At 38.0% G+C, this 56,786-nt stretch overlaps 1 protein-coding gene across 2 annotated transcripts; it reads left to right on the forward strand.

Annotated features, from left to right (window-relative positions):
- The first annotated feature begins 6,883 nt into the window (after window positions 1-6,883).
- PYHIN1 (pyrin and HIN domain family member 1) lies at window positions 6,884-46,234 on the forward strand. Of its 2 annotated transcripts, XM_063626948.1 has the most exons (9): window positions 7,032-7,108; window positions 12,194-12,478; window positions 13,726-13,844; window positions 14,380-14,547; window positions 17,263-17,685; window positions 19,074-19,262; window positions 20,155-20,322; window positions 42,818-42,942; window positions 45,901-45,963. In XM_063626948.1, the coding sequence occupies exons 2-8, from the start codon at window positions 12,214-12,216 to the stop codon at window positions 42,935-42,937; spliced, it is 1,452 nt and encodes a 483-aa protein (XP_063483018.1). In that variant the 5' UTR covers window positions 7,032-7,108; window positions 12,194-12,213; the 3' UTR covers window positions 42,938-42,942; window positions 45,901-45,963. The 2 variants fall into 2 exon arrangements, with proteins under 2 accessions (XP_063483019.1, XP_063483018.1); XM_063626949.1 differs by lacking the exon at window positions 42,818-42,942 and having other exon boundaries at window positions 6,884-7,108; window positions 45,901-46,234.
- The last annotated feature ends 10,552 nt before the right edge of the window (window positions 46,235-56,786 follow it).

Here is a 56,786-nt window from a genome sequence, read left to right on the forward strand (position 1 = left end):
CAAGCCAGAAAGAAGGCCCACACCAGAAACTAAGTTGGCTGGCACCTTGATCTTGGAACCCCAACCTCCAGAACTGGGGGAAATGCCTGTCGTTTAAGCTACTCAGTCTATGTTATTTTGTTATAGTATTCTGAGACTCAAGTTGACTAAGACAATAGTCTTCTCTAAAATGGGGAAACTCTGCCTCATAGGGTTGATTTGAAAATCTAGTGACATAAAGCACATACATTATATTTTACAGTCTTCTAGTGCATCATGAGAAATCAATATGCGGTAGGAATCATTGTTCTTAGCAAGATAAAGACATTTAAAGTATTGATACTATTGAGTATCAATAGTATCAATAGCATTGAGAACTATTTCACACTATTGAGTATTTAGGACATCAAGGTCTTCATGATGTGATTGGTCTCCTTTAAAGAAAAGCCATCAGATCTGTCTCTCAAAAGTGTGAAATAACTTTTCACACTTCTCAAAATACTCAAAAGTGTGAAATAACACAAGTAGTTCCACACAACTGAAACTTTGGTATATGCAGAAGGGTATGGAAAATGAGGTTAGAATGGTAAAATAGTAAGCTACCTTTTTTTGTAAAGGGAAGAATGGAAGTTTCATTGTGAAAAAAATAGGTACATAATTGCGAGATTTTATGCAATAAGAGGATGAATTGAAGGCAGCACACTCATTCCTCAGCTAGAAATTAGATAAAACAGATGATGATGATGATGATGATGATGATGATGATGATGATGATGATATTTATTATTATTATTATTTTGAGATGGAGTCTTGCTCTGTTGCCCAGGCTGCAATGCGGTGGTGCAATCTCGACTCACTGCAACCTCTACCTCCCAGGTTCAAGTGATTCTCCTGCCTCAGCCTCCTGAGTAGCTGGGACTACAGGTGCCTGCCACCACACCTGGCTAATTTTTGTATTTTTACTAGAGATGGGGTTTCACCATGTTGGCCAGGCTGATATCGAACTCCTGACCTTGTGATCCACCCTCCTCAGCCTACCAAACTAGAAAAAACAGATTATTAAGTATTGAGGAATTTTTCTGCTGGTTGTCAAATATTTTGCATTATAAAGGCAGCAGAGGAGGTGATATTTACACCACGGGAATCGGCAATTGCTACAAATCAGAGCTCTTCTATAGTTGTTATAGTTAGATTAGTATCTACAGTTTTGCAACTGCATTCTATTTGTTGCATTTGTTCTTTGTTTCTTTGCCCCTCTTTTTCTGCCTTTTATTGTTTTAACTGAGCAATGATTTTTTCTTTTCTTCTCAACATATGAATTATACTTTTTAAAAAAATTTTATTATTTGCTTAGAGTTTCAAAAATATAGCTTTAACTAACCAAAATCTATCTTTAAATATTACTATATTGCTTTATGTATACAACACATACCATATAACAGAAAATCCCCATTCCTCCATTTTTTCCCTGGCTCATTTCTTGTATTTATATACTATAATGACTGAATACATCATTACTATTATTACTTAAAAGAAAGTTATCTTTTAAATCAATTCAGAATCAAAATTTTTAAAATTTAATTGACTTGCATTTATGCCTTCTCTGACGGTCTTCTTTCCTTCATGTAGATTTGATCTCCTTCACTTTTGAATAATAATTTTGCCAGATATAGAATTCTAGATTGCCATGCTTTTTCTTTCAATATACTTAAGTATTTCATTTTATCTTCTTCTTTCTCTTATTGCCTCCAGTATTTCTGACAAAAACTCCACAGTGATTCTTGGAATTGTTTCTCTATATATAATACAATATTTTACTTTTCTGACTTTGACCAAGATTTTTCTTTGACTTTTCTGCAGTTGAAATATAAAATGTCCAGATATGATTTGTTTTTCAGCATTTATCACAGTGGATAATATCTGAGCTTCCACATCTGAGGTTTTGGCTCTGGTTGGTTTTAAATATTTCTTGGCAATTATTTCTCTAAATACTGATACAGGAGATAGAAAGATATTATCTTAGGCAGATAGTGAGGGCAAAAGAGTCCTTGGCAGAACTTCCCTTCTAACAAAAAGCAGCCCCAAAATCACTTATTTTCTAATAAAGAGCAGCCTGAAAGATCGAACTACAAACATAGAGACGGAAGCTGGGAGCTTGCATAAGGGGATGCTGGCAGCTGCACCAATAGAAAAGGCTACCTGGTGCCAGGCATGTTCACCATGGGGCTCCACCTTTCCTTTTTTGTTATCATGTGTACAGTAAGAAAGAAATAAGCAACATGGAGTAGCTACCCACCTGCATAATAAAAGATGGGGGTAGAGGCAGCCAGAGATTTGGGCCCTATGCAGATGGCACAGCTGGTCCTAACCAGTTTTTCACACCCTATATAGATCAGACACCGTCTCCCCACTAGCTCATCTATAAAAATCTCTGCATTTCACAGCAGATCAGCAACCATTTTTCCAGGACTCCTCTCTGTAGCAGAGAGCTATTCTCTTTCTTTTGTCTATTAAAATTCAGCTCTAAACCTCACCCTTTGTGTGTGTCTGCATCCTTGATCTCTGTGGCCATGTGACCAAGAACCTCAGGTGTCACACCAGACAAAGAGACCATTTCAGTACTTTTTATGCTTCCTTCTTTCCTTCTGGCTTTTCAATTACGTATATGCTACATCTTAAGTTATCCCACCACAGTTATTAGATATTCTGTCGGCTGGAGGGCTTAATACTTTTTTCTTGTGCATTTAGTTTTGGAAATTTCTATTGAAGTATCTTCAAGGTAACATTCTTTTCTAGATTATGTCTGGTCTATTGATTATTTTCAATTTCTGTTACCATTGTTTCACTTCATACATTTTTGTTTGATCCCACTTTTAGTGTTTTCTTCTGTCTGCTTATGTTACCCATCTGTTCGGTATGCAGTCTACTTTTTCCATTAGAGCTCTTAACACATTAATCATAGTAATTTTAGATTCCCTGTCAGCAAATTTCCACATCAGGATCATATCTGAGTCTGCTTCTAATGGTTCTTTTGACTCTTCAGACTGTTTTTCCTTGTCTTTAGCATAACTTGCTTTTTCTTTCTTTTTTTTTTTTGTCAAAAGGAAGACATATATGATCAGGTAATAGGAACTGAAATAAACAGACCTTTAGTATGAGATTTTTTGTTAGTCTGGCTAGTTGTTAAAATGTTATTTACTTTTTGTCCTGAATGTCAGTGCCAAAGGCTTCAGAATCCTTTACTGTCCTTTTTGTCTTTCCTCTTGACTTTGAACTTCCTTGAGCATCCTCCTCAGAGATCCTACCAAGAATAATCAAGAAAAATAAGGGAGGATAATATAAATGGTCAGTATCAGGAATGTAAAGGGATGACACTACAGATATTAAAATGGTAATAAAAAATTATGAAAAATATTATGCAAATAAGTTTACTTACTCGCGTAAGTCCTGTAAAACAAAAATGTATTACAAAAAAAATCCTGTGAAACACAATTTACCAAAACTGTCTTGTAAGGAAATAAAACAACTAAATATTTTTATATCTATTAGAGAAAGAGAAGTTGTAACAAAAATCTTTCCGTAGTGAAAGTTTTGGGAACAGATACTTTGAATTCTATCAGACATTTGAGGATAAAAGTTTACCACGTCTATACAATCTGTTTTAGAAATGTCAGTTTGCTGTCACACTAAAATTAAAGATATTACACAGAAACTAAAACAAAAACCAATTCTCACATGAAAATAAATGCAAAAACACTTAAAATATTGAAAAATTATACTTACCAATATACTTATCAGTATGATAAATTATAATACATCATTAAAAGTGTTTTATCTCAGGGACATAAGATTGGTTCAACATTTAAAACTCAATAACCTTTCCCTCTTCCTTGAGAAAGAGAAATTTATTTACTTGAGAGACAAAAGGAGAAGGCACCTGACTGAGGTGGCTGATGGCCATGAATGCATAAAGCAATCTTGCTAACTGAGGCTCTCAACAAATGCGTTTTGTTCTGACTCTTAGGGATAATTAGAGAAAGGCTTTAACACTCTCCACTTCCATTTTCCTTTCTGAGATCACAAAAATTATCACAAGGCTTTATCCATGGGTTTACAATGGACTTTAAAAGTCCCAAATGTGGTTTCTTGGTGTGATGTGTAAGAGAAAAGCTTCAGCTGAATTAAATTTAAAAGAGTTTAACTGAGCAATGAAGGATTTGTTATTCAGGCAGCCTCCCAAGCCAGAGTAGGCTCAGAGACTCCAGCGCAGCCACATAGTGGAAGATTTATGAAGAGAAAAAGAAAAGTGAGATACAGAAAATGGACATGAGATAGAGAGCTGGATTGGTTATAGCTCAGAGTTTGCCTTATTTGAACGCGGTTTGAACAAGTTGGCCACATTTGATTGGCCAAAACTTGGTGATTGACACAAGAGTATACTACAGTCTGTTTACACTCCCATTTAGGCCATCATTCACGCTGTATGAGAAACATTTAGGCTGAACTTAGAATATGTAAGAAGGCAGCTTTAGGCTAAACTTGATTTAACATTGCTCTTCTACTTACTTTTGCTTTTCTCCTTAGAGGCTTTCTGCTGTCTCCTAGACTGATGACTGGGTACAGATTGACAAACGTTTTCCATAATAAGCCATACAGCAAAATCTTTACACTCTGCAGCTGGATGGACTCTGTTGCTAGTCAACTCTTCATTGCACCATGAAGTAGACATTGACAATGCATAAGTGAATAATCACAGTTGTGTTTCAATAAAATTTTACTTACAAAGTGGATGGTGTGTTAGTATTGTCCCACAGGCAGTAATTTACTAACATCTTGGTTAGAACATTAATCTGGTGGGAACTTTTCCTGAGGACTTTGAATGAGCATAGGAATTAGTACTTCAGATGATAAAAAGTCATGAAGGTTCATCCAGACGTTTTCCCCCTTATCAGGAGCTCTTGTATGTTCTATTAGTGAGCTTTCTGTGTGATGGCACAAATTGCAAATTATTGCCCACTGCTTCAGAATCAGTACAAATGCACATTTTTAAAGCATTTCTTTGCTTCATCTATTACAATTTTATCTGCACAGTATGGATTATGGAGCAATGTTCTGAATTATCTTCACTGGTGACAGTAATTTGTATGTTGTATGCTGGAGTCCTAACCAAGGCATTACTCTACATGAAATGACTACCAAAAAAGGGAAAGAAAAATGTCCTGAAACATGGTAATTTCTACCAAGTTTCCTCTACTCCCTGACCTTTGAATTGGGGTAACCTGACCTTCCTAATATCCCTCTCTACCTATTATCTTAAGATCAACTCAGTGTCTCTACATTAACAGCAACATAAACCTATAAAAGAAAACCATGAACACTCAAAGGTATTTTTATGGCCATCCTTCCAGATCCTCCTTGCTTTTTCTTAACTTACTTTTGCTTTGATAAAGTTATCATATGGCTCCAAATCCAGACGTCAACTGTCCTCTCCATGACCCTAGTTTGTACTAAGACGATCAGCTTTCTTCTGCTCCATAGATGGCCTCAGACCATTTGTATTATTTGTGAAGCAAACCAAAAATACCTCTCAAAATACTTAGGACTGTTAAGTTAAAAACAGAAAATGGAGGGGAACATGCTGCCTCAGGCACTATTTGCCTGATGGCAGGACATAAATCTTTTCAGCCCAGAGAAGGCACCACCAGGAACCTGAGGAATCTGGGAACAGATTTTACTACCTTCCCACGTTTTCCCACCTTTTAAATGACTAGAACTGCTTTCTCCTTTGCTTTTCACTATATAGAATTTATGGCTCTTTATTGAAATACTATTTAAACAAGGTTTCTAAGCCACAGCCTGGAGAGAGAAATACTTTTGAACTGAGGCCTATCCCTTGTGACGGGTAGAGCACACATTAATAAGCTGCTTGTTTTTCTTTTGTTAATTTGACATTTGTTTTCAGGAGAGTGTCAACTAATAACCTAAAAAGGGAAATTTTAAAAAAACTTGTTTTCTCCCCTACAGCTGTATTTCGGGCCCCACTTTCCACTCATGGCCACATCCTGCTTGCAGATCTGCTGCTGGGTTAACACATCATCTGCCAGTTGGTGTAATTTATTTGACATCTTGGGGTTATAGTACTCTGAAGGACACCCACTGCCCTTAACAGAAAAACACTGCTGAGCAAAGGGTTTAACAGGACTCTCGCTCTACCAGATGTTCAGTGCATTTTCCAGGATTTTCAAGGCTTCGATGCTGTCATGTTGTGAGCCCACTATCCACTTGTGTTTTTCCATGAATAATGAAGGAAACCTGAGTAATCATGAATGTAATCATTGAGGTAAAGTAACCTAGTCATAGTCAAGAGGACAGCTAGTGTTAAACTCCTTTATATATATTTGAGAAAGGATTTATATATTCATAATAACTTTCTGATCTGGAAAGCCCTAGGTTTGCCAACTATTAATGACTGGGTGAATGCTTCAGGTAGTATTTAAACCAATTGCTATTTCATAGCAGACATTCTCCCATGCAGGAGATGCAGTAAAGTACTGGTAGCAATAGATGCTCCTACCAAGATCTCCTCCTGCAACTGCACAGGAAAGGAGGGAGAAGAAGCCACCTTGCTTCTCTCGTATTTGACAATCGTTCATCGGAATAGAGGTCCCTAATGTCCCACATGTAAGTCTGCTGGCTAAGAAAGTTCTAAGGTTGGAACTCCATTCAGATATCAACATTTGTAAGAAAAAAAATTTTAAATATAACTTTGATACAAATTTTACTTTGATTAAGATACCTACAGGAAAGAAACTGTTCATTTTCTCTAACAGGGTGGAAAGCAAAAAACACGGGTGGGAGGAGTCTGCACGTTTGTTTCACAACTCCTCTCTCCCTAGGGCAAAGCAGAGTGTGAGGAAGCCAGCACTGGTCAAGTGACTATAAGGAGGTCCATTTTCCCTTGTTGTCTTTGAAAATACTTCATTTTCTTAGCATTTCAGGAGATTATAACATCCTGTATTTCAGTTTCTGAGAGCTTTACTGACTGATTTCCCTATTCAAAACAATCCTCATTTCCTACATTTCTGAAGATCTCAAGATCTGGACTACTGTTGAAGAAATTCTCAGTAAGGTGAGTATTGTGGGTATTTTTTATAGAAAAGGTCTAGATGCTTCCTTGAAATCCACAAAATCACAAGGGAAAAATCAATATTGGTTCTTCAGGGCAGTGGGGTGAGGGCAGTAAGGCTGGTATCAACTATATTCAGAAAAGCAAAAACTGCAGTTACTACTTCCAATTCTTTACTTACTTCAGAGATAGATATCCTTTATTCTACAACTGGGGCATGAATGAAGGAATATGCATTTTGACTATTGCAGATTTTAAAACAAATTCTCTGAGTATATATTCTCTGAGGTTAGAAAGCTTGGTGGACATTGGGGTCTGGGCAAAAGACAAGATAACGATTTCATTCTTTTTTATGGCTGCATAGTATTCCACGCTGTATATGCACAACATGGATACAGCTGGAGAACATTATCCTAAGTGAACTAACACAGGAATACCAAATACTGCATGTTCTCACTTATAAGTGGAAGTTAAACATTGAATCCATATGGACACAAGATGGGAACAGTAGACACTGCAGAGTGCTTGAGAGGGAAAGGTGGGAGCAGTATGTGGGTTGGAAGGCTATCTATCTGGTACTATGCTCGCTGGGATCACTGGACAACAAGCCTCAGCGACACACAGTTTACTCATTTAACAAGCCTGCACATGTACCCCCTGAACCTAAAATGAAAGTAGAAGATAAAATAAGACAAGATAATTATGTGCACAAAGTATCAGGAAATAATATTAAGCAAAAACACATCTAGACATACAGCTGTATTTTATGGTATCTCAATTTTACAAAACATGTTCTCACACACAAACCTATGTGAGAATGTTTTGTAAATAATATTATTCTACAAATGCAAACACATAGTAGAAAATTTATCCATTTTGCAAACACAATTATTCAAATAAATTGTGTCAATATTTTCATAAGTATGTTTAACTTTTACATAAGCATCATACCAGATGTACAAGGCAGTTTTTATTCATTTTAAGATTACTTCCTGCCCTCCTGAAAGTTAATGATTTTTTATTTTTCTAGTGGCAATGTATAGGGGAGAGGCACAGAAGACAATTTGAAATAGATTTATATTGTCAAAGTTTAGAATTTTTAGAAGACTTTCTGTATAGCCTGGTGCAATATCTCAGTGTACTTGACTAGAATATGATATTTTAAATGTTGATTTCAGAATTTATATATGTTAGATAAATATTGCTATCAATTATGTTGCTCAAATTTGTAAAAATGTTTTTTTCACCTTGTTCATTTAGTATTGGAAGATATAATATAAAAACTCCTATTATAAGACTGTATTTTCTTATACTCCTCTCAAATTCATATATATAATATATAGATATGCTCACATGCATAGTTGTATAATGTATATTATGTGTGTATGTGATCATGCATACATGTTTCCAAACATAAACATACACATATAAATATATATATTTGTGGCACTGTGTACATATGTGTATATATGAAGATAAATATATTATATAACATTATATTGTCATGAAGGACTATACAATAATGAAAAATAATATATATTTATTATTAGATAAATCTATAATTTAAATTATTGTATCTTCCCAGGAATTCAACCTTTTACCATGTGGTATCTGATAATACTCTTTGTCTTAAGATCTTTTTAAAATGATTCTAACATAGATAAGCTGGCTTTCTTCTAGTTTCTCCTTGTGTGATAATTTAAATTTTTTTTTCATCTTTCAGTGACCTTTTACTGACAACATACATATAGAAATTTTAAATCAAATTTGATAAAAGTTGTCATTTAACTAGTTAACCTCTTTATGTATAGGCTAATAATTAACATATTTTGGCCTGTTTCTGCTATCTTCACTTCAGTTTAAAACAGTTCTATATTCTCCTACTTGTCTTTTTTTTAAAACTTATATTTCCATCTCACCCTTTAAGACAATTACATTAGTAAACTGTCATATTCTTTTTCTTCCCTCCCTCCACCATGTTGGTATACTTTCTGTTTCTCTTTTCTTTGATCAGGGCTTTCTTTTTAAGTCATAGGCACACATAATCAAGTTCGTTTTTCATTCTTGCTTGTCTTTTGGCCTGCAGCTTTTTAAATTTTTTTTTAATTTTCTATTGAAAAGTACTTCCAAAAACGTTTCTGTGTGCATCTTTGTCTGGAAAAACTACTGAGGCCTTGAGGTTCAGAGAATAGTTTTTGAGGATCTTTTGTTTAAATATCACTTTGTTTAGATTGAAATTCTAGTTTTAAAATTATTTTTTCCTTCAAGACAAGATGAGAGCATTTCTTTTGTACCTGGGTGGCTTGATATGTTTTGAAAATCAGAACTTGGAGGTTTATAAAGATTACTTAATGCACATTTTTCTAGAAACCCCAGTGTTATCAGTGTCATTACTACAAAAGCAAAAGCACTAATGCTTCGGCATCAAAACATATGAACATTTGTGTTTAAGTGGAATAAATAAAAATCATACATAGCCTCCTGTAAGCTCACATCTGGTTTCATTTTGCAAATAAATTGTGTTGCGATACTCACAAAACAAATGAAAACTTCCCATTTCTAAACTTTTTGTTTAGCAATTTATATGGGACTTTGGACCAGCATTATATAAAAATGATTCCATTCTCCTCTTTCAAGTAGATTTGTTGTTGAGAATCAGTTTCAATCTAATTTTTGGATCTCTGCAGGTGATCTATTCTTCATTCTCAGAGGCTTATGGAGTATTTATTTGCTTTTTAGGTTCTTCAGTTTCACTGTATGTCTTTGTATATACTTTTTCCTTCATTCTATGCTTACCAATCTGAGGACACTCATGTTCTATCAAGAAGAAAGCAATCAACAGCCCCAGGAGTTTAAATATCTAAATTACACAAGAGGTACACAAATACATGTTTTCTATAATTAAAATATTTGTTTTTGTAGTTGTTTTTATTGAGATGGAGTTTTACTCTTGTCACTCAGGCTGGAGTGCAGTGGCATGATATCTGCTCACTGCAGACTCCACCTCCCAGGTTCAAGCAATTCTGTTGCCTCAGCCTCCTGAGTAGCTTGGATTATGGATTACAGGCACCCACCACCACGCCCGGCTAACTTTTGTATTTTTAGTAAAGACGGGCTTTCACCATGTTGGCCAGGCTGGTCTTGAACTCTTGACCTCAGGTGAACTGCCTCCCTCAGCCTCCCAGAGTGCTATGTCAATTTAAAAAGGAAATGGGAATCCGTAGCATGCTTTGAGTGTCATCATGTGCTAAAGTGCACGGGTGCTAAAGAGGTCCAGAGGAGTAACACTCTGTCCATAAGGGGACTCTGAAAATTTCTAGAAGACAAACTCTCAGTTGAGTCTAAAATGTTGTAGGAGAGGTAGTCAGACAGAGGAATGTGGGAATGGCTTTCTAGGCAATGAGAAGAGAATTAGCAAAGTCATGAAGCATGAAAATGTTTCATACTTCTGAAACGTAAGATATAAGGAACACACAAGTGCCAGAGGTTAAAAAAAAAAAAGAATGCAGATTATTCAAAGTCTTCTGAAACAATACAAGAAGCAAGGAATGTATTGAAAAGAAAATGGGCAAATATTGAAAGATTTCAGTGGGATAAAAATGTGGCTTATAGAGAGAAATGTGGATCTGTGAAATGAAAATGAATTAGACAAATCAAGCCTAAAAGAAAAATCAAGCAACTATTGAAATATTCCAGCCAATAAATCCTGTGTTCCTGCAATAGAGAAAATGTAGATGTCCAGGAAAGTGATAGTTTTATGGGCACAGAGGACAAATATGGCAGAGTCCAACACCAAGGAAGAGGATAGTAATGAGAGCTGACAAGATAAGAGTTAAGGAGAATAGGGTCGGCGCCCCAGCATGAAACTGTAGTGCTGTGGCAGAAAGTTATTCATATAAGGTGGGGGGCTGCAGTCCATTTACACCTAGGCCACTCCAGTCATAGTGGTGGGTGTGGGAAGATTTAAGAAACAACAGGCAGGTTTTGGGGGATAGGCTCCAGCCCCAAAAAAGGATGGGAAGAGGAACCAAGCACTTTGACACTGCACAGCCCATACTCTAAACACTGAGACAATTGCTTGTTCACAGACCTCTTTCTAACACCTGGACCCAGTTCAACTATCCTCATTCAATGGGACGAATTACTTGGACATTGCTAAAGCAACAGTTCTTCACTCTATTTCTACAGTAACACATTTGGTCATTAAGTCCTTCTTTATCACACATATCCATGAACAACTCTTTCTTTTTCTTTTTTATTATTATTGTACTTTAAGTTTTAGGGTACGTGTGCACAACGTGCAGGTTTGTTACATATGTATACACGTGCCATGTTGGTGTGCTGCACCCATTAACTCATCATTTAGCATTAGGTATATCACCTAATGCTATCCCTCCCCGCTCCCCCCACCCCACAACAGTCCCCAGAGTGTGATGCTCCCCTTCCTGTGTCCACGTGTTCTCATTGTTCAATTCTCACCTATGAGTGAGAACATGCAGTGTTTGGTTTTCTGTCCTTGCGATAGTTTGCTGAGAATGATGGTTTCCAGCTTCATCATCCTGATACCAAAGACTGGTAGAGACACAACAAAAAAAGAGAATTTTAGACCAATATCCTTGATGAACATTGATGCAAAAATCCTCAATAAAATACTGGCAAACTGAATCCAGCAGCACATCAAAAAGCTTATCCACCATGATCAAGTGGGCTTCATCCCTGGGACGCAAGGCTGGTTCAACATAGAAAAATCAATAAACGTAATCCAGCATATAAACAGAACCAAAGACAAAAACCACATTATTATCTCAATAGATGCAGAAAAGGCCTTTGACAAAATTCAACAACGCTTCTTGCTAAAAACTCTCAATAAATTAGGTGTGGATGGGACATATCTCAAAATAATAAGAGCTATCTGTGACAAACCCACAGCCAATATCATACTGAATGGACAAAAACTGGAAGCATTCCCTTTGAAAACTGGCACAATGAACAACTCTTTCTTATGGGCCACTCATTCACATAGGCATACATCTTCTTTTAAATTGTCTGTATACATGTGTAACACTGTATACCATTTTTCTCTTGCAGGCTCACTTATATCTTTAGAGATGGCAAATAACTACAAGAAAATTGTTCTACTAAAGGGATTAGAGGTCATCAATGATTATCATTTTAGAATTGTTAAGTCCTTACTGAGTAACGATTTAAAACTTAATCCAAAAATGAAAGAAGAGTATGACAAAATTCAGATTGCTGACCTGATGGAGGAAAAGTTCCCAAGTGATGCTGGTTTGGGCAAACTAATAGAATTCTTCAAAGAAATACCAACACTGGGAGACCTTGCTGAAACTCTTAAAAGAGAAAAGTTAAAAGGTAATTGGGAAGAGGGAACACCCACTCCCTGCAACGATCCCCACCCTTCCCAACCTTGATTAGAATGCCACCTTGGTCGTAGCTGATACATCCTTTTCCCAATTTGTGACTCACTGGCCATGACAATGTTGGTACTTCAGATGCCAACAAGTTGACAACTTATGGCATTCCATTACTAATGTGGATTGACGTATATCGGAGTTGAGGTGCAATAAAAGAACAAAAAGGAGAGAGAGTTGAAGAGAGACTGAGACTTCTAGTACATTTGAAAGATTACATAATGACAAGATAAAATTATAAAAATTGTTGTTTATATCTGAGATATGCACATTTAGCCAATTAATGTGTCCATTCTATTAAGAATATTCAACACATCATCATCCTTTATAATACAAAAGATAACACGGTACTTAAATGTAAGCATTGCTCCTGGAAGTATGAAGACCTCCCCTCTTGTCATATCATTGAGTTAAAATAACTAAAACAAAGTCAGCCAGGTGCGGTGGCTCACGCCTGTAATCCCAACACTTTGGGAGGCTGAGGGAGGTGGATCACAAGGTCAGGAGATCAACACCATCCTGGCTAACAAGGTGAAACCCCGTCTCTACTAAAAAATATAAAAAATTAGCCAGGCGTGGTGGCAGGCACCTGTAGTCCCAGCTACTCGGAGGCTGAGGCAGGAGAATGGCGTGAACCCGAGAGGCAGAGCTGGCAGTGAGCCGAGATTGCGCCACTGCACTCCACCCTGGGCGACAGAGCGAGACTCCGTCTCAAAAAAAAAGAAAAAGGTCAAAACTCACCATATCTCACCTCACAAACATATTTAACATCTCCTTTCACTGCTTTCTGTAATTTAAATAGATCATCTGGAGAATATGACTAAGCAGTCAGCATCATGAGAATCTTACATTTTAAAAGGAAATGATAGAAGAATAAGATTGGGAAAGGGTTTGACTGAGCACATGGATTTCAGAGGACAGGTAGGATGTTCTCACTGCACAGGGGAGGAGTGATGAAAGCACTGAGGAGTATGAGTCAGTGTTTGTGCCTTTGTTTCTCCTGTTGGCCTCCTGGAAGCCAGACTAGGCTAATGCAATAGAGGTAGACTAAAACACACCTGAACTCTCAAGCAGGAGCTAAGAGCAAATAGTATTGAAACTGCTTCAGCTGTCCCCAATCATCTGCTCTGGGTTTATACATCTTCCTTTTTTCTGCATTGGTTGTGAATAAAATTGAATCCATTCCAGTCAAAGGAATAACCCCATCTAAAAAGACGAAACAGAAAGAAGTGGATCCTGCTACACCTGCATCCACCCCAAGCAACCGTCTCACAGCTAAAGGAGCAGAGGAGACTCTTGGACCTCAGGTAAGCTTCAGGAAGAGGAGCAGCCTTCAGGTCTCACAGTGAAAGCTCTGCTGTGGCTCTTCCACTCAATCTGTCCAGCAGGCAGTTATTTCTTCATATGTTTCCCATCAAGTTTCAGATTTATTAAATTACATAATAATTGATCATCTTTCTGCAAGGCAACAAGTTAAACGCTTTAGTAAACATAATGTAAATATATATAAAATAAATATAATATTTTCATCCCCAATAGAGAAGGATGTTAACTTGAGAGTCAGATAAAAAAGTTTGCCTACGTTTACAAAAGCCTAGTTTTTTAACTGCAAGTCACCATATCCCAAAGCACAAGCAAGTAAGGAGTGATGTGTGTTACTTTCTCTGCTCCCTTTTTAAAAATGAAACCATCTATGCCCTGGTCTTTCAATTGGCCTGGGGATGTACTTAAGTTTCCAAGAAAAATAATTTATGTATAATAAATATATTACCTTGTAATGAAAATGTGCTCTGCTTCATTTGACACTGAAAATAATTAACAAGAAAAATAAACTACTTGTAGAAAAGAAAAAAACCATCTGAAGAAGAGACTGGAACCAAAAGGAGTAAGATGTCCAAAGAGCAGACTCGGCCTTCCTGTTCTGCAGGAGCCGGCATGTCCACAGCCATGGGCCGTTCCCCACCTCCCCAGACCTCATCATCAGCTCCACCCAACACTTCCTCAACTGAGGTACACTCTTTCTGGTCCCCATTTGATTCATTTTCTTCAACCCAAAATGTAGGAATCTGATTTCATCTTCTATTGAAAAATGACATCAATGATCAGCCAGTAAATCAAATGTATAGACTGAGAATTCACTGCATTTTAATCTTTTGCTTCCACAGGCATACTTGATGAACTTGACATTATCTCCGACTGCAGAAAGTTTTCTGTCCTGTGTTGTTAGGGGAAGAGAGAGAGAGCTGTGGAATCTGGAACTTTCAGCAATGGACTCACGGTCTACTGCGCCCATCTATTACACACCCCTTCCTTTTGCTCACTAATTTGTTCAAGTTTCTTTGACATACACCATGCTCCTTTTTCCTTTAGGATTTTCACACACCATATTTCTTTCACCTTAAAACTCTTACCTGACCCACCCTATCCACCCTCTGGATCCCAATATTGAGATCTTATCCTCAGGGAATCCTCACTTAGAACCCTGTAACAGGTTAAATCTTCATGGTGTTCTGTTTCCTAGGAACTTCTTTCTTTTCTACTGTTTATGACAACTGAAGTTAATAAGTGTTTATCTTTCCCACCTAACTCAAAGTAGTTCCAAGATTAGGGCTAGTTTGTAATTCTGTGGACCACCGTAAATTAGGGCCTATTTCAGTGTCTGCCTCATGGGAAGCTTCCAATAAATACCTTTACTCAATGAAAAAATGAAAACCCAGTGGCTGACGCCTGTAATCCCAGCACTTTGAGAGGCCGAGGCGGGTGGATTGCCTGAGGTCAGGAGTTCGAGACCAGTCTGGCCAACATGGTGAAACACCATCTCTACTAAAAACACAAAAAAATTAGCTGGGTGTGGTGGCATGCGCCTATAATCTCAGCTACTCAGGAGGCTGAGGCAGAGGAATTGCTTGAACCAGGGAGGTGGAAGTTGCAGTGAGCTGAGGTCGCACCACTGCACTCCAGCCTGGGCAACAGAGTGAAACTCCATCCCAAAATAAAAAAGCAAAAAAAAAAAAAAAAAAAGGAAACCATATTCTAAGATATGAACAACTACAGCTAAGCAAATGACAAATGAAGGTCATCTGACTCAGTCAAAGACACCTATTGTGATGCCAAAAGGTTGTAAAAACAAAGAGAAGTGATGGAATAGGGAAGAGAGCTCAGGAGTTTGGGAAAATGTAGGCAGACAGAAGACGATACATCAAGACTTACAAATGAAAGAAAGTAAATTACAATTAATAACTGCATGATTCTGATAAGCCTTATAAATGCTGTACTCATCTCAAATTTGGACAGGTCAGACTTACTATATGCATGTATCAGCAATAGTCTAAAAACTAATTGAAACTCTAATGAGCTTTATTATAAAAAAGAATGTTCTATATTTCTGATACACAATAGAGGGAATCAACTATGATGGGCAACAAGTGATGAAACCACAACACCAACCTTAATTTGCTCTATTCCCTTTTTTCTTACGTTAGATTTTGTATTAATATGACTATTTCAGAAAAAAAGGAATAAATGCAGACAAACCAGATCAAACTTAATTAACTTTACATGAAATTCCAGCATCTATAACATGCCACATTTCTCTATATACCCTCTCATATTTACTCGTATGTATAAACATATTTTTTCTGAAAATATCATCATACAATGTAATGTCCTATTATGTCTCTCTCAGCAGTTATATGATCCCCTTCATGCAGGTCTTGTATTCATGTGGCTTCTTGTGAGGTTGCATATCAGTTACTATTAATATTCTCATGGATGAGTCTACGGTTACTGATTAAACTTGCTTTGGGAAAGGACTCTTCTGTGTTAGGCTGAATGGGTCGCATGGATGAAAAGTCAGATCAAATAAAGTCCAATCACTCACAGATGATCACTGTATATGGTATTCCAGATCAGACCACTCCAGGAGCTGCTGGTTTGTGAATGAGGCCTGCTTATTCCTCCAGTGCTTTTTTTGAAATTGAACAACTTTCCCTTCATTAATGTGTTCTGCTCCAAATAAAGGAAATCTGGATGTTATAGAGAGAGGATATTAAAGACAATCCACTCTGATCCTTGGTTTTCTGTCAGCATGCTACCTCCTAGAGCCTTGACATTGAGAAAGGCTGCAATGGTGGAAATGACACTCTGTAGAGTGTCTGTAGCCTGAACCTACTGGGATGAGGGCCTTCTGAGGGGTTTAGCCCACAGGTGTTCTCACCTGCTTTAACAGCATTTATCTTAGGCAGGAAAAGTATGAGTTGTATGCTAAAAATTGCCCTGTCTACATTGGTAATAACTAAATACTATTGATGTATGTGGTTTTTGGTGGACACCCTTTACCATTTTCAGCACTATTTAATTGTATTTTGTCTATTTTTATGCTCTGGCATTTTAAGCTGGTAAGAGTAAAACTACAACTCATTATTTTATCCTAAATTTAATTCATAATTGGCTCAGCATCCACTTGTCTTATGTTGCTATTATATCTTACATTTTAAGGATTATTCTGTTTAGAGAAAAGTCTTCTTTTACTATGTGGTCTCCTATATTACTTCCTCTGGCTATGAGACTACTTCAGGATATCCTCTCCTTCCCTGTATCCTGGCCCCAGCTCTACACATCTATAATGTTTTGGGGCCCAATGTTGTGACCTGAGGTCACTGAAGAGCAATTCTGTATTCCTCACTCAAAAATTTCTTTTTTGTATTCCTTTCTTATCATGCACAGAGCCTAAAACCATCGGCCAACCGTCAGGCAACTGCCAGTAAAAATATTTTCCGAGAAGAGCCAATGATCGTGATGGTACTAAATGCAACAAAAATATTTAAATATGAATCCTCAGAAAATGAGCAAAGAAGAATGTTTCATGCTACAGTGGCTACGCAGACGCAGTTCTTTCATGTGAAGGTTTTAAACATCAACTTGAAGGGGAAATTCATTAAAAAGAGAATCATCATTATATCAAATTATTCTAAACATAATAGTCTCCTAGAGGTGAATGAAGCCTCTTCTGTATCTGAAGCTGGTCCTGACCAAACGTTTGAGGTTCCAAAGGATATCATCAGAAGAGCAAAGAAAACTCCAAAGATCAATATTCTTCACAAACAAACTTCAGGATATATTGTATATGGATTATTTATGCTACATACGGTAAGGCATCAAGGCTGTTTTGTGGCATTTTCTACAATAACACTTGAAATTAAAAGCCCTGATGTGCTAAATGGAAGTTTGCATATTTACTTAACATTAGAACTCAAGACTCTCTCAAAACTACTGACAAGTAGATAAAGTCTTCTTCAAGGTTAAGACCAGGATTAGGAGAACTATTAATGTTCTCATTCTTTCCAAAATATCACCCTGAAGTTCTTTAGTGAAACATTCACTGAGAAACCTTGAGACTTCATCAGCTATGACTATGTATTATGAGTCATAACAATCAAAGATAATGAGGGATCTAGATCCATACAAACATAATACTAAACTTATTTATTTGATTATAATCTCAATTGTAGCAAAAATCACATTGTTTTCATTTTGAATACAGTATTGTCCTTTGAGGCTTGAGTTCCAGTTTTGACAATCAGGGCAAGAAATGAATTGACTGTTTATACCTGGAAATCAATTGCAGAAAACAGGTAGGACAATGTTCTGACCAAATGAAATGCATTCATCAAAAAGTATTAATGACAGAAATATAAATTTGGGTGATACTTGGAGGATCAGGTAATCTGTACTCGTATATTAGATATGTCACAAAATAAGAGCAGAATACTTTTTCTGATATGTTACTGTCAAAATTCATGAAACTATTTAGCTTGAGACATCCCAACTCAGAAAACTATCTATACCTGGCTATTGATTCCAGTAATTTCTTAGATGACTGACAGCTCATGATCTGTTATATTTATTTTCTAGAATGACCTCTTATTTTACCAGCATTGCTTTCTGTAAACACTCTTAAAGAAATTCTTAGAAATACACATCCAGAATGATGAGTAATAGCCTTGATGAGCAACAAACTGGAATGTTTGAGCTTAAGGACCTGAGTTCAGGATGGGAGCAGATGTTGAAAGAGATTCAGTAAATGGAGAAAGTCAAAAAAGTAGTTAGATAGTTACTAGAAGCTCGTTTTTTATTACAGATTCCTCATAACATAGTGAATGATGAGTTGTAACAGATGCCCATTCTTTTTGCATAGGGGCAGAGGCCAAATAAGCCTACCAAGGACTTCAGGTTCCTTTGTATCGAGGTGCTTTGGGAAGCATAGCTGTCTTGGAGGTGAAAGAAGTTGAAATTGGGAAGATAACTCATTGCTCTAGAACTGTAATAGAAATACTTAGAACATTAAGGACTTAAACAAAAAGGATATTGAGGGAGAGCTCTGTGAGATGGTCTAGACTAAGGCATATGTATTGTATGTTGATACAGTACTAGGAGTTGCTGTCTTGCATCTTGTTTTTAATCTGTCACAAGAGACTTTCCCATATGCACAGTAGTTACTGTGTTCTCACAAACATGATATTATTTTTTTGTTGCAGAAAATTGTAAATAGGAAGACGACAATCTATGAAATTCAAGATAAAACAGGAAGTATGGCTGTAGTAGGAAAAGGAGAATGCCACAATATCCCCTGTGAAAAAGGAGATAAGCTTCGACTTTTCTGCTTTCGACTGAGAAAGAGGGAAAATATGTCAAAACTAATGTCAGAAATGCATAGTTTCATCCAGGTGAGAAATAAAGAAACAAATATTAGTTTTCCAAAGATTAAAATCATTTGCTTTAAGTTTTAGGAAACCACACTTCTGTTGTTTTACACTTAAAATTCTGCAGAGTTCATGAGAAACCAAATGAGTCCCTTGCACTTACATTTAAATAGAGAAAATTATTAAAATATATTAAGACTGACAATTATCTTCTTCAAAAAGACATGAAACTTGTGCTAAATATTAAAATATTTGAAGAAATTAGGAGGCCATGGGCCTAATTGAAGTTAGTTATCAAAACCAAGTTCTTTGCAGTAAGATAGGCTTGGTATATATCTTGCTCATTAGTTGCATGATATTGGAGAAATAGCTTACATGTTCCTCATAAGATTGGTTTGAAAATTAAATGAGATCATGGATATACATTTTGTATCCCATTGCCTTCCTTGTACATTATGACAAACCAGTATGCACTAGATACTACTGCTCTTAACAAGGTAAAGACAGACATTGGAAAGACTTCAGACAGAGAAAATGTTGCATACAAATATTAAAAGTGAGAAACAGCATAGTGAGTTCTGTACAACTTTGGCATATGTGGAAAGGTATGAGAAACTCATGCAAGACAGGTAACAAGCAGCCCTTTTCTCATCTATCTTATGCCATAAAGACAAAAATGGATTTCATTTTAAAAAATAAGTAAATAAAGATTTTATTTTACTAAGAATGTTAGATCATTTTACACTTTAGAAAAAAAATATTGGCAGTTGCCTGCAGGAATACATTAGATAGAGGCAATCTTTGAAGGTAATGACATCTATTAGAATTTAATAAAGGATGACATTGTCACATATTTAAAGATGTTATGCTTTCCCTAATATTAAAAAACATTAAACAAAAAAATGAATACTTTCAGATACAGAAAAATACAAACCAGAGAAGCCATGACTCCAGGAGCATGGCACTACCCCAGGAACAGAGTCAGCATCCAAAACCTTCAGAGGCCGGCACAACCCTACCTGAAAGCCATCTCAAGACTCCTCAGATGCCACCAACAACCCCATCCAGCAGTTCCTTCACCAAGGTACAATATCCTGGGTCCCATGCCTCATATCTCCCAAACATAAATTACAGGGCTCATTAGACTGTTGAAAGAGTTTCTCTTCTAATTCCTAACTGTGTACCATCTCTTGATAAAATTAAATCACCCATGTATTTACTGAATGCATGCAGTGAGATACTACCACATGATAGTCTTTGCTATCTAAAAGATATTTGTGCAATGATTGCTGACTACAAGAGGGCTAGTATCTTGTGTTGCTCCACCTGTGGGAGGGGTAATGGCCAGAGAAGTAGAGATAAAGACAAATAGTGTGTTATGACCCACATTCCAATTTCTTTCACAACTTTCCCCTTTGCTTATTGGTATTATTTCTGAATTTATTTTCAGCATTCCAACTTGAAATAAATATTCGAAGTATATATTTGGAAACATGCTATTTCATTGTTGGGAGTCTATTTCTCCCATCTCATCACTGGCAAGAATTTCCTTAAATTTCAGATGCCAGCTTAAGTATTTTCCTCTGGCAAGTCCTCAATGATACAAGATAGCAGAACTGTTGAGTCCTCCTATTCTTTGCTTTTACAGGGCCTCCTGTCAGTGAGAGTAAATTACTAATTTCATAGAAGTGAACAGAGAGGCTTATCATATAAGATGTTTTCCATACTTCCTTAATCTGGGGTTTCCCATAATAGGGTCAGTGTAGCACATTATATATTTGTAGAACAGAAAAAACTACAAGTCCCAGCATAGAACATGTAACAACAATGTTCTATGTTTGAGCACTTAACTAGGTGTTGGGTCTTACATGTTGTTCCTGATGTACATTATCTCATTCCCTCTTCATAACCATCAAGAGGATGCTACTTTCTGTCCCAATTCACATAGAAGAAAATAGACACATGCAAACATAAAAAAAAATCTTCCTCAAGTTCTCAAAGACAGTGTTAGAGTCAGGATTCATATCCAGCCCTATTGAAATGTAAAACTTGAACAATTTATGATTATGTGGCTTTAGATTAAAAGTTGAGATATACTAATGTCAGCAATTTATTTTACAAATTTCAGAATTGACAGTGTCATTTAATGGGTATGTTTGCATAGCCCAGGCTCTGCAGGGCTTCTCAAAAATAATGAGGTACCCAGAATGAACAAAGTGTACTGTCATACAGAAGCCACTCTCCAGAATTAGAGTCCTCTCATTCTTCTCTATAACAGAGTGCTTTTTATATATTAGATAACTGAATTCCAGAAGTGGTAGAACTGTGGAAATTAACCTATTAATGAATGGTAAAAAATCAGTGAAAATAGAGAAAATTATATGATTGAGACCACCTATGTCCTTACTTTTGGAAAAAAAATGTTAAAAAACATTTACTGCAAATGCTCAAGTAGATTGTTAAGTATTTCTAAATATGATTAACAGTCCTGAGGATTCTGGTTAACTTATGCAGACTACAAAACAGCAGAATTCTGCATCTGGAATTGTGGATTTGAAAGAATCCTTCTAGCACAGTGATTAGATAGATAGATAGAAACATAAAGCTGGACTTCCTACAATCTAAAGAACAGACAACAGATACCAGTTGTGTATTTCCTCGACTAGAAAGGCTTAGTTAATAAACACCCATCAGACATTTTAAGAGGGAAGTTTGTAATTCCAGTTTCTGTGTATGCAGAAGAGGAGATTTAGGGAATTTACATTTATACAGATATTCCAGAGAACATTCACAAAGACAGGGTCCTGTTAAAATGGATAAAATATTTATCATGTTGTGACTCATATTGAAAATTATTAACCAGAAAAAAATAATCTGTTTTCCTCCCAACAACTAAGGACACAACCACTCAAACTCCTGACCTCAATCTCCTAATTCAGCCCCAGAGCAGAGTCAGCCTCAGCAAACTGCAGTGAAGAACTCATTTCCATATGGGTTCCAGCATCAGGTTTCTCAGTTATGCCCAAAAATCACATCATGCAGTTTCTTACACAACATACTATCTTGCATTTCCCATTCCTGTGCTTCACAACATCATAGTTACTAGGGTGATTGGATCATGACAGGCACCTCATTGATCTTGACTGAATACAATCTATTTAATAAAATTTATCATCATTAGTTAAGTATATTCTTTGAGACCTTATTAGATTTTGTCTTTTGGTGTTTACAAAGTACATATTCATGAAATCATTCCTGACTCAAGAGGATTACTGTCTTTTGTTGGTCCAGGTGTAGAGAGAGATTGTGGGGATGTAGCCAGATAAAGGAACATGAACACAAGAATGTGTTCATTATCTATATTCCAGTTACCTTTCATCCTTTCACTTTGTTTATGACCACACCTCGGGTTTTATTTTAAACTATCCACGGTCTTTTCCAAATCAGAAGCTTTGACATAGATTGCTTTGCTGGGATCATTTTCTCCAGTCTCTTCTCTAACCCACCTCTCCAGCCTAAATCCCTTCCTAGCACAAGTCCTCACTGGTACCTGTGGGGGTTTGTCCCACAGACCCTGACCCAACAACAGATGAATAACGTACACTGACACAGATATTCTGCCTGTCAGTTCGGCTAAGGGTCCAGACCCATCACAGACACCAAGGAAGGTGTGTAAAGAGTAGCAGTCACAGCCTCCACTAGCCAGCCCTGCGGGCATTTATTTAGCACAGATTTAATTGACAAAGGCTTTGAGTCAACACACCTGTAAGTAATTAATCTGATCGCAGACCCCCCTCCCCCAAGTAGAGAGCCATTATGCACCCACGGTTGATCAAAGGTTGGTCTTAAGACCACATGAGTAAACAAGCTATTTAGATAAACTACCTTCCTTTGTACCCACTTTAAGCTATTTACTCAAGGTAAGAATTAGGCTGATTTCAGCCATAGCCCTATCTTGAGACTTTTACAAAACCTTCCAGCCTTCCAAGAAGATTTGTGTCTATGTCCTATAACTTCATCTTAAAATTTTTCCACCAGCCTGACTGAACTACAACATGTCCCCCTTTTCTGTTTTCTGCATCAGGTTCTCTTGACTGAAGCATACAGATGTGTGCAGCAACAAGTCTGTTGGGCATGGCAGTCATTGCTTTATTCCTGCTTTGCATCCTAGAATTAGCAAATAACATAAGAGAATCATGAATATAATTAGCAGCATTCTTTTCCAGTCAAAGAGTGACCCCCAGGAGCAGGGGTCAAACCAGTAGAGATAATCTTGCACACCCTTCCATATGGCTGTTTGTTGGGTGTGTGGATCTATAATGTGAAAGGATTCTAAAATTTTAAGTTGCTTTATGTCTGATGTTAAATTGTCATGAAAGGTTTCCCAGAGGTGTTGTTTCACCTCATTCCAACCATGTATTGATTGATTGCATGGTAGAGAAATGATACAGATATGTTTATGCCCCCAGTCGCAGTTTCATTGTTGTCAGAATGCCAGTGCATCTTGTTGCTCCCCGACATATTCTAAGGCAGCCTCGAGGGCTTGCAGTAGTGCAAGAATCTTTTGATCTATACCTTGCTATAAGAGAAGTTTATTAGACACATTTCTGGCCATATTATCTACAAAAGCAGCTGTTCGTACTGATTCAGTAATAGATGCAACAGCCATACTAGCAGTTGCCAGGATAACTATGGCTGAGACCATAAAGGCTGTAAGTGTGCCTATGAATCTTTTGAGTCTGAACTGGGACAGGGGACGTTCTAAGGTGGCAAGGGCAGAGGAACCTTGCCAATCGCATGTCAAATTGACTGGTAGGAATGCCTCAGATTGTCTCCTTAATATCATAATGCTAGCAATATTTAAATTAGATATATTGTCATTAGTGATACATGAGGCAAACCAAGCCTGTCCCTGCACCTGGGTCACAAAGGCAGAGTTTTGGGGTGTCATGGAAATATCAGTTCCCATAAGGAAAACATATGGATGGGGAGTGCAAATTGAGCACTGATCAGTGTGATTACAAGTGAAGGCTATAGTATAATTGTGACTGGAATTATGATATGTCCCATGCCAGGTGTCAGAGGAGGTGCTAAGATGTCCCAGGCACCATAAAGTGTCATGGGGTGGCAAGGACTTTACTTGGGGTCTGGGATGACCCATCCCCCCATCACCCCAATTCATAGGGGAACGTGATGAGGTTACAAAACTGATTGATGCCATGATGGATGAGGACATCAGTAAGGCTGCCCTGCAAACGGCTGTGTGGGCTCCAGTCTAAGATGTTGTAATTGCCTAGTTGGAGGCTATGGGCTTGTTCCCCATGACAGACCTCCCAGCTAAAATGGAATTCATTACTTTCCTGGCTTTGTTCTTTAGCACAGGAAGGAATGTTTGGGAAAGCAGCATTAATTGCATTACCCAGTTTGAGGCTGCCTGCAGCTAAGACTCTCAAGGCATTTTGCCATGATGTAGCCACAGTTGGGTTTGGGCAGGTACACATTAAGAGTTAGAACCTTTATAACTTACACACAGTGGAAGGATAGTGGAGTAATATGTAGTGTTATCTGGCACCTCATTCCAATGTGTGCCATTATTGAGAGACCCCATTGGGTGTAAATCTGACCCTCCTAGCCAAGCAATCACATTATTAAAGGCTGGAAAGGGAGTGTCTGCCCAAGTGACAGGGCGAAAGAAAGGCAGATCTAAGGTATGAGCCCAGTAGAGTTTAGCAGGTACAGGTTGCAGACAAAGCAAGAGCATAAAAAAGGAACAATACCCTAAGTGAGTTGCAATGTACAACAGAAAGCATAGCAAGAAGCAAATTATCTGGAGTGAATGGTGTCTGTGTCCGGAGCAGGATTCGTTTAGCCTCCTGAGTTGTCCTCTTCAGCATCCCCCAGGTAATGTCCGGGGCTCGTGTCATCCAAGGAAGCCACATCGTCCAGGGCTGCGGGTCCTGCAGGGTTAGTTCCTTCATTTCTGGTACCAGGTTGGGTCCTAGCCATGCCGTGATATGGTTTGATGTGTCATGCTGGAATCCAAAGAGGACCTGAGGGTGTGTGGACACAAGCATACCCTCTTCCCCACGTTAATAATTCACTTGGACCACACCATACATTACCGTTCACATCTTTCCATAAAACTGAAGGTTTTATGCCTAGAGAGGTTTTAGCAAAGTGATTTTCTACAGCTGATTGAAATTTGTCATCTCAATCTTAAAAATCAAACATAAATAAGGCTTGTGCCAATAGTGTGGCAGGGTATTTACCCATACTCCCCCTTTTCTGTTTCTTGAGCATATTTTTAAGGGTGGAGTCGGCACATTCTACTGTGGCTTGTCTTTGGGGGTTATATGGGATGCCTGTGGAATGTTGGATATTCCACGTGTGACAAAATTGTTGAAATTGTGAGCTGGCATAAGCTGGACCATTATCAGTTTTAATTTTTGTGGGCCGTCCCATAAATGCAAAAGTTAATGACATCTCCAGTGGATTTTCCAGGAAGAACGTGTGCACTAATTAGATGAATGTTAGTATCAACGGATACATGTACATATCTTAGTTTTCCAAATCCAGGGATGTGTGTAACAACTGTTTGCCATAACTGATTAGGTTCTAGTCCTCTAGGGTTAACACCTGTTGAAGGAGGCGATGTGCCTGTGAGTTCGCAATCTGGGTATTGTAGGATAATTTGTTTAGCCAGTCGCTGGGTAAGTTGAATTTGCTTAGGTAAGTTTCTCCAATTTTGGTGGAAAAATTGATGTGATTAGGTGGCTTGGTCAAGCAGTGATGTCATAACCTGAAGGTCTGCTTGTTTATTGCCATAAGCCAATGGGCCAGGCAGTGAGCTATGGGCTCGAATGTGTGTAATAAAAATAGGATGTGTACATTGATCTAGCAATTGCTGAAGTCAGAGAAAAAGAGCACACAGGGCGGGCTCCAGAGTGGACTTAATTAGGGCTGTCTCAAGGTTCTGCAATAAATAGAGTAAGCAGAATCGCTACCTATATTGACGGGCTGAGTGGAAAAAGTTTCCAAGGCCAACATCAGAGCCCCAATCTCAGCTCTCTGAGCGCTAGTAAACCCAGATCGAGTGATTGAATTACGTCTCCACCAGACTGGCGCTTTTCCATGTTTACATGAACCATCAGTAAACAGTGTTAAAGCATTAGGTGCGGGAGAGTGAACTACTTTTGTAGGTAAAACATTTACTATACTTTTTGGGAATGACGAAAATGGGTGAATCCCAAGGGCTATTAAGAGAGTATCATCCATAAAATGAATAACTTTGCAATCAGGAATTTTTTTTTTTCTACTGGGGAGCAAAGTTTGCTTTTAATTGCTCCTTAACTAACTCACGGGCCTTTTGTAATTTCTCTCCCTTTAGAGGTTACCGTTTTACTTAAATTGGATTTGGAGAGAGTCACGTTAGGGGTAAGAGATAACAGTGGCCATTATTAGAAAAAGGTTTTTTAAATTTTAAAATTTTTCTTAAATCTTAGCATAGAATTATAATCTGGGATGTCGCTTGTATACAAGGAGCACGTGAAATTTTGCCGTGGTCCGCCTGCGGAGCTGGATTACTAAGCAGGCGGGCCCCGGGGTGGTGGCTGCGTTGTACTTGCCTAGGCGCTGCTTTTGCCTGTGTCGGTTTTTTTGTTTGTTTGTTTTTCCTGTGCGGCTCCCTCCTGCTGCCTGTTGGGTGGACCTTCCCGCAAGTGCCTCCTGCCCCTCCCCAGCAGGCTAGCTCCTGCGGCTGGGCCTGGCTTCCTGTCGCAGCAGCTGCACAGGCTGAGTTCCTGGGAGCATTAGCTGGCTGCGGATTTGTGAGCTTCCCCGCTGCCGAGCCTTTCTTTCTACCTACTGCTTGCTTGGCCGCACAACTCCGGCTTCTAATGCTTTTTAAAATCTTTTTATAAGCATTAAAAAAATGGGTTTATGATTGCCTTGTTGATCTTGCATTACTGGTCAGGCGAACGGCTGCCCTTTTAATGCCGCTTGCTTAAGACAGGGTTCCATACCTGGAGCATATCCTGTCTTTTTTCCCATCTATTGGAGGAGGGGGCTCAGGCAAAACCTCCGTTCCTCTTTGTTATTTTGGCTTGGTGATATTGGGGCTGAGGGAAGAGGAAGTGATAAGGCAGGTGATGATTCCTTCTCCTTCCCGTTTTTAGGCTCTTCTGGTTGCAATGAACCAGAGCCGCTCTAACTAAAGCCCATAGCGTTAGGGCTGTTACTGGGACCCATTGCCCTTGTTCATAATGTTGTTTAAGATTTCTCCCTACTTGCTCCCAGAGCTCTGCATCTAGCATGCCTTCTTTCAAGAACCATGGATTATGGGTAACAACAGTTTGCATTAGGTCCCTTAATTGAGCCTGTGAAACTGAGGCTCCGCTAGCCTTAAGCAGCTGTTTCTATACTTTTATATAGTTTCTGTTGAGCTGATAACTTTTGTGCAATGATGAAACCCTAGCCTGAACTATCCCTGCCCCTGCCAAACTTGGAAATCCCAAGTGGGCACTAATGACTTACTGACTCGCTGACCGATGTTGCAGTTTTTTTCACCTTCGTTTTTGGGAGGTCCGTTGCACTCCCTTTGCAGCATTCCTCACACAGGGCACCAGCTGCAGGGGTCCATCCTGCAGACCCTGACCCAACGACAGATGAATAACATACACTGACACAGATATTCTGCCTGTCAGCTCAGCTACAGGTCCAGGCCCCTCACAGACACCAAGGAAGGTGCTGTAAAGAGTAGCAGCCACAGCCTCGACTAGCTGGCCCTGTGGGCATTTATTTAGCACAGATTTAATTGACAAAGCTTTTGAGTCAATGAACCTGTGGGTAGTTTGGTTGCCGGCCCCGCCCCTACAGAGAGCAATTATGCACCCGCGGTTGATCAAAATTTGGCCTTAAGACCATGTGGGTAAACAAGCTATTTAGATCAACTACTCTACCTTCCTTTGTACCCACTTTAAGCAATTTACTCAAGGTAAGAATTAGGCTGCTTTCAGCCATAACGCTATCTTGAGACTTTTACAAAACTTTCCAGCCTTCCAAGAAGATTTGTGTCTATGTCCTATAACTTCATCTTAAAATTTTTCCGACCAGCCTGACTGAACTCCCACAGGTACCCACGTTTCAGATTAGATGAGGCCCTCCCATTGTTGGTTCTTTCAGGTCCTTCATTTATGAGTTTCCTAGCTCCCTTTACTTTTCATGATAGCATTTGAACAACTGGAGTGAAGGAGTGATTTTCCCCCTTTCTATACCATAAGCTCGGATGGTAGGTAGAGTCTACCCCAGAGGAACAGAATACAAGAGGGAAAAGGTCAGTTCGTGCTATGTGCCTCAATTCTTATTCCAGATTACCTTTTCCTCTGACATGATGGGGTAGTTACCTGCACTCAGGGTTCAGAAGCCTGTATTTATGGTGAAAGGGCAGGAAACTTGGAGGAAAGGCAAAAGAATTAAATCACTATTTTTACAATCATTTCTCACCCAAGCCCTAAGCTGCATTCTGACCCAGCAACAGACACCTCCACCACCTTATATACACCCTGGAAGATAAGCTTCCTATATACAAGCTCTCTATTTTGTTTTCGTTGTTATCATTGTAGTTCTTAGTTTTTATTAACTATATTGCCTCAATAGTTTATTCAAGTATTATTTGAGCTAGCAGCCTGTGTCTTTTTGCCAACTTGGCACAAGTGGCTATGAATGGAGCCCTTGCTCAATCATTGCAACCTCAGATCCATATTCTCTTGGCCACTTCAATGTCCACTTAAATGAACATCTCCAGACAATGCCTTTCTCACTTACATTGATTGAATGGGATTATGTAGGAATTTCTAAATCTTACCTGCCAAAATCTTAATCACAACCCTTGCTAAAGCTGTACAGATTATTCTGCTTTACATAAACATCTCTAGAGCACAGGAATCCCAGGAGGATATTATGCCTTTATGGCCTCAAATACCTAAACACATCATGCAGCCATTTATTCTTGGGTGTCCAACTACCACCTGAAAAAAAGAGTATCCAACTACTTACTTATGGCTCACTAGGTAGCACAAAAGTCTTGTTCCACTCATCATGGGTTTGCCAAAAGATTTTATCTGATATAGGTTCTATATGGATTGGGATTTAAAACAAGAAGCAGCCTATTCTTATCATTGATTTCTTATGTTATGTTAACCTAAAACCAAAAACACAAATTGACATCAATCAGGACTGGGGCCGGGCGCGGTGGCTCACACCTGTAATCCCAGCACTTTGGGAGGCCAAGGCGGGAGGATCACAAGGTCAGGAGATTGAGACCATCCTGGCTAACACGGTGAAACTCCGTCTCTACTAAAAATACAAAAAAATTAGCCAGGCATGGTGGCGGGAGCCTATGGTCCCAGCTACTTGGGAGGCTGAGGCAGGAGAATGGCATGAACCCAGGAGGTGGAGCTTGCAGTGAGCCGAGATCACGCCACTGCACTCCAGCCTGGGTGACAGAGCGAGCGAGACTCCATCTCAAAAAAAAAAAAAAAAAAAAAAAAAGAATCAGGACCAGGGATGGTAAGGAAAAGAATTACTCTGAGAAAATTTTTTAATAATTTAAAATACTAGTCAACCAGAGTATATATTTTCTCATCCAAATTCCACCATTGTGATGGACTGTTTTATTTGGCTGTTTTTGAGAAGATAATAACTCAAGATGTTTTTGTCAATAAGTGGTAGATATGAATAAAGAAGTTTCTTTAATAAAATACTTTCTATACCAATTTGATCTAGGGTTTCCATGAGAAAGGTAAACAGGGAGTATGAGACATAAGTGATCAGAGTAGACATCCAAATCCCTGCAGAATGAGTACGATACAAAACATAAATGATATTCTACTTTCTGAGTATTTACAGGGTACTGGTTTTAAAACCTGCGTTCTATATGTATATGTATATTATCACATCCCTTTTTCATAACACAGTCATGAGAATGCTACTCACAGCCTTACACATAAGAGAAAACTGAAATACATGGGATTTAAAAATATTCCCCAAGTTTACAAAGATAGTGAGTGTGCTAAATGTAAATTACATGTACTTTATGTATCTTTTCTTATTTGTTCTTCCTTACACTGCCTCGATGATGTCATTATTAGTCACATTTCATATTTCTAAATAGTGAGGAAATGAGAGGTTAAATCTTCATTTAAGATACTGCTTTTGAGGGCCAAGATGACTAACTAGAAACAGCTAGTGTGCACCACTCTTGTAGAGAGAAGAGAGTAGCAAGTAAATGCTAGATCTTCAACTGGAACATCCAGGTGGAACATTGAGATCCACCGAGAAAACAACTTTATCCGTGGAGAATAGAGAAGAGTGTGAAGACAATTGCTCACCTGGGAATGGCACGGAGCCAGAGGAGGCTTCTCCACTGCAGGGAAATGGTGAGTGAGTGAGAGTCTCTGGGGACCCCTACTTCTGCCACGGACCTTTGCCACCCTGGGCTCAGGAGATACCCCTATGAGACCACCCCACTGGAGCCTTCAGACTGAGAGGGAGAGCTAAGTGGAGCCTGGGCAGAGCCGCCACTCAGGCATACAAGGAACCCTGGGAGCCTTGGATCCAAGTATCCTGGAATTAGCGGCTACAGCTCTGGCAATAGGGAGGTCAGGCTACCTCACAGGCCTTCAGGAAAGGAGCTGAATCCAGGGGACTGAGCAGCACTGGACTGCAAGCCTCGCCTCCACTGCACCTCACAGGATAAAGTCCACTAGCCTAGTACTCCAGCCACCCCACTGCCTGGGCTCATGGGCCGGTAGCAGCTCTGCACTTCCCTGGGATGGAGCCCCCAGAGGGAGAGGCAGCCCGCCATTTTTGCTGTTTCACAGCCATTGTCACGGCTGCCTTCAGGCCCTGGAGAGTGTGTGGTGATTAGGGACTGGCTGGATCCCCAGCACAGCACAGATGCCTCATGAAAAAGTGGCCAGACTATTTTATACATGGATTCCCGATGCCAGTTCTCCTCACTGGGCAGGACCTCCTGACTTCAGACTCTAGTTATTCCCTGCCTGAGCTTTGGTGACTATAGCATCTCTATACTTCCTGGGATGAAGCTCCTAGAGGGAAAGGTAGGCTGCCATTTTTCCCATCTTGCAGCCCTCTCACCAATTGCCTTCAGGTTCTGAAGGATGGGCAGTAATTAGTGATGGGCAGATCCCCAGCACACTGGAGCCACCCCACAAAGAAGTGGTCGGACTGTTGTAACCGTGGGTCCCTGTTCAAATTTCTTCTCACTGGGTGGGGCCTTCGGACCTGGGACTCGAACACAACTACCCTGCCCCCTCCTGAACATGTCAGTGGAAAGAGGCTTTGCATTTGTCTCAGGAGAAAATCTCAGAGATAACCCACAACTCCTCCACCATTGCAGCTGCAGTGGCACTGCCCTAACTGCTCTCGGGCAGGGAAAGAAACAAAAGGCCTGGTCACTACACTGGCACCTTCAGCACACAGCAGCAAGCATTGGAGAGGAGTCCAGTCTCTCTTCCCTATGAGTTCCCAGCCCTACTCTTCACCAGACAGGGCTCCTGGCTTTGAACTGCAGAACAGCTGCCCCATCCATGGCTAAGCATACCATCTGCTAGTGACTCTGCGTTTCCCTGGGGAGAGGGTCCCAGAGGCAACTGACAGCCCCACTGCAATGGACACAGCAGTGGTTCTGCCCCTGATCCCCTTAGTCCAAGGAAGAAACAAAGACCCCGAGAGTTTCACCTGCGCTTCCAGCATACCACAGTCACCATACAAGCAGCAAGGCACAGTCTCTCCTCCCTATGAATCCTCAGTGCCCCACTCCTCAATGAGCTGAGCCCCTAGTTGTGGCCAGCAATGTAACTGCCCATTCCCTAGCTGAACATTCCCAGTAGCAGTGGCTCTGCATTTCTCTGAGGTGCAGCTCCCAGAGGCAACCAAAAGCCCTTCTGCCACTGCTGCTGCAGTGGTACTTCCCTGCTGCCTTCATACTGGGGAAGGAGCTGCAGTTGCCCCAAGGAGAAGAACTCAGTCTATCTCTCTTGTGACCCACCCGTAGCCCTGCTCTTCACCAAACAGGGACCCTCTGGCTTGGGCCCACAGCACAGCTGCCCCATCTTTGGCCAGTTGCACTGTCTGATAGCAGCACCTCATTTCTCTGGGGTGGACCACCAAGAGACAAGTGAAAGGCCCACTGCCATAACCACTGCTAAGGTTTCTTCTGCTGCAGCCTCCAAGCTGGGAAGAGAACATAAAATCTGAGCTCACCCCAGAGCTGCAGTGTGCCAAGCTAAGATCTGCAGCCAGTACTCAAGTGGGAAAGGAGCCCACACTTTCAGAGGACTGAGAGGGAGCATGCCCTGCATAGAGCCTGCCTACTGGTGGATATACTTAAGCACCACCTACTGGATCAAAGCCCAAAACTTCAACACCAAAAATATTTTGCTAATATAGACCCCTGTGTAACCATGGACAAGAATTTAGCTAGAAATTAAAACCCTGCACAAAGCCTCAGCTCTGTAACAACATCCAGGAAAGAAGGTTTCTAACTACTCAAAAGCAACAGTGCAAGAACTCTGGCAATTCAGAAAGCCAGAGTGTCTTGTTTCCTCCAAATGATTGCACTAGTTCCCAAGCAAGGGTTCTTAACCAGGCTAAAATGGCTGAAATGACAGAAATAGAATTCAGAATATGGGTAGGAATTAAGATAATTGACATTCAAGAGAAAGTTAAAACTCAGACCAAGAAATCTAAGGGTTTCAATAAAATAATACAGGAGCTGATAGAAAAAATGGCCATCACAAAAAGAACCAAACTGATCCGATAAAGCTGAAAAATACATGACAAGAATTTCATAATGCAATTGCATGTATTAACAGCAGAATAAAATAACCTGAGGAAAAAAACCTCAGAGTTCAAAGACTGGTTCTGTGAAATAACTCAATCAGAAATAAAATAGACAAAAGGGAATTAAAAAGAATGAAAAAAACTTCTGAGAAATATGGGATTATGTAAAGAGACAAAGTCTAGAACTCATTGGTGTCCCTGAAAGAGACAAGAAGAAAGCAAACACCTTTAAAACATATTTCAGGATATCATCCATGAAAAATTCCCCGGCCTTGTTAGAGAGGCAAACTTTCAAATTCAGGGTACATAGAGAAATCCTGTGAGATACTACACAAAAAGACCTTCCCCAAGACACATAATCATAAGCTTTTCCAAGGTCGAAATGAATTTAAAAATGTTAAAGACAGCTAGAGAGAAGGGGCAGGTCACCGGGCAGATCACCTGCAAAAGGAACCCTATCAGACTAACAGCAGAACTTTCGACAGGAGCCTGACAAGCCAGAAGAGCTTGGGGCCTATATTCAGCATTTTTAAAGAAAATAATTTCCAAGCAAGCATTTCACATACAGCCAAACAAAGCTTCATAAATGAAAAAGAAATGAGATCCTTTTCAGACAAGCAAATGCTGAGGGAATTTGTTACCACCAGACATGCCTTATAAGAGATACTGAAAGGAACACTAATTATGGAAAGGAAAGAACATTACCAGACACTACAAAAACACAATTAAGTAGACAGAATAGTGACACTATAAAGCAACCACAAAAACAAGTCTCCATAATAATCAGCTAACAACACAATGACAGGATCAAATCTGCAGATGTCAATATTAACATTTAATGTAAACAGGCTACACACTCCACTTAAAAGGCACAGAGTGGCAAGCTGGATAAAGAAGCAAGATCAAATACTGTCTTCAAGAGATCTATCTCACATGCAATGACACCCATTGGCTCAAAATAAAGGGACAAAGAAAAATCTACCAAACAAATAGAAAGCAGAAAAAAAAAACAGAGGGTGCCATCCTAATTTCAGAAAAAACATACTTTAAACCAACAAAGAGTTAAAAAGACAAAGAAGGGCATTTCATAATGGTAAAGGCTTTGATTCAACAAGAAGACCTAACTACCTTGAATATATACACAGACAACACAGGAGCACCTAGACTCATACAACAAGTTCTCAGAGACCCACAAAGAGACTTATATTCACATGCAAAAATAGTGGGAGACTTCAACACTACACTGGCAGTATTAGTTTGATCATTGAGGCAAAAAAAAAAAAAAATAGCAAAGATATTCAGGACCTGCACTCAATGCTTAAACAAATGGACCTAATGGACATTTATGGATCTCTCAACCTAAAACAACAAACACACATTCTTCTTATTGCCACATAGCACACACTCTAAAATCAACCACACAATCAGATATAAAACAATCCTCAGCAAATTCAAGAAAACAGAATCATACCAACCACCTTCTCAGACACAGTGCAATAAAAGTATAAATCTATAGTAAGAAAATGGCTCCAACCCTACAATTACATGGAAATTAAATAACCTTCTCCTGAATGACTTTTGGGTGAATAATGAAGGCAGAAATGAAGAAATTCTTTGAAACTAATGAGAACAAAGATAAAATACATCAGAATCTCTGGGACATTGCTAAGTCAGTCTTAAGAGAGAATTTTGTAGCACTAAGCGCTCACATCAAAAAATTTAAAAGATCTCAAATTAACAACCTAACATCACAACTAGAAGAACTAGAAAAACAAGAACAATCAATCTCCAAGCTAGCAAGAGAAGAAATAACCAATATCAGAGCTAAACTAAATAACCAATATCAGAGCTAAACTAAAAGAAATTGAGATGTAAAAAACAGATCAACGAATCCAGGAGTTCATCTATTGAAAAAAATTAATAAGAAAGATTGCTAGATAGACTAAAAAAAGAGACAAGATCTAAACAAACACAATTAGAAATGACCAAGGGAAATTACCACTGACCCCACAGAAATACAACAATCCTTCAGAGACTACTATAATCACCTCTATGCACACAAGCTATAAAACCTAGAAGAAATGGATAAATTCCTAGAAACATATAACCTCTGAAGACTAACCCAGGAGGAAATTGAATATCTGAATAGACCAAGTTCTGAAATTGAATCAGTAAGAAAAAGTCTACCAACTAAAAGTAGCCCATGACGAGATGGATTCACAGGCAAATGCTATCAGATGCATAAAGATGAGCTGGTACTATTCCTACTGAAACTATTCCAAAAACTGGGGAGGAGGGACTCATCTCCAATTCATTCTATGAGGCCAGCATCATCCTGATACCAAAAGACAGAGACACAACAAAAAAAGAAAACTTCAGGTGGTTATTCTTGATGAACATAGATGCAAAAATCCTCAACAAAATACAAGTAAAAAAAAATCTAGCAGTACATCAAAAAGCTAGTCCAACACAGTCAAGTAGGCTTTATCTCTGGAATACGAGGTTACATACACAAACAATAAATGTGATTCATCACATAAAGAGAACCAAAAAGCTACATAATCATCTCAATCAATGCAAAAACAGCTTTCAATAAAATGCAACATCCCTTCATGTTAAAAACCCTAGATACTCTAGATATTGAGTGAACATACTTCAAAATAATAAGAACCATCTCCAACAAACCCACAGCCAACATCACACTTTATGGACAAAAGCTAGAAGTACTCCCCTTCAAAACTGGAACAAGAAAAGGATGGCCTCTCTCACCATTCCTATTCAACAGAGTACTAGAAATCCTGGCCAGAGTAATCAAAGGCATCCAAGATAGGAAAAGAAAAAGTCAAAAGATAGAGAATAAAGGCATCCAAGTAGGAAAAGAGAAAGCCAAATAAAGAAATAAAAGGCATCCAAGTAGGAAAAGAGAAAGTCAAACTATCACTTTTTGCGGAAGACAAAATCCTATATTTAGAAAAATCCATAGTCTCTGCTGAAAAGCTCTTTGATCTCATAAACAACTTCAGCAAAGTTTCAGGATACAAAATCAATATACAAAAATCAGTACACATTCCTATAAACCAACAACATCCAAGCTGAGAGTCAAAACAGGAATGCAATTCCATTCACAATTGCCACAAAAATTGACAAAAAGATTTATTGTATTCAACAAGGTTGGAAATCACCATACTACTTTTTTTTCTAGAGCAGGCTATTTGTGGGATGAGAGGGTTTTCTTAGAATGTAGTCTGTTTTGTATATTGTGTCTTATGTGACAGGCACTGTGTACATCACTTTGGATCCATTTTTCTCATAATCTTCAAATCAAAATAATGAGGCAATCATTTCATTTTTTAGATGAGGAAACTGAAGCTTGGAGAGGTTAGGCAATCACATAGAGGCTAACCAAGGAGGTAGTTATTGTAGATAGTTCCTATGTACCATAAGAATTACAAAACACTGCTCAAAGAAATGAGGGAACACAAACAAACAGAAAAAAATTCCATGTTCATGGACAGGAAAAATCAATATTATTAAAAATGGCCATATTTCCCAAAGCAATGTACAGATTCAATGCTATTCCTCTCAAACTACCGATGACGTTCTTCACAGAATTAGAAAACACGATTTTAAAATTTATATAAAACCAAAAATGAACTTGAAGACTCAAAGCAATCCTAAGCAAAAAGAACAAAGCTGGAGGTATCACTTGACCCAACTTCAAACTGTACTACAAGGTTACAGTAACCCGAACAGCATAGTACTGGTACAAAAACAGACACATAGACCAATGGAACAGAATAGAGAGCCCAGAAATAAGGCCGCCCACCTACAATCACTGGATCTTTGACAAAGTTGACAATGACAAGCAATGGGGTAAGGACTCCTTTTTCAATAAATGGTGCTGGGATAGCTGGCTAGTCATATGCAGAAGATTAAAACTGGACCCCTTCCTTACACCATATACAAAAGTCAATTCAAGATGAATTGAAGACTTCAGTGTAAAACCTAAAACTCTAAAACCCTGGAAGATGACCTAGAAAATACCATTCTGGATATAGGGCCTGGCAAAGACTTCATTTTGAAGATGCCATAAACAATTACAACATAAAGAAAAAATGACAAATAGGACTTCATTAAACTAATAAGCTTCTGCACAGCAAAAGAAACTACCAACAAAGTAATCAAACAATCTACAGAATGAGAAAAAAATTTGCAAACTTTGCATCCAACAAAGATCTGTTATCCAGAATCTGTAAGGAATGTAAACCAATTTACAAGAAAAAAATGAGCCATCCCATTAAAAAGTGGGCAAAGGATGTGAACAGACACTTCTCAATAGAAAACATGCACATGGCCAACAAACATATGAAAAAATGCTCAACATCACTAATTATTAGAGAAATGCAAATCAAAACCACAATGAGATAACATCTCACACCGATCAGAATGACTGTTATTAAAAAGTCAAAAAATAACAGATGCTGGTGAGCTGGCAGAGAAAAGGGAACACTTATATACTGCCAGTGGAAGTGTTAATTAGTTCAGCCATGGCAGAAAGCAGTGTGACAATTCCTCAAATAACTTAAAACAGAACTCCCATTTGACCCAGCAATCCTAGTACTGGGCATGTGCCCAAAGGAATATAAATTATTCTACCACAAAGACACAGGCATGCATACATTCATTGCACCACTATTCACAATAGCAAAGACATGGAATCACCCTAAATGTCCATCGACGTTAGACTGGATAAAGAAAGTGTGGCACATGTACACCATGGAATACTAGACAGCCACAAAAAACAATAAGATCACGTCCTTTGCACCAACATGAATGGAGTTGGATGTCATTATCCTAAGCAACTTAATGCAAGAAGAGAAAACCCAATGCCACATGTTCTTACTTATAAAAGGAGCTAAACAATGAGAACACATGGACCCAAAGAGGAGAACAACAGACACTGAGGCCTACTTGAAGATGGAGGATGGGAAGAGGGAGAGGATGAAAAAACAATTCTTAGTGGGTATCAGGCTTAATACTTGGGTGATGAAATAATCTGTCCACCAAACCCCTGTGACATGCAGTTTACCTATATAACAAACCTGCGCATGTACCTCTGAACTTAAAATAAAAGTTAAAAAAATAATTTTTGGTCTTACAGGCAGCATTCAAATCCAGCCTTAATGAACTCTAAAACTTAAGTATTTCATGGTCATATATTGCTTCCAGAGTTAGAATGTAGATGTTAAAATTTCTGAAATATTTTTCTATATATTTAAAGTTAGACATTGTTATGGTTTGAGTTTGTTTCCATAATTCAGGTTCTGCAAGGCTTCTCATGAGAAATTAGGTAACTGTGACTCACTATTTCATTCTTTCTCTTTCACTGCCATGTTAAGACCTATGAATCAGATGCCTATATCTTCAGTGAATGGGCAGGCAACTTGAAGCTAAGGTAAAAGGAAAACTGAGTCACTATCCTCCAATCTAGTACCTTACCCATTACCAAATTGCACTCTGACCAGCCTTCTTTCTGCATCACTAATACATGTATAACAGTTGAAGACAGGACTCCTATGTAAGGAGTTCTCATTTTTACATTTTGTTTTGTTGCTGCTTTTGTTCTTTTTGACTGGTCAATTCCAATAATTCATATTTCTCTGTACAGTTTCTAAAATTACTATTTGTGGATAGTGCTATCAATCTGCCTATTTGCCATCTTACTTCAGTGGTTAGATGGAGCGCATTCCTGGTCATTATCAGCTCTGATCCATTTACTCTCTGCTACTTCAAAGACAAACATTTAAAGACAATCCGTTTTCTGACACATAATGGCTTAGACGAAATGGAGTGATAGTTTCTAAGTTCTCCTATCTAAATACATAATACAGCCATTTCTACATTCATAGGAATTATTCTGCTGTACATAAACTCCCTTAGATACAATAATTTTAGAAAGAGGCATGTATCTCCATGGCCACCTACACCTAAATGCACCATGGACTTTTTCTCCTTTGGTGACCCACTCGAAGGTTGTCTCACCACTCAATCTATGATTCACCAGGTGAGCAGGAAAGCCCTGGCCTTTTACTCATCAAGGGTTCGCTCAAAAATTTGTGTATGATATAGGTTCACTACGCTTTGGGATCTAAATACTGAAGAAGACAGAAGCATGACCATCTGTCATGACTCATCTAAAGCATAGATCACAGAATGGCATGAGTCATGATCAGGGATGGTAGTAGGGAGAAATTACAATGAGGAAAATAATCAGCAACTATTTAAATTAATATTCAACCAAAGCCAAGATCTTAGGCATCCAAATTCTGCTACTGTAATGAAAACGTTTTTATTTATATTTAATTATGTATATTTAATTGTTAATGATTTAGGGTGTACAAGTACAGATTTGTTACATGGTTAAATTGCACAGTGGTGAAGTTGGGTCTTTTAGTGTATCCATCACCTGAATAGTGTATGTTGTACCCATTAGATAATCTCTCATCCCTCACCCTACTCCCACACTTCCACCTTTCTGAGTCTCCAGTGTCTATTATCACAACCCCCGTATGTCCAATATCACTTCTTGGCCTTTCCACTAAGATAACTGTAATATCTGATCTTTTCAGTTTTGACTTATTTTGAAGAGATACTTGTTCAATTCACTTTTATCAATAAGATTAGACTACTAGCTTTGGTAGAAGGGAATAGAGACTAGCTTATTTAATATTCTTCCCATGCCTCCTCAATGGGATTTTCTACAACTGGGTCAACATAAAGCATAAAGTATCTGTGAATAGAGCAAACACACAAACACTGCATATACTATAACAATGAAAATAATAATGATATTTCTTCTTATTGAGCATTCACTGGATTCTGAAGTAAAGCTGTGTTTATTACAAAATGTATAGCATATATTCTTTATCGCATATCCATGAAGATGCAACCTGTATCTCATTTCACATATGAGAATCATGAGGTTCAAAGAAGTTAGAAATCTCTCCCAAGCTAATAAAGATAATTAGTATTAGTTGAAAGATTCATATTCAACTTAGTCAACTAAAAAGTTTTTGTAGTTGAGGGAGTATGTTTCTTCCAGTGTGAGAGAGTAGATATTAAAATATCTGTAATATATCAATAAGCATTTCAAATAGTGTTGAATTTTACATTTGTTTTATAATTCAGACTCTTCAAGCTTCTAAAACAGGATGAGGTGCACAAGATGGCTAGGGTTTGTTGTCCTCACTAGGAAACCATCATAAGCAAACAGATCTTTCAGCACTTTCCTTCTATCTCCTTAAGGACAAAAGAAAAATATTATGGAAATCTACAAATAGAAATAAATGAGAGCGATTTGATATTGGAAGTAGAATGTCCTTAAGTGCTTTCCTTAGTGCTTAGAGAGAGTCACATATGATTTTCCAGACACCCATTATCCTTACATTAACAAGATATATATATATATATATATATGACATGTTCTGTTCTGGGAATGCCCTAGTGAAATCTGGAATGGTTGTGATTGCTATTGGGAATCCTGAAGGATTTTGGATACCTGATGCACATCACTGGATAAACAGAATCCTGACTGGAACTGTGCTTTCAGAGAGTGCTGATAGCGAAATGAAGATCAGTATGCCCAAACAACCGACAACTGATTTTTCTGGGTCCTGAAGTGCAAATTACAGGAATCCTTTGTGTATTTGCTTGATGAAAATGGCTTCCATCCATTTGGCTAACATTGTTCTGAAACTTGCTACCCTTATAACCTAGGAGGGTTATTTAACAAAAATAACTCAAGCAGAGGTGCTTGACCAAGTTAGCCTAGACGGGTCTTCACCAGAAACAGAGCCAGGGCCCAATCACACACCTATACAATTTCAGTCAATAAAATGAAGGATGAAATGCCATTTGTAAATGTACAGGTGAAGAGGTTATGATATCTGAATTTATGCTGTTTGCCAGAGAAAATGCAAGAGGGAAGAAAATGTAAAAAAATAAAAGAAAAAAATAAATTAAAAAATCAAAAATCAAAACAGATAGATGATGACATAGATATAGATGATATAGATAGATATAGATATAGAGGCAGATACATAATCAGGCTTCATCTCATAGTGAAACCATTAATCAGAAAAGTCGATCTTTTCCTCAGAACACAGATGCCAGAATCACCCGAATATATGACTCCAAGAAGATAATATCTTCTCAAAAGTGGAGAGTCTGCATAGGTAAACTTCAGTCATCAGAGAGCTTCCAACTCTGAACCATCCTCAGATGTCACAGAAAATGTCACAAACTGCATCTGGTAGTTCTTTAACCAAAGTGCCAGCTTCTTGTTGCCATTCTTTGTGCCTCTCTTTATTATAATTAAAGGGATAATCAGTATCTTGACAGAGCTTTTCAATCAATCTCTGACTAAATACAGCTTTTTATTTTACTATATTTCTCATTCTTTTATTAAGTATATAATCAGAGATGCTACTAGATTCTAGGATTTTTATGATTTACAAGGGACACATTGATAAAATCATTCCTGACCTAAAGACATTATTGTGATTTATGGTCCAGATATAGAGAACGAGTGGAGGAGAGTAAACAAAGGTGAAGACATACAAGAGTGTGTTCCTCTCTTACATTTCATTGTTCATTCACAGCTTTCCCCTTTGCTTCAGAACCATAACTCACAGTTTATTTTCCACATTCTTACTCTTTCCTACATGTGTTGTTTCATATAATGCTACTCCTTTTGTCTGGAATCTTTTTCTCCTATTCCTTCACTGGCCTTTATATTTTCTGGGCCAGCCTAAAACTGTCCTCAAGCAAGACCTCCTGATAACCCTGTCCAAAAATAAGACAGATCATCTCTTTGTGTCCTTCACATGTCCATTTATTTCCTTTATAATACTTGTCACCACAGCAATTATAGTATATTTTCAACCCTGTAAGTAATTGAGATTATATATGCTACCTGCTCAGGTAAGTAAAAACAAGGGTCCATGAATGAGTTTATATCAGTGTGTGTCAAATCCTATTCCACACTGCATTTTACTTACCAGTAAGTTGGACCGTGTAGTCACCTGCCTCTGTGCCACAGCACCCTCTATCAGCAGTGAACAAGAAGTCAACTTACAGAAAGAAAAGGGGAGTATTAAGTCATTATTCTCTCATCTAGTTTTTCACCCAGGCCCCAAGATCCACACTGACCCATCCTACAGCCTCAGTGACTCCCCCACACCTATGAGTTGAAAACAGACTTATTCTTTACAGGAGTTTGCTATATGTGATTGGATTTTTCTTTCTTATTTTGTTATTGTTACCCAAAGTTCATATTTTCCTGAAGAGTGTCTACAGATTTTATCTGGTGGATCAGTAAACAGGCAGTGTGTTTTTGTCATCTTGGCAGAATTGGCCTCAAATAGACCCCATGCCTAATCATTGCCAGCTCAGATCCATTTTCTCTTATACTATAATGCTAGTTTCTGTGTATGCTGAAATGTGGGTTGAGAAAACTAAGTGTATGCCAGCATCCAGAGAGATTAGCAGAGGGAAGATTCTATAAAAAGGGATTTTGAAGCACACACACACACACACACACATATATATATATACACATGTATTACATCCAACTTATGCAGGAAAATATTAAGCAGAAAAAACAGTTCTTTCTGTCATAAAGTGAAAGATTGAATTACCCAAATTTATGACTCTAGAAGGATGAAGCCCACCCAGGAGCACAGTCATCGCCTACAAACTTTAGAATCATCTCACCAACTGTGGCCCCTCCTGTTTCTTCTTATACTTCCACCAACCGCCATCCAGCAGTTCCTTAAATAAGGTACCACCTTTCTATTTCCATTCCTGTACCTCTAAAATATAATTGTAAAGGTAATCAGAGTCTTCAAAGGGATTCTCATTTAAACTCTATGTATTATTTCATTATTTTACTACATTTCTCATTCATTTATCAATATCTAATTGGACATGCCACTGGATTCTAAGTCCTTCAATACTCACAAAATGTGCATTCATGTAATCATTTCTGTCTTCAAGAAGATTACTGTTTTTCATTGGCGCAAATATAGTGTATGTGGGGAGGTATCCAGACAAGGAGAGATGAATACAGCAGTATGTTTGTACCTTCCATTCCAGTTTCCTTTCACAATTTTCCACTATGACTAATGACCATAACTTAGGATTGATATTCAAAATTCCTATTTCTTTCCATAACTAGTGTCTTGACATATGCTACTTCTTTGTTTAGAATCCCTTACTCTCACCTCTTCATTTGCCCCAATATATTTCTGGGCCAACAAAAATCCCCTTCCTCAGAAAAATACTGCACTGATATCCTCCTCCTGCCATAGAACACATCATGCCAAGGTGTCCTGAACATTTCTCTTTATTTTATTTAGAACTTTTATTACAATTCTAATAATGGAGTGTTCTTCAACCATACTTGATAATAAGTATAGTTTATAGATTTCTTGTCCAGAAGAACATCAGACAAAAGTGGACTAATGAATTTATATCTAAGTGTTCCAATTAAATCCCAGCCTGCTTTCAGCCATGATATGACCAGTGGAGTCACCTCCACCTAGGGAACAGAAGACTATGATCTACAATGAGAGGGAAGGTGATGAAAGAGAAAGGCAAGAGGAGAATCACGTCACCACTCTTTTAGTTGAAGACATGTCACCATACAGCATAGTTGAAGACAGATTACCTATATACAGGGGTTCTCAATTTGTGGTAGTTTTTTGGTTTGTTTATGTTTTTGTTGTTTTTGATAAGCCCAAGCATCATATTTTCCTCAATAAGTTATACATGATTTACTTGAGAGTCAAAGCTAGCATGTCCTCTTTAGCCATCTTGGCTTAGGTGACCATGGACGGAACTCATATGTAGTCATTACCAGCTGAGACTCACTTTTCTGTTACTTCATAGACATAATTGGACATCCCAGGACAACATTCTGGAAAAGAACTTATTTCTCCTACATTTTGGCTTTGAAGGGACTACACAAAGTTTGCCTAAGTTCTACCATTTTAAATACGCATTATGGTCTGTTTCTATAGCCATTAGATTTATTTGACTGCATCTAAACCTCCCTTAGCCCAGGAATCCCAGCTAGGGTCCTATGTCTCCTACACTTAACCACCCATATAGCCATTTCTTCTTTGATATCTAGCACTTCCACAGGATGCCTGGAAAATACGTCCGATTACTTCCTCTGTGATTCACTAGCTCTGAAAGAAGTCCTTGCTTTTATATATTATAGGTCATCCCAAAGTGATTCTATGTTTGTATTTAATTCAATCTATGTTTGTATTAATTTTTAATTAATTATTATTAACTTTATAAATTTTTCTATGCTTTTGGATTTAAAGTCAAAAGCAGACCATTCTTATTTTTCATCTTTTGGCATGACTCTCCTAAATCAAAGAGCCCAGAATGGTTGGGAAAACAAATGGAGATATTACTGGCTCAGAATTACTATATGGGAAAAAAAGAAGCTATTAGTTTTATCCCCAATCACTACAACTTTATCTGGGTTTTCCACAAGAGGGTCAACATAAATTATAATTCTTTTCTGGATCAGGCTGACACACAAACCTTGCATAGTCTTTGAAATAACAATGAAAATAATATTTTTCTAACTGAGCATCTACTGGATAAAGCTGGAAGTGAAAGTTATGTTTTTAGGTACATGATTGCATTTATTCTTCAGTACACCTCTATGAGCACAGTAGGAAGACCGTGTTCCAGGGAAAAAATGTGTTCTGCTCTAGACAAGTTAAGTTTGAGATTCCCACAGGACATCTAAGAATTATCCATCTGATATATAGAGCTTGAACTTGGATAATTTTGGCTGGGCCTTTTAGTGAATTATGTCAGTATAGATATAGTTGTTAAAACAGTGGATGTGACTGAAAGTACCTAATAGAATAGAAATAATGATGCCTCTCATTTACTGAGTATGCAGAATGACTCAGACTATTCTAAGGGTTTTTCAATAATTATCTCCATTAATCCTTTATAATCCAATTGTTTCATTAACTCATTTAATTCTTTGTGGTACACAATGAACAGAAGAGGGAGTTAAATTTGAGGGTGGTCAACATAGTTCATAACAGTCCTAAATTACCAAGGATGTCCCTAAGCAAATCAGAACACTAAGGTAGCTGTCTTTAGTGAAAAATATCTCTGTGTAGACAGAGATGGTTGGATCTACATGACAAAGTTTATGCTGTTTGTTACATATAATCATGTGGGATTCTTTGAACAAATAAAGGCTAATATTGGAATGCAAAAAGATCAGAATAAAGGCTAACATATTCAGACACACAAAAATGCAAAGGCTTTCTGATTGCTCCAGTTCTCAGGGACATTAGTCAAAATTCCCAAGCCTTCCTTGACAGCAGTTGCACCAGGAATACATTTTGTACACTTCTCCTACGTTTCTGCCCAGTGAGAAGTTTCCCTTTAGCCCTTGTCGTTGGACACACCAGCTCCTTTCTCTATCCTATTGTTCCCTGACATCTCCTGCCCTTTCACTTGGGCTCATGCTGGGTAGGAGTGAATATCGCAATTCATGGTCCCAATAGAGGGGGAAGATGTGATTCCAAGGACAGGAATTCATTAAAGGAGATAGGTGAGAATGAGAAAAAAGTCCTTCAGATGGAAATAGAAGAAGAGATGTGGCTCACAGGGAGGAGAGGCAGTGTAATTGAAGAAAGAACTGTATGGCCACCTGCATCTCAACTGGTTTATTTTTATCTCTTTATGCTTCAAGGTCACCAAGGACAAGGATATCAAATAACTACCATTCAAACTTTACTCAAGTGTGGAAATTTTGCCTGAAGTCCTCTGCCTAAAAACCTGATGCCACTGGTAATGATGTTTATGAAGATAAGATCAAAGCACAGAAAATCATATATGTATATATATATGGTTGAAATACTATATATAATATATATATATATACCAGCTATGAATTCTAGGAAATGGAATATTAAGGGTGCATTTTATTTCATTAGTTTTACTTTTATGCAATTTCTTCATATCATATTTTCCATTCAGAATTTTCATAATTTGAAAAAAAATAAACTTTTTTTTCTAAAAGAGTGCTTCCATAGGAGTTTCTGTAATCTGTCTGTGAGTTACGTAAAAGCAAATAAACTGTGGCCTGCAAGTCAGGGTGGGGCACACAGATTTATAGTTTGGATGGGATCTTTAAGGAATAGGCCCTGGTCAAGACCGAACTGACTGTGCCCTGCCCAGAGAATCCAGACCAAGGGGCAGGTAGGGGTAAAATCCAGCCTATGATTCTGTTGCAAGCACTGTGTCCTGGGAATGAGTTGCTCTAGCCAAAACTAGAGATATCTTTTCAGAATTGGACTCCTGAAGGGGGAATAACTGGGTAATTTGCTTGCCAAACCAGGCACATTCTGGTGATGTGCATGAAGGCACTTGCCTATGTTAGAGGAATTCCTGGCCCTGTTTGATGTAAATTATCTGGTTCTATACATTTCCTTCAGCACCAACAGCTCCTCAGGAGCTCTCCAACCATATTTCCTCTTCCCACATTCCACTATATGAATCCATCAGAAAGTTGCCCAGGCAGACAGTTAACTTAGGCAAACTGAAGAATAATTAATTTATTTTAGAGTAGAATGGCAAAAAGTCAGTATCTAAAACTTACAATGTATTTATAGATCATATATTTGGCACCTGGTGCAATTATTTTGTGTCACTTAATCTTCACAGTAGCTCTAGAAGGTTGACAGTTTTCTCCTTTTTACTCTCCATATATAAAGAAAAAAGGGCACAGAAAGCAAATTTACTTTCCAAGTGACACTTAGGTGGTCTTATATAGTCCTTGATTTAACATCCAGGCCTGTTGTTCTGGCTTGGGTTAGGTGTGCTGACGTTAGGAGAACAGGGATAAGATGCAAATTAAACAATGAATAAGACGGATTCCACCTAAGATGGAGAAAGCTGAAAAGAGCCTCACTCTCACCCTTACAATTATGAAAAAGTAGATAAATGCAAAATAACAATCTTCTGTACTCATCAGAGAACTGTGTTGATCTGAAGCTATATATCCTAATTAATCTAAGGAAAAGAGGCATTATAAGTTCTGCCTTTATGGTTTGGACCAACAATCCAAGGAATAAATATAGTTTTTTTTTTCCTCTTGTCCTGCACCTTTCGTATTATGTCTTTTATCAGACATAAAGGTAAGAAAGTATGATAGATTCAGATACCATGAATAAGTTTTTTTAGACATTCTTTATTGCCAGATATCATTGCTAATATTCATGTGTGTGTGTGTATATATATATATATATATACGTATATATATATGATAATTTTGTTCATTTGGGAAAATCAAATTTTGAAGGATGTTTTGAAGCCACCAAATTTTTTCCTCATGTGCAGTGAAAAAACTGAAATTCAGAGATTGGGTGAAGTGGTCAAAATCACATCATTCAGCTAGTTAGGAAACAGATTTCATCTTGAGAAGGTGTCACAAACTGCTAAAACATCCTTCAAATTCAAATTTGACTTAAGGACACTGAGCAAATAACTGCTTTATATACAAATGATATTGGTATTCTGAGCTACTCAAATACATAATATTCATATTACTTTATGTAAACTAGGTATAATGGACCACTCCTGAGTATGTAGATGATGGTAATTAACAGTTAGAGAATGAGTCATTTAGGTGCTTTGTCTAATATGTTTGCTGATTTCTCCCTGAAATTTTAACTTCTAAGGACAGTCATGCCTGTAAATGAGATAAGAAAGAAATTATCTTCCACCCAAAAGAATTAGCCTGTTCACTGTGTTTTAATTTAAACAGCGTCAACCTCTAATGCCTTGACTCCACTCTATCTTATATTTTTATATCTTACTACACATCAGAGCTCCTACTTGGGACCACAAGTAGGTGAGAATCTGGGGCTTCCTCTAACTTTGAAATGTGTGAACCAAAGAGAAAGACAAAACAGCTCACAGAGATCTAATCTACCCTCATAGACATCTTAGAGATCAGTTTGTACCAAGAGGTTCTCTGCAAGAGGCAGAGAAATAGCTCTGAGAGGATCTCTAGTGTATTAGCAAATGATTGTGATTGGAAGAGGCAAACCCAACACTGTTAGCAACATTATTTCTCTAAAACCACATAGTGAGGCATGTATTAGAATTTTATTATGATAAACACATGAGATCAACCACTTAACAAATTTCAAGTTTACAATACAGTATTAAGAACTATAAGCGCAGTGTTGTGCAGCAGATCTACAGAGCTTATTCATCTGGCATATCTGAAGTTGTATACCCATCGAATAGCAGCTTCCATTTCCCCCTTCCTCCAGCCCCAGCCAACCACCATTTTATTTTCTGCTCCTGTAAGTTTGGCTATTATAGATACTCTACATAAGTGGACTCATACAGTATTTATTCTCTTATGACCAGCTTATTACACTTAGCATAATGCCCTCAAGGTTCATTCATGCTGTAACTATTGCAGAATTTCATTCATGCTGTAACTATTGCAGAATTTCCTTCATTAAGAAATAATAACATTCCATTATATATACACACCACATTTTCTTATCTAGTCATTCAAAACTGGGACATTCAGGTAGTTTTCACATCTTGTCTACTTTGAATAATACTGTAACATACATAGGAGCGCTAGTAATATCTCTTCCACTTCCTATTTTAATTATTTTGCATAAATACCAAGAAGAAGAAATCTTGGGTCATATGGTATTCATATTTTTCCTTCCAACTTTTATTTTAGATTCAGGGGCTACACGTGCAGATTCGTTACATCAATACATTACATGTTGCTGGGATTGGCGTACAAATGATTTTGTCACCCAGGTAGTGAGCACAGTATCTGATAGGTAGTTTTTCAGCCTTCACCCTCCTCCCACCCTTGACCTTTAAGTAAACCACCAGTGCCTATTGTGCTTCTTTTTGTGTCCTTGCATACTCAATGTTTAGCTCCTACTTATTAGTAAGAACACGTGGTATTTGGTTTTCTGTTCCTGTGTTATTTTGCTTCAGATAATGCCTTGCAGCTGCATCTATGTTCCTGCAAAGGACATGATTTGTTGCAGGACGTCAGGGACCCTGAATGGAGGGACTGGCTGGAGCCTTGGCAGAGGAACATAAATTGTGGAGATTTTGTGGACATTTATCAGTTCCCAAATAATACTTTTATAATTTCTTAAGCCTGTCCTTACTTTAATCTCTTAATCCTGTTATCTTCATAAGCTGAGGATGTATGTCACCTCAGGACCACTGTGATAATTGTGTTAACTATACAAATTGATTGTAAAACATGTGTGTTTGAAAAATATGAAATCAGTGCACCTTGAAAAAGAACAGAATAATAGTGATTTTTAGGGAAAACAACCATAAAGTCTGACTGCCTGCGGGGTTGGGCAAAAAGAGCCAAATTTTTCTTCTTGAAGACAGCCTATAAATGGATGTGCAAGTAGAAAAGATATTGCTAAATTCTTTTCCTAGCAAGGAATATTAATATTAATACCCTGGGAATGGAATGCATTCCTGGGGAGAGATTTATAAATGACTGCTCTGGGAATATCTGTCTCGTGCAGTTGAGATAAGGACTGAGATACACCCTGGTCTCCTGCAGAACCCTCAGGCTTACTAGGGTTGGGGAAACTCTGCCCTGGTAAATTTGTGGTCAGACCTGTTCTCTGCTCTCAAACCCTGTTTTCTGTTGTTTAAGATGTCTATCAAGACAATACATGCACCGCTGAACATACCCTTATCAGTGGTTCTGCTTTTGCCCTTTGCCCTATGATCTTTGTTGGACCCTTATTTGTGGTTCTGCTTTTGCCCTTTAACCTGTTCCCTTAGAAGTATGTGATCTTTATTAGAGTTTTACTAGTGGTTCTGCTTTTTGCCCTTTAAAGCATGTGATCTTTGCACCTACTCCCTGTTCTTACACCCCCTCCCCTTTTGAAACCCTTAATAAAAACTTGCTGGTCTGAGACTCAGTTGGGCATCATGGTCCTACTGATATGTGATGTCACCCCTGGCAGCCCAGCTGTAAAATTCCTCTTTGTACTGTCTTTGTTTCTCAGCTGGCCAACACTTATGGAAAATAGAAAGAACCTACATTGAAATATTGGAGGCAGGTTCCCCCAATAATGATTTTTCTTTTTTATGGCTCTATAGTGTACCATATTGTATACGTACCACATTTTCTTTATCTAAACCACTGTTAATGGCCATCTAGATTGACTCCATGTCATTACTATTATGAAAAGTGCAATAAGCATACACATGCACTTTGGGAGGCTGAGGTGGGTGGATCATCTCAGGTCAGGAGTTCGAGACCAGCTTGGCCAACATGGTGAAACCCTGTCTCTACTAAAAATACAAAAACTTAGCCTTTCGTGGTGGCAGGCACCTGTAGTCTCAGCTACTTGGGAGCCTGGGGCAGGAGAATTGCTTGAACCCAGGAGATGGAGGTTGCAGTGAGCCAAGATCATGCCATTGCACTCCAGCCTGGGGGACAAGAGCGAGACTCCGAATCAAAAAATAAATAAACAAACAAACAAACCATACACATGCACGTATCTTTTAGTAGAACAATTTATATTCCTTTGGGTATATACCAGTAATGGGATTGCTGGGTCAAATGTTAGTTCTGTTTTAAGTTATTTGAGAAATCTCCAAACTACTTTCAACAGTGGCTGAAGTATTCAGCAAATAGTGTTGGGATCACTGGCTAGCTGTATGCAGAAAATTAAAACTGGACCTCTTCCTTTCACCATATAAAAAAAAATGGCATATAATTGGCATTTCCACCAGCAATGTATAAATGTTCCCTTTTCTCTACAACCTCACCAGCATCAGTTATTTTTTGACTTTTTAATAACAGCTATTCTGACTGGCATGAGCTGGTATCTCCCTGTAGTTTTGATATGCATTTCTCTAATGATTAGTGATATTGAGCATTTTTCACATGCTTGTTAGTTGCATGGATCTTCTTTTGAGAAAGATCTATTCATGGCTTTTGACCATTTTTAATGAAATTGTTTGGTTTTTTCTTGTTGATTTAAGTTCCTTATGGAGTCTAGATATTAGACCTGTCTCAGAATCATAGTTTGCAAATACTTTCTCCCATTCTGTAGACTATCTTTTTATTCTGTTGATAGTCTAATTTGCTGTACAGAAGATCTTTAATTAGATCTCACTTGTCAATTTTTGTTGTTGTCATTACATTTGCTTTTGGAGTCTTTGTCATGAAGTCTTTGCCAAGGCTAATGTCCAGAATAGTATTTCCTAGGTTTCTTCTAGGGCATTTACAATTTTAGGTTTTACATATATATATAAGTTTTTTTTAACTTTATATTTAATAGATTTTTAATATGGTGAAAGGAAGGGTTCTAGTTTTAATTTTCTGTATATAACTAGCCTGTTATCCTGACACTACTTGTTGAATAGGAAGTCCTGTTTCCATTACTTGTTATTGTCAACTTTGTTGAAGATCCAGTGGTTGTAGGTGTGCAGCTTTATTTCTGGGTTCTCTAACCTGTTCCATTGGTCTACGTGTCTGTTTTGTTCTAGCACCATGCTACTTTGGTGACTGTAACTTTGTAGTATAGTTTGAATTTGGATAGTGTGATGCCTCCAGCTTTGTTGTTTCTGCATAGGATTATTTTGGTTATTTGGGACCTTTTTTAGGTTCCATATAAATTTTAGAATAGTTTTTCTAATTCTGTGAAAAATGACATTGGTAGTTTGATCAGAATAGCATTGAATCTATAAATTGCTCTGGAGAATATAGCCATTTTAACAATATTGATTCTTCCTATCCATGAGAATGGAATGTCTTTCCATTTGTTTGTATCATCTCTGATTTCTTTTAGCAGCATCAGCATTTTGTAACTCATGTTGTAGAAATCTTTTACCTCCCAGGTTAGCCATATTCCTATGTGTTTATTCTTTGTGTGGCTATTGTGAAAGGAACTGTGTTCTTGGTTTGGCTTTCAGCTTGGGTATTATTAGTTGTATAGAAGTGCTACTAATTTTTGTACATTGATTTTGTATCCTGAAACTTTGCTGAAGTTGTTTATAATTTCTGGGAAATTTGGGGCAAAGGCTATGGGGTTTTCTAGGTATAGAATCATATTATCTGCAAAAGGAGGTAGTTTGACTTCCTCTCTTTCTATTTGGATGTCTTTTATTTTTTTTTCTCTTGCCTGACTGCTCTGGCTAGAACTTCCAGTGCTATGTTGAACCAGGAGTAGTGAGAGTGGGCAAATTTGTCTTGTTCTGGTTCTCAAGAGGTATGATTTCAGCTTTTGCCTATTTGTGATATGATGTTAGCTGTGGGTTTGTCATAGATGTCTCTTATTATTTTGAGGTATGTTCCTTTGATACCTAGTTGTTGAGGGTTTTTAACATGAAAGAATGTTGAATTTATTGAAACCTTTCCTGCATCTATTTAGATAATCACGTGATTTTTGTTTTTAGTTCTGTTTATGTGATAAATCACATTTATTGATTTGCATATATTGAACCAACTCTGCATCCCAGGAGTAAAGGTTACTTGATCATGGTGGCTTAGCTTTTGCTGTGCTGCTGGATTTAGTTTGCTAGTTTTTTTTTTTTTTTTTTTTTTTTTTTTTGAGGACTTTTGCATCAATATTTATCAGGCATATTGTCCTGAGGTTTTTTTTTTTTTTTTTCCTTTGTGTTTCTGTGAGGTTTTGGTACCAGAATAATGCTGACTTCATAGAATGATTTAGGGCAGAGTCTCTGCTCCTCAATATTTTGAAACAATTTTGGTAGGATTGGTATCAGCTCCTCCTAATCTATCAGGTAGAATTCAAATGTGAATCTGTCTGATCCATGGCTTTTGTTGGTTTGTAGGTATTTTATTATGGATTCAATTTCAGAACTTGTTATTGATCTGTTTAGGTATTCAATGTCTTCCTGGTTCAATCTTGGCAGGTTGTATGTTTTCAGGAATTTATCTGTTTCTTCTAGATTTTCTAGTTTTTCAGCATAGAAATTGTTCATAATGGTCTCTGAGAGTTTTTTGTATTTCTGTGGGTTCCATAGTAATGTCCCCTTTGTCATTTCTAATTGTGTTTATTTGGATCTTCTCTTGTTTTTTTGTGTGTATTAATCTGGCTAGTGGTCTATATATCTTATTCTTTCAAAAAACCAATTTTTAGTTTTCTTGATTATTTTTGTGAATTTTCACATCTCAATTTTATTCAGTTCAACTTGGATTTTGATTATTATTTTTCTTCTGCTATCTTTGGGGTTGTTTTCCTTTTGTTCTTTCTAGTTCCTGTAAATGTGATATTAGGTATAAATTTAAGATATTTCTGACTTTTTGATGTGGGCCTTTAGTGCTATAAACTTTTCTCTTAACACTGCTTTAGCTGTGTCCCAGAGATTCTGATATACTGTATTTTTGTTTTCATTAGTTTCAAAGATTTCTTGATTTCTGCATTAATTTCATTTATTACCCAAAAGTCATTCAGGAGTAAGTTGTTTAATTTCCAAATACTTGTATGGTTTTCAGAGATCTTCTTGGTATTGATTTGTATTTTTGTTGCACTGTGATCTGAGAGTGTGGTTGATATAATTTCTGTTTTCTGAATTTCTTGAGCATTGCTTTATGGCCAAGCATGGGGCCAAGCACATGGCACAGAGTATGTGCCATGTGCAGATGAGAAGAATGTATATTCTGTTGTTGAGTGGAATGTTCCTTATATGTCTGTTAGGTCAATTTAGTCAAGTGTGAAATTTAGTTCCTGAATATCCTTGTTAGTTTTCTGCCTCAATGATTTATCTAACAATGTTAGTAGGGTGTTGTATTCTCCCACTATTATTGTGAGGTTAGCTAGGTCTCTTCATAATCTCTAAGAACTTGTCTTATGAATCTGGTTGTGCCAGTGCTGAATGCACGCATCTTTAGGATAGTTAAGTCTTGCTTATAGAATTGAACCTTTTATCATTATGTAATGCCCTTCTTCATTCTCTTTGATAGCTTTTGGTTTAAGGTCTGTTTTTTTTTCCTGAAATAAAAAAGCAACCCTTGCTCTATTTTGTTTGTTTTCCATTTGCTTTATAGATATTCCTCCATCCATTTAATTTAAGCCTGTGTCTTTACATGTAAGATGGGTCTCTTGAAGACAGCATGTAATTGAGTCTTGCTTCTTTATCTAATTTACCATTCTGTGCCTTTTAAGTGGAGTGGTTAGCCTGCTTATGTTCAAGGTTAATATTTATATGTAAGGATTTGGCCCTGTCATAGTGTTCTTAGCTGGTTGTTATGTAGATTTGATTGTATAGTTGCATATTGTGTCAGCGGAATATTTACTTAAGTGTATTTTTTTGTGGCAGGTAGCAGCCTTTTGTTTCCATGTTCAGCACTCCCTGAAGGACCTCTTATAAGTCAGGTCTAATGACAACAAATTCGTTTAGTGTTTGTTTGTCTGAAAAGGATTATGTTTCTCTTTCACTTACAAAGCTTAGTTTGGCTGGAAATGGAATCATGGTTAGAATTTCTTTTGTTTAAGAATCCTGAATGTAGGCCTTTAATCTTTTCTGGCTTGAAAAATTTCTGCTGAAAAGTCCACTGTTAGTGTGATGAGGGTTCCCTTTGTACATGATCTGCCTGTTCTCTTTTGCTGCCTTTCATATTTTTTATTTACCTTGATCTTGGAGAATTGGATAACTATGTGTCTTAGGGATTGTCATCTTGTGTAATATCTTGCTGGGGTACTCTGAATTTCCTGAGTTTACATGTCAACGTCTCTAGCAAGGTTAGGTAAATTTTCAGGGACAATATCTTCAAATATGTTCTCCAATTTGCTTGGTCTCTCTCCCTCTCTTTCTGTGATGCAAATCAGTTGTAGGTTTGGTCTCTTTACATAAACTCATATTTCTTGAAGTTTCATTCATTTTTTATTATTTTTTCCTTTATTTTTATCTGACTGAGTTGATTTGAAGAACTGATCTTCAAGCTCTGAGATTTCTTTCCTCAGCTTTCCTCAGCTTCTGCTGTTAGTACTTCCAATTATATTATGGAATTTTTGTAGTGAGTTTTCAGCTCTAGTAGGTTAGTTTGGTTCTTTCTTAAAATGGCTATTTTATCTTTAAGCTTTTGTATTATTTTATTGGATTTCTTAGATTCCTTTGATTGGGTTTCTGCTTTCTCCTATATTTCAATAATCTTTATTGCCATCTAGACATTGCTGGGTAGGTAGCATGGTAGTTTGGAGGTAAGACACTCTGATTTCTACAGTGCCAGAGTTCTTGCACTGGTTCTTTCCCATCTGTGTGGGCTAATATTTTGCTAGTCTTTGCAGTTGCTGTCCTTTGGATGGAGCTGTTTTATTTTATATTCTTTGATGCCCTTGAGTGTTTAACTGTGCTATAAGGTGGGTTTAGTTGATTGGCTTTGTTTCTAGATAATTTCATGGGTCCAAGGATCAGCTCAGCACTGTTAGCTGTGTGCTCTACGTCTAGGGGCCTGAAACTAGGCCAACACCTTTTTTTTCTGGCCACTTGAGGTAAAGGCCTTGCTGCACTGAAGGGGCTGAGGTGTTCTCAGTCTACTGTCTAAACCATCTATGTGGGGACATGCTGGCAAAAATGCTTTGGTGGGACAGCAATTGTGGGTCAGTGCGGCCAAGGCCATGCTGAAAGTTGGTGCAGCAAGGCAGAAACTCTGAGAGAGGCCAGCAGATGGGGGCATTCTGATCAAACCAGCCCCACCCTTTGAGCAGATAGCTCATTTCTATCCAGCCCCTGCAGCCAACAAAGGCTAAAGCCACCTAGAGGAGTATGGCAAGCCTTAAGGGATGGGCATCCATGTCCATGCTCCACTGCAGCCATTCCTGTGCAAAACCCTCTGTCTGTGCAATCTGGAGTTCTGTCTCTGCCAACTCCCCTGGCACTTCTAGCCAGCTCAGATGTCTATGGGAGTTATGGGATCTCCTACAGCTAGGATTCTGGAAGTTCATGGTGAGAGTGGGCCACTCTATACCTATTTCACTCAACACTTTCCCACATTTTTAATTTTTTAAGAAACCTCAATAATGTTTTCCTTAGTGATTATACCATTGTGCATTCCCATCAATAGCATATAAGGGTTACAATTTCTCAACATCCTCACCAACACTTGTTATCTTTTTTGTTTGTTTGTTTGTTAATACTAGACATCCTAACAGATGTGAGGTGATGCGATATTGTCAGACAGGCTTCCAAAGTGGTTACAACAATTCACATTCCCACAAGCAGTGTAGAAAAGTCCTAATTTCTCCACATCCTCTTCAACACTTGTTATTACATAATTTTTTATTCTAGTCAGCCTAGTGGGTATAACCAACCTAGTGGGTATAAAGTGATTTGCATTTCCCTGATGACTAATAATGTCAAGCATTTTCAAAAATACTTATTGGCTGTTTATATATCTTCTTGGAGAAATTTCTATTCAGAGTCTTTGCCTATTTTTTTTTTTTTTTTTTTTTTTTTTTTTTTGAGACGGAGTCTTGCTCTGTCCCCCAGGCTGGAGTGCAGTGGCGAGATCTCGGCTCACTGCAAGCTCTGCCTCCCGGGTTGACGCCATTCTCCTGCCTCAGCCTCCCGAGTAGCTGG

The sequence above is a fragment of the Symphalangus syndactylus genome, chromosome 12 (genome assembly GCF_028878055.3).
Source record: "Symphalangus syndactylus isolate Jambi chromosome 12, NHGRI_mSymSyn1-v2.1_pri, whole genome shotgun sequence".
NCBI lineage: Eukaryota > Metazoa > Chordata > Mammalia > Primates > Hylobatidae > Symphalangus > Symphalangus syndactylus.

What these genes read in the sequence shown, in the direction of transcription:
- PYHIN1 (XM_063626948.1), top strand. Translation starts at nt 12,214, where the DNA reads ATGGCAAATAACTACAAGAAAATTGTTCTACTAAAGGGATTAGAGGTC. An exon ending in CCAACACTTCCTCAACTGAG is followed by an intron (nt 14,548 to 17,262) that starts GTACACTCTTTC and finishes TATCATGCACAG; the next exon opens with AGCCTAAAACCATCGGCCAA. An exon ending in AAATGCATAGTTTCATCCAG is followed by an intron (nt 19,263 to 20,154) that starts GTGAGAAATAAA and finishes GAATACTTTCAG; the next exon opens with ATACAGAAAAATACAAACCA.